Source organism: Aedes albopictus, chromosome 2, assembly GCF_035046485.1.
Source record: "Aedes albopictus strain Foshan chromosome 2, AalbF5, whole genome shotgun sequence".
In the NCBI taxonomy this organism is placed as follows: Eukaryota; Metazoa; Arthropoda; class Insecta; order Diptera; family Culicidae; genus Aedes; species Aedes albopictus.
Genome location: NC_085137.1, coordinates 215,821,115 through 215,893,203, shown reverse-complemented (window position 1 = coordinate 215,893,203; position 72,089 = coordinate 215,821,115). Strand labels below are relative to the sequence as shown.

The following is a 72,089-nucleotide window of genomic DNA, read 5'->3' as shown; positions in this document are numbered from 1 at the left end:
TGGTGGAAATGTTTCACGAAACACTGCGTTGTGCAATATCGTCATCAGAAGGCGCTAGTGTGAAACGTCAAACGCACGATGGGCGCTCCTCTGGTTATGAAAGCCACAACCAAGATTCAAAATGATCTAATGAGGCGTGGTCAATAAAAATTTCGTCAGTGTTACGTTTGTTTGTCTGTATACATACCATGACAATGCTCACGAAAAAGCAAATACTACCGCTATGGATATTAAAAATTTTATAGTAATTTTTTTCTTCGGCCAAGCAAACAACACCAAACTAGTCAGTTAAAACTAATAAGTGATTTTGTTTAACGAACAACATGAACAGTCGCTTTCTCAAAGGTCTTCAACTCAACGCTCTCTTGGAGACCGTTTGATGAAAAAAAATGTTCAAAAGAGTTACGAAATCTCACCGAAAGCACCATAGATAAACTGAGAGAGACTGGTTATGCCCAAATGTCCACATTGAATACAAATTTACGCATTTGCACGTCCTGCCGTCTAGACTTTGACAAACGAGCCATCTGTATATCATCGGTAAAGCAGGGCGCAGGAAGTTCTAAAACGACAACAACTGAGAAATTGCCAGAAGTGCTAAGTGCAGAGAGTCATGCCACCGTACCATCAGCGACATCTGTTTAAACAATTTAATCACGCCCCTTTTCAAAAATGTTTTGAAATATTCTTCAACATCTATACCCATTTCAATATTTTTAGCGTTGCAAAACACGCTCTCAACATTCATCTTGAAGAAGAGGGAAAACACTTGTCCTCAAATATAACAGAAAATTAATGAATAAACGACTAATACGCGGAGGGCGTGATAAAATCGGAACATTACTGTACCGTCAAGGCGCCATTCACCGTGTGCCTTCGAATATTTTATCATTATTTCCATATTATGATTGAATGATATGACAATTTTCCTTCAATTTCACCAATACAATGTTGTTGTAGTGGAGCCCCCACGGTGAATGGCGCCTTGACGGTACATATAATATACATAATACATAATAAAAACAGCTTGTTTTACTCACGCATGGCCATTAACAATAAAATCAGCATCAAACTGCGATTTCCGGCCGAAATAATTTACACTAAAAAAAATTATTACTAAATGTGAAAATTGTGAAATGTTTGAATTGTCATAACTTTTTTGTTTATTAGTTTATCATCACCAAATTTTTATAGTAGATTGCTAATACAATGGACCGTTTTCCCTAAAAAATACGTTGGTAAAACGATAGGGTTTTGAGATATTTGAGTTTTTGTGACAAAAATGATATTTTTTAATGTTTAAAAAGATTTTTTTTCCCCGTGTATATTTTCGTAGGAATCACCATTTAGTTATCTAACTTTGCTGAACAATAAAATCAGCATCAAACTGCGATTTCTGACCGAAATTATTTACACAGAAAAAAATGTTTACCAAATGTGAAATGTTTAAAATGTTATAACTTTTTTGTTTATCAGTTTACCATCACCAAATTTTTATGGTAGATTGCTAATACAATAGACCGTCTTCCCTAAAAAAAATACGTTGGTAAAAAGATAGGGTTTTGAGTTATTTGAGTTTTTGTGGCAAAAAATATATTTTTTCATGTTAAAAAAGATTTTTTTTCACAGTGTATATTTTCTTAGGAATCACCATTTAGTTATCTAACTTTGCTGAAAAATTCATAGCAATCGAACGAACCATTTTGGCTGTGTAGATTTTTGAATATTTTTGAACCATTTTCACCTACACCCTTTTGAAAAGTTAGTCGTGATTCAAAATAAAAAATTGATATTGAAAAATGGCGATTTAGATGGAACTGAAAAACTGTGCAAAGTTTCAGTTCAATAGAAAATCATGAATTAAAAAAAATCCTTAATTTTGATGCGGTTGCTTGGAATCGCTCACAATCGAAACGTCGGGCGTAGAAAACATGCTTTAGTTCTGACCGCTCTAAAGACTGAAAGCCGAAAAAGTCTCCATGTCTAACCACCGTAATACGAAATATGATTCTTCTTGTTTGCGTATTCGATTGCATTCTTCTTCATCAAAATTGAAATATATGGCCCTGGCCGATTCCCACCCTCCTCTTTGTCAGGCCATTTCCAGATAATTTATGCTCCTATTTGCGTCTAGTCTTAGTCATACCCATCATCTTCCTCACCGCGCCACCGTACTCCGGAAGATCGGTCCAGTAACCTGCAATGGGGCAATTTTCACACTCAATTGAGTTAATTGTTACAGCCAAAAGAACGACGGACGGAACGCTCGCTCGCGAACTCCGAAGGGAGTTGACCAACCATCCCTCCACCACCCCGAAACCAAACTCGCGGCGTCGTTGTCGTCGTCATCGCCGTAGTCACCGCGTCGCGTCCTTTCGCTCGCGATGTCCTTCAATCGCCCTTCTCTTCTGCGGGACACCATCCATCGCATCGCATCGCAATGACTACTGACTACTGTACTACTTTGTACGCCATCCCCGTTAAGCCATCGAACGCATCAAAAGTCCCGAACAAAGGACAATTTAGTCACCAGCAGCAGCACCACCGCCGTTTTCAACCCCCTTGAATTCATATTGGACTTGGAGTTGGTTAGTGTGTTGCGAGGCGGGCGGGTGGCGCCGATAAACGACGGCGACAACGGATGAAATGGAATGAAAAGTGCAACGACAACATTTTCAACCCCCATAAGTTGCGAGGGTTCGGGTTCACCCCGAAAGTGAACGCGACAGTTTTGGACTCAGGAGCACAGTGGATGAAATGAGGACAAAAATGGATGCCTTTCGGAATTTTGATTTCTAAAAGAAAATATTCCAATGAACTTATTGAATGTTGAACAAAGTGTCTTTAGCTTTAAAACGGAGTGAAAAATATATGACATTCTTTGTCAAACCTCTGAATTTCTGTGAGCCAATTATGAAGAATGGGCTGCAAAGCGGTGAGTCGATAAGGAGAGCGTCCAACATAGCTCTGGTCCATAGGAACTTGTTTCATGCTTTAACGGGTCAAGCGATGACAGCTAAGATTTGTGTGTGTAACTAGTAGTGCAGCCTGGGCACTGTTGTCCTTCTGACTTCAGCTAGATTGAGAAGGTACGTCACGAGCGTCTGTTCACTAAGGAGGTGCGGCTCAAACAGCGTCTGTTCTGGTATCCAGCGGCTGAGTATGAAATTCTCCACCACCGGAAGCTAAACCTAAGGTGGCAGCCCCACCACGGGTGGATAAGGGACCTTAGGCCAACAACCTAGTGCTCCCGAAACCCAACAATCGTTACAGAAACCGAAAATAAAAGCTAACGAAGAATGAATTATGAAAATTTTAAATAACAACAACGAAACTAGCTATCATTCTGTTGGATCTATTGATGCCATGTCATATTCAAAATGAGAAAGGCGGATCAGAAAATAACATGGCGACCGTGACATGCATTCTTTTGCTTCAGTTATTGGTAAGCAGCTTTTTTTCTCGTTAGACAATGTTTACATTCCCATACATAAAAAGGAAATCTTCACCACGCAATGGCTCTGAACCATACTGGTAATCTAGTGTAGATAAAAGTTCAGATAACCTTTCACCCGGGAAAAACCAGCTACCACACTTTTGTCCACCTCTTCAACCCGAAACACCCCACTGTGCACAATCGAAGGAGATTGGTGGCATATTGCTCGCACGGATGCATGTATAAATTGTAGTAAAATTTCACCCTCCTTCGGGAATGGTACGTGCGACTTGGTATTTGACTGCACGATAGGTTTGTTTGCTTTCTCCAACTCCAATGGAAATTGAAGAAAGTAACTATATGTATGCACATTGCGCTGCTAGGTTGGGAGGACAAAACTAGTTTCTTTGTTCTCGGATGGTCGGGATATTTTACGCGCTTTCCCATTTTGCGGGTCGTGAGTCCGTCTGGGTTCGGTCTAGTCGTGGCGGGGAATGGTAGTTCAAGGAACTGGTTATGATAGTGGCTATAAATCAACGCTGGTTAACCGAGAGGAAATTTGTTCGGGTTGTAGTTTTGGTGGTTGATTAGCTGCTCAAGTGGGACTTGATACAGATACAGGAAATAAAGCCACGATACGTAAGTTTAGCTCATCTGCTTCTTTATGGATCTACGTTCCCACCGGAATTTGGCCTGTTCAACTTAGTGTTCTTTGAGAAGTTCCACAATTATTAATTGAAGGGCTCCACCGATGACTCCATTTTTAATATTTCAAATGATTCCAAGCAACAATTTTTCAATAGTTTAAACATATTTTTTCTATAATGTTTTTTGCCTTTCTCGTACACCAAGGTGTACCGAAAGGCTATATGTTCACTCCAAAAACGAAAATTTGATAGAGCCCCCGGAGGGGTCAAGTGTTATATACCAATCGACTCAGCTCGACGAGTTGGGATGATGTCTGTGTGTATGTATGTGTGTGTGTATGTATGTGTGTGCGTGTGTATGTGTGTGTGTGTACAAAAAGGTCACCTCATTTTTAGATAGTAAATATGAACCGATTTCAACGATCGATGGTTCATTCGACGCGGTATATTGCCCCATTGTTTCCTATTGAAAATGGTTCAGATCGGTCCAGCCGTTCCGGAGTTATGGCCATTTAGGTGTTCCGGACCGGTACCCCAGGAAGGGGCCAGATAAAAAATAACACAAACCCATGCATGCGACCCATCAAACCACTGCATTTTCGATTATCTGATGAACGGGAAGCAGGAAAATAGTCTCAGACTATATCTGAACCGGTAGTGTTTCGGAACCGGTTCCAGGTGTCCCGCCGGAAGTGGCCAAATATAAAAGTGAACATAACCCATGCATGCGACACGTCAAATTGCGGCATTTTCGATAACCAGTTGAATGGTGAGCAGAAAAGTAGTTTCAGACTATATTTGAACCGGTAGTGTTCCAGAACCGGTTCCAGGTGTCCCGCCGGATGTGGCCAACTAAAAAAGTGAACCAAACCCATGCATGCGACACATCAAACAGCGGCTTTTTCGATAACCTGATTAACGGTAAGCAGGAGAATAGTTTCAGACCATATCTGAACCGGTTGTGTTCCGGAACCGGTTCCAGGTGTCCCGCTGGAAGTAGCCAATTAAAAAAAACCAAACCCATGCATGCGACACATCGAATTGCGGCTTTTGCGATAACCTGATGAACGGTAAGCAGGAAAATAGTTTCAGACTATATTTGAACCGGTTGTGTTTCAGAACTGGTTCCAGGTGTCCCGCCGGAAGTGGCCAACTAAAAAAGTGAACCAAACCCAGGCATGCGATACACTAAATAGCGGCTGTATCGATAACCAGATGAACTGTAAGCAGTAATATAGTTTCAGTCCATATTTGAACCGGTTGTGTTCCGGAATCGGTTCCAAATGTCCCGCTGAAAGTAGCCAATTAATAAAAAACAAACCCAGGCATGCGACACATCGAATTGCGGCTTTTGCGATAACCTGATGAACGGTTAGCAGGAAACTAGTTCCAGACTATATTTGAACCGGTAGTGTTTCCGAACCGGTTCCAGGTGTCCCGCCGGAAGTGGCCAACTATAAAAGTGTACCAAACCCATGCATGCCACGCAGGGATTGGCGGCATGCACCGTGCGGTGCGAAAAAAGCGTGTGCTTCACACAATCGCAAGTGCTCGTCTCCCGTTTTGCCAAGAGACAAGAGACGTATGAGTGAGAGCTTTCATAATTGTGCGAGAGACAATCGCAGCACTAGCTCTACGGCGTAGGGAGTAATGCACGGTGCTTGGGACTGCGCTTGTCTCCAAACAGAAAAAATCAATTAATAAATTAATTGAAGAGTTTGTGTTTTCGGCAAAGTTGTTAAGCTTGTCAAGGGTTGACAAGTGATGGGTCGTTTGATTTGAAATTTTTCCAATCGAGAGTAGTATCAAGCCAAGCGCCAAGCATGGAGACAAGCACCGAGAGAGTGCATACGACAGAGCGTGAGAGACAGGAGAGCTCCAGCGCGCGGCAATGTAAGCGAGCAACACACAACCGATTGCGCGTACTCGTCTCCTTCTAGTTTGTTGTGCTGTCTCGTAGCAGAGTGTGCAGCACGCAAAGAGTTTTGAGTCGCACCCTATCCCTGGCCACGCATCAAAGAGCGACGTTTTTGATAACCAGATGAACGGTAAGCAGTAAAAAGTTTCAGGCTATATCTGAACCGGTTTTGTTCCGGAACCGGTTCCAGATGTCCCGCTGGAAGTGGCCAATTAAAAAAGTGAACCGAACCCAGACATGCGACACACCAAATAGCGGCTTTATCGATAATCAGATGAACGGTAAGCAGGAAAATATTTTCAGACCATATCTGAATCGCTGATATAGTAAACTGACAAAGTTAAAGGGATGAATCCTGCTGAATGCGTCTGATGATGACCGAAGAATACTGCCCCCACTCGCATAACAGTCCCATTTGCAAAAAGTAGGAATTGAGAAAACGGCATTTGAAGTTTGAAAACTTGTTTTCATATAAAACTTTGAAAAATCGCCAAAATTTGAAAAATGTTTCGATTATCTCGAAACATTCACAGATTGCTTTGCACATGAATTTATAACTGTAACAAATATTACAATCACTACAAAGTTGTTCAGTTTTGTGTTACGTAACACAAAAATCCATGATGGGACTGTTATGCGGGTACTTTTGATATGGGACGCTCATAACTTGGTATTTTTTTCACACATTGACATAAAAATTCGTAATTTTTATTGTTGTTTTTGGAAGCACATAAAAAATGATGACTATTCATAACGTTAACTCAAAAGTGATGAAAAGTCAAATGGGACTGTTATGCAAGTGGGGGCAGAATAGTAGGTCGAAACGCTTAACAAGTGGTTAATCACCGATAATCACCAATCAATACTCTAAATAATATATCTGAACCGGTTGTTTTCCGGAACCGTTTACAGATGTCTCGCCGGAAGTGGCCAGTTTAAAAAGTGAACCAAACCCCTGCATGCGAAATATCAAATCATCAAAAATGTTCGATAACCAGATAAACGGGCAGCAGGAAAATAGTCTTTGACCCAAGCTCTGACCACTCCTAAGATTACCAGCAGTGTTACAGAATCAGGATTAGATGCTTCGCTGAAATTACAACAAAACAAAATTGATGCAAGCGATACATATGCGTGAACGAACAAAATCTTGATAAAAATTTAAGCGATCTTGTCATATCCCACCATTTTCCTGAGGCGTAATTATACAGTAGGATGGATCAATGTTGTATGGGAAAATTTTAATTTTATAGCATCAATCCCCTTTTGCGACTTAAATTACTGCGCACAATTTTGATGCAACTGGTTGAGCTATCGCGCTCTGTAACACGGTTGAAATTTGAATGGGTTTTAATATGGGAAATTTTACTTGCTTGCACTTTTTTTTGTCAAATTTTACATGAATCTTATACTGCCGTTCCACGCCCAATTGTCCCATGTTATATGGGAATCCCATATAACATGGGATAATCATGCGTAGAACGGCAGTATAACCAATGATAATAAAGTAAAGGCTAAACTGTGCAGAAAAAAAAAATTGCTGAAATGTCTTGATAATGTTCGGCATCCAGTGCTAGTGAAGGTGGTCAAGCAGTCAACTGAGAGGTTTAATATTTTTCATCTCTGCTTATACGTTTAACATAATACATAACATAGGAATATGAGCCATCAATAAGTTTCCAAATTTGATTATGGCTTTGATAAGGTTCTTGCTTTTCTGAACAAGGCTGACACAAATTTCGATTTTCTCTTAAGTCAAGAGGGGTCCCCCCTTGGAAATTTTGGGTCGGAATTCAACATTTTGAGGAAGGGCACAAATGAATAAACCAATAAATTTTTAAATTTTAAGGTGAAGAGTCCTCCAGAAAATTTCTTACCAAACCCGATGAATTGGGCGATTTTGCTTAATTGTTTGAGTATTTTTTTCATCAAATACATTTATTATTTATCAACTCCACCCCCTCATTGACGAACGAGCACTGTGACAAAAGAAGAAAATGATATTTGTTCCGTTCTAGAGTATTTTCATGATTTAGGAACACTTCTGCTTATGGCGACGGAAATATCGACGAACATATTCGACGAGAAAGGCGCTATCACCACTAGGTGGATTAATCTGGGTTTTTAAATTTATCACTAGTTTTTTTTCCTTATTTTTGTTCTTCATTTATTTTTTTTGCCCCCTTCACATATTCACATCAGCCTAAAATTAAAAAAAACCCTAATTAATCCACCTAGCGGTGATGGTGCCTTTCTCGTGCTTTTAAATATCCTTTCAACAAAACTCAAGCGACATGTTGATGACATTGACATAAATACAAAATGAAAGCCGCAAAATGTCATGAATGTCATGAAGCCGCAAAATTTTGAAACGTCATTTTAGATTTTCCGGTCATCATTTTTTGACTCCGGATATCTACCCCAACTAAACTAACCACCATCTTGAACAATGAGACACCATCTTGGATGTTCTGGTATTCATTTTTGGACTCTGTACCTAAAATTACATAAAATAATCGCCATATTGAGTTTTGCCATGTCGTTTATGATTTTCTGGTTACCAGTTTTGGACAAAGACCGGCATTCTTCCCCATTCAAATTATAGTCATATTACAGACCTTGTGAAACAGCGCACAGCTTTGGTTTTCTGATTACAAATTTTGAATTCTGAGCACGTTTCCATACAACATACATATGCCCATAATGCAAGAATTCAAAATTCTAAAAAAAAGGCGCTAACTTGAGTACTGGGCCATTATCTTGGATTTTGGACCGCTATCTTGGATACTCTGGTGGACTCCGAACATATTTCCCATACCAAATACACTTATCTATATATATAAAAATGTAGTGGCATACGTGGGACCGCGCATAACTTGCGAACGGAAGGTCCGATTTTGATCGTCTTAGTTTTGTTCTGTAAGTTTTCACCCAAGGAAGGTTTATGAGGCAAAAACATGGAAATATTGAGAGTTTTCGAAAATCGATCTTCCATACATTTTGTGACCGGGGACTTGGTCTTGGATAGAAACTTGAAACGTCAAAAAACGCAGTAGGCAAGACAAAGTTTGCCGGGTACAGCTAGTTTTACATAGTTTTGGAGCTCAAAATTCCCTTAAACAGCCGCCATCTTCTGTTCAGGGTTGACACGATCAAATTCTTATTTTTCCATTCAACGTTGACCCATCCTGCTATAAATTTACACCTTAGGAATCTGAAATGGTGCGATTTGGTCAGATCGCTTTAGTTTTGTCTATATTTCATTCGTTTTCATATATGAGAACTTAGACCTATTCGTCACTGTTGTTCATGCCTATCGTTTATCAGGCCATTAAACAAAGCCACGATTTGATTTTTCACATGAACGTTGGTTCTGCTACACAACAGCTAGTCTTATGTGATCTAAGGCTATTTTCTTGTTAACCGTTCATTGGATTATCAAAAAATCTGCGATCTGATGTGTCGTATGTATGGTTTTCGTTAATTTTTATATTTGGCAATTTCCGGTGGGATACCCGGATCTGATTACATGACACTACCGGTTGTCCCAATTATGGTCTGAAATTATTTGATTGCTCATTTTTCACCTTTACTCAATCACCGCGATTTGATATATCGCACGTATGGGTTAGATTCACTTTTACTTTTAACTATTTTCGCAGCCACAGATGAACCCGCTACACTACCGGGAATCTAATGTGGTCTGACCCTATTTTTCCATCAGGTTGTCGATAAGTCGTGGTTTGATGTACCGCATCCATGGGCCCATATAGCCGAGGCGGTAAACGCACGGGTATTCAGCATGACCATGCTGAGGGTGACGGGTTCGATTCCCGGTCGGTCCAGGATCTTTTCGTAAAGGAAATTTCCTTGACTTCCTTGGGCATAGAGTATCTTCGTGCCTGCCACACGATATACACATGCAAAATGGTCATTGGCAGAGGAAGCTCTCAGTTAAAAACTGTGGAAGTGCTCATTGAACACTAAGCTGAGAAGCAGGCTTTGTCCCAGTGAGGACGTTACGCCAAGAAGAAGAAGAAGAAGATCCATGGGTTTTGTTAAATTTTACATTTTACTACCCGGATCTGATTCCGAGCAACTACCGGCTGAACCAAATATGATCTGACACTATTGTCTTGTTAACTGTTCATCGGTTAACCAAAAACGCTGCAAATTGAAGGTGTCACATGCAAGGTTTGACAATTTCGACGGGACTCTCGGAACCAATTCCGGAACACTACCAGTTGTCTCTAGTGTGATCTAAGGCTATTTTCTTGCTAACTGTTCATCGGGTTATCGCAAAAGCCACGATTTGATGTGTCACATGCCTGGATTTGATTTACTTTTGTGTTTTGACTCTTCCGGCCACTCAAAACGGTCCCGAAACACTTGCTGGCCCTTCATTAGGTAATCGGATAAGCCGCTATGTGATGTGACGCATGTACGGATATGTGTTTCTCTTTCAGATTTGACCACTTCTGTGGAAACCCCGGAACCGGTTCCGGAACACTACTGGTTCAGATATGGTCTGAGATGATTTTTCTGCTAATTGTCCATCAAGTCATCGAAAATGCCGTGGTTTGATGTGTCGCATGCATGGTTTTGGTTCACTTGTATATTTGGCCACTTCCGGCGGGACACCTGGAACCGGTTCCGGAACATTAGCGGTTCAGATATGGTCTGAGAATATTTTCATGCTTACAGCTCATCAGGTCATCGAAAATGCTGGGGTTTGATGTGTCGCATGCATGGGTTTGGTTCACTAGTATATTTGGCCACTTCCGGCGAGACAGCCAGAACCGGTTCCGGAACATTTCCAGTTCACATATGGTCTGAGACTATTTTCTTGCTTACCGCTCATCAGGTTATCGAAAATGCCATGGTTTGATGAGCCGCATGCATGGGTTTGATGCATTTTCATATCTGGTCCCTTCTTGGGGTACCATTCCGGAACACCTAAATGGCCATATCTCTGGAACCGCTGGAACCGATCCGAACCATTTTCAATAGGAAACAATGGGACCAGATTCCGCGTCGAATGAACCGTCGGTCATTGAAATCGGTTGAGGTTTACTGCCAAAAAGTAATGTGAGTTTTTTTGTACACACTCACACATACACACACACGCACACACATACACACACACACACACACACACACACACACACACACATACACACATACAGACATCACCTCAATTCGTCGAGCTGAGTTGATTGGTATATATGATTCGACCTTCCGGGGCTTCTATCAAAAAGTCATTTTTGGAGTGAACATATAGCCTTTCCAGTACACTTAGTGTACGAGAAAGGCAAAAAGATGGCGACCAAACTTCTGGTCGATGACATCATTAGTAAATTTTCTTATTAACCTTTTCCCTAGTTTTTTTTTACTAAATTCAACACAAAACAGGCGAAAGGTAATAGAAAATAAGTTATATTACAGCTCTCACCTGAAAATTTGATCGACCCATTTTTTAGCGGCACTGCCGTAAGTAAAAATTTATTTTTTAGATTTTTTTTGAAAAAGTTTCTCCTAAATCATGTTTAAATTTTCTGTGACTAATTATATTTTATGTAAGTTCTTGAAATCGAACGTAAATTGACGGAGATATGGGCCCAAAAAAGAAACGTTTTTAAGGGGGTAACCCCAAACTTTTGATCGGAAGTGTATTTGTTTTGCAATATTCTTCACCTAACTTTTAAAAAGGGTGTATTAAAAAAAAATCTCAATGTTCTCTTCAAAAAATTATAACTCGAAAACGGTTTATTGGATTGACGTTATGTCTTTGAAGGACTGTTTGAAAAAAAAAATACAGTGAGAGTAATAGGATTCTGCACGAAATTCTCACCCTCTCTTTCGCTCTCATTGAGATTTAGTAAACAACAAGGCCAGGAAAAGTCAAAATCCCATACAAAATCCAAACAGTGCAGTGCCCTATATGCATCATGGATCTACAGGGGTAGACGAAATGATCGAGACAGGCAAAGTTTTCACTTTTCGAAAAATAGTCAACTAGCTGTAAGTTTTTGAAAAGTGCATGAAATATTATAAAAAATTTACTAAGTTGGTCAATTAGTTGTCTATCAATGATCTGAATTTGGAAAAGATCGGGCAATTGTATGTGTAGTAAGAACTATTCTAGAAAAAGGCATAACTATCCGATAGCTGCGATTGGGTTGCAAAACGGTGAGTCGATAAGGAGAGCGTCCAATATAGCTCTGGCCTCACAAGTTCCTACCTCATGCTTCCACGGGTCAAGCGATGACAAAGACCGCCAGCTAAGAGTTGTGTGCTTAGCTGGTAGTGCAGCCTTGGGCACTGTTGTCCTTCTGACTTCAGCTAGATTGAGGAGGTACGATCGGAGTGTCTGTTCACCAAGGAGGTGCGGCTCAAACAGCGTCTCACACTGGGGCAGGATTGAAAATACACGGAAAAAACCTCTAGCTCGTCGAGATGTCGAGATACGCACTTGGTGTCTTCAGAGAAAATATTTCTATGAACAAGGTCGATATTCTGAACGGTAGCATATTTTTCTTACGTTATTCGCATAAAAGTCCTATAAGTCATTTTGGCCATCTTTCATTTTAGCGGTATGGTGTCTTCGGCAAAGTTGTTCGGCTATTTATGCTTAAAAAGTTTGCCGAAGACGTCAAATTTCCAAAGCCTACTGTTCTTGAGATATTAGTCGTTTTATAAAAGACCTACCTTAAATCGAGTTTTTTCATTAAATTACGTTTGTAAACAAATTTAATGTCCGTTTTCGAGTTATAATAATGAAAAATACTAAAATAAAACATGTAAAATAAATTAGTGGGAAAAAACAAAATATGCATTGATTTTTCATAGAAAGTTCCTGAAAATCACGCAAAATGTATATAAGACGTTCTTGCAGTCGGGCAAGTTCGGGCAAGTTTTTTCATCGGCGATCACCTAAAAAATACATAAGCTTTCATGTGAATTTTTTTCACCGACATGATATTTGATGATTTTTTTTAAATAGCGTTCAAAGTTTACTGTTTTGTGTGAATTAGTACAACATTTTTGCACATATTTTACCGTGTTGTATGTTGCCAAGTGAACCATGAGAAGTATAAATGCAATCTAGTTACAGGTTTAGTCATATTTAAGCTCCAAACAAATTGTAAAACACAAAAATGTCTGAAACGCCAATAAAAGTGAGTTTTTAGATCATTGACCACACAAAAAATATTTCTATTAAATAAAATTATATAAGATAATGATAAAACCAAGGCTAAATGGCGTGTTTAGGACATTTTTGTGTTTTACCATTTGTTTGGAGCTTAAAAATGACTAAACCTGTAACTAGATTGCATTTATACTTCTCATGGTTCACTTGGTAACATACAACACGGTAAAATATGTACAAAAATGTTGTACTAATTCACACAAAACAGTAAACTTTGAACGCTATTTAAAAAAAATCATCAAATATCATGTCGGTGAAAAAAATTTACATGAAAGCTTATGTATTTTTTAGGTGATCGCCGATGAAAAAACTTGCCTGAACTTGCCCGACTGCAAGAACGTCTTATATACATTTTGCGTGATTTTCAGGAACTTTCTATGAAAAATCAATGCATATTTTGTTTTTTCCCACTAATTTATTTTACATGTTTTATTTTAGTATTTTTCATTATTATAACTCGAAAACGGACATTAAATTTGTTTACAAACGTAATTTAATGAAAAAACTCGATTTAAGGTAGGTCTTTTATAAAACGACTAATATCTCAAGAACAGTAGGCTTTGGAAATTTGACGTCTTCGGCAAACTTTTTTAGCATCAATAGCCGAACAACTTTGCCGAAGACACCATACCGCTAAAATGAAAGATGGCCAAAATGACTTATAGGACTTTTATGCGAATAACGTAAGAAAAATATGCTACCGTTCAGAATATCGACCTTGTTCATAGAAATATTTTCTCTGAAGACACCAAGTGCGTATCTCGACATCTCGACGAGCTAGAGGTTTTTTCCGTGTATTTTCAATCCTGCCCCAGTGTGCGTCTGTTCTGGCATCAGCGGCTGAGAAAGAAACACTGTACCACGCCCAGCTAGATCCAAGGTGGTAGCCCCATCAGCGTGGTCGTCCCAGTGTTGGTTGGGACGTTAAACAGAACTGGCACGATGGCCCTCCGGCGAGACAGGAGTGTTGGCGTAGGTCCAATAAGCCACCCGTAAAAATCCCCATTGCGAATAACATAGGAGAAAATACGACTCGATACAATCGGCAAAGACCCACGCGACGAAATAAGGACTACGATTGGAAACTTGGAACATGGAATTGCAAGTCACTAGGTTTCGCAGGATGTGACAGGATAATCTACGACGAACTACATCCCCGCAACTTCGACATCGTGGCGTTGCAGGAACTTTGTTGGACTGGACAGAAAGTGTGGAAAAGCGGGCATCGAGCGGCTACCTTCTACCAAAGCTGTGGCACCACCAATGAACTGGGAACAGGATTTATAGTGTTGGGCAAGATGCGACAACGTGTGATCGGGTGGCAGCCGATCAACGCAAGGATGTGCGTGTTGAGAGTTAAGGGCCGTTTCTTCAACTACAGCATCATCAACGTCCACTGCCCACACGAAGAGAGACCTGATGACAAGAAAGAAGCGTTCTACGCGCAGTTAGAGCAAACATACGATGGTTGCTCGCCGCGTGACGTGAAAATCGTTGTCGGCGACTTGAACGCGCAGGTGGGAAGGGAGGAAATGTACAGACCGGTAATCGGGCGAAACAGCCTGCACGCCGTATCGAATGATAACGGCCAGCGATGCGTAAACTTTGAAGCCTCCCGTGGTATGGTAGTCCGAAGCACCTTCTTCCCCCGCAAAGATATCCACAAAGCCACCTGGAGATCACCCAACCAAGAAACAGAAAATCAAATCGACCACGTTCTAATCGACGGTAAATTCTTCTCAGATATAACTAACGTCCGCACATACCGCAGTGCGAATATAGATTCGGATCACTACTTAGTCGCTGTATGCATGCGCTCAAAACTTTCGACAGTTATCACCACACGTCGAAGTCGAACGCCGCGGCTCAACATCGAGCAACTTCGTAACGTAGAAGTGGCTCAAGACTACGCGCAGCAGTTACCAGTGGCCCTACCAACGGAAGAGCAGCTTGGCGCAGCTACAGTTGAAGATGGCTGGAGGGACATCCGATCCGCCATAGGTAGTACCTCGGCTACAGCACTAGGCTTCGCGACTCCGAATCACAGAAACAAATGGTACGACGGCGAATGTGAACAGTTGAAAAACGAGAAGAATGCAGCATGGGCGAGAATGCTGCAACACCGTACGAGAGCGAATTAGGCACGTTACAAACAGGCGCGGAACAGGCAGAACTCAGTCTTCCGGATGAAGAAGTGCCAGCAGGAAGAACGAGATCGCGAAGCGATGGAAGAGCTGTACTGCGCTTAGGACACACGAAAGTTCTACGAGAAGCTGAACCGCTCGCCCAGAGGCTTTGTGCCACAAGCCGACATGTGCCGAGATAATCACGGGAATATTCTCACGAGCGAGCGTGAGGTAGTCGAGAGGTGGCGGCAGCATTACGATGAGCACCTCAATGGCGACGTTGCAAATTTTATGCCGCCGTCTATCACCGATTGCAAGAGAGTTCGTGGTCAATATCAGGCTGGATTTATGGGTGAACGCGCTACAACGGACCAGATGTTCGCCATCCGCCAGTTGTTTCAGAAATGCCGCGAATACAACGTGCCCACACATCACTTGTTCATCGATTTGAAATCGGCGTATGATACAATCGATCGAGAACAGCTATGGCAGATTATGCACGAATACGAATTCCCGAATAAACTGATACGATTGATCAAGACAACGATGGATCGAGTGATGCGCGCAGTTCGAGTATCAGGGACACTCTCGAGTCCCTTCGAATCTCAGAGGGTTACGGCAAGGTGATGGTCTTTCGTGCTTGCTGTTCAACATTGCTTTAGAGGGTGTAATGAGGAGAGCGGGGATAAACACGAGTGAAACGATTTTTACTAAGTCCGTTCAGTTGCTTGGTTTCGCTGCTGATATTGATATTATTGCTCGTAAATTTGAGACGATGGCGGAAACGTACATCCGACTAAAGAGTGAAGCCAGGCGAATCGGATTAGTCATTAATGTGTCGAAGACAAAGTACATGATTGCAAAGGGCTTCAGGGAGGAATCACCGCGTCCGCCACCCAGAATTCATATCGACGGTGATGAAATCGAGGCGGTTGAAGAATTCGTGTACTTGGGCTCACTGGTGACCGACGACAACGACACCAGCAGAGAAATTCAGAGGCGCATTGTGGCAGGAAATCGTGCCTACTTTTGACTCCGCAGAACTCTACGATCGAATAAAGTTCGCCGTAACACGAAGTTAACCATCTACAAAACGTTGATTAGACCGGTCGTCCTCTATGGGCACGAAACATGGACCCTACGTGCAGAGGACCAACGCGCCCTTGGAGTTTTCGAACGGAAGGTGTTACGTACCATCTACGGCGGAGTGCAGATGGAAGACGGGACTTGGAGAAGGCGAATGAACCACGAGCTGCATCAGCTGCTAAGAGAACCAACCATCGTCCATACCGCGAAAATCGGGAGGCTACGGTGGGCGAGTCACGTCTTCAGGATGTCAGATAGCAACCCGAGTAAAATGGTTCTCGAGAGTCATCCGACCGGTACAAGAAGACGTGGAGCGCAGCGAGCTAGGTGGGTCGACCAAGTGGAGGACGATCTGCGGACCCTACGCAGAGTGCGGAACTGGAGACAAACAGCCATGGACCGAGTGGAATGGAGGCGGCTACTATGTACAGCAGAGGCCACCCCGGCCTTAGCCTGACCGGTAAGTAAAGTATCCGATATCCAACTGTTATATCTCCGGATCCAATAAACCCAATGCAAGGCAATTTTGAGCTGTTATGACTTATATAACGACCATCGACCAACACCAAATTATCCAAAACTTCAACATCGCTTCAAAGTTTAAAATGGTAATTTTAGTTCATTTAAATTCCCTCTAATTGGCTTGAATATGAATATATTTTAATGAAGTAACAAAATATTCGGCAATAAATTTAAAAAAAAAGTTATGGGATGCTTGTTAAAAATATACCAAATAACTGAAAAATTATATAATAAATCCAATCGCATTAATTTTTTTTCTCATAAATAATTTAAAGTTAAGCAAAATGTTCCAAAGTTTATTATATAAGCCAAAAACGCTCAAAATTTCATTGTATTCGGTTCATTGAATCCGGAGGTATAACAGTTCAAAGTTGGTAAGTCAAGTTGACCCATATCTTATATTTTCCATTTGCCCGTTTTTAAAAACGATGAAAAATAAAAATTCGAGAAAAAAAAACATTCGACCATTCTGGACAACTTGACACAGTCGTCTTTCTACAGAGAGATAATAATAAAATCGAAGGGTAAGGTTCTTGGAAAATTGAAATTATATAACATACTAGCTGTCCCCGGCAAACTTTGTCTTGCCTACTGCGTTTTTTGACGTTTCAAGTCCCTAGTCCAAGTTCCCGTTCAAAATGTATGAAAACCCGTTTTTCAAAAACTCAATTTTCCCATGTTTTTTGCCTCATAAACCTTCCTTGAGTGAAAACTAACAGAACAAAACTAAAACGATCCAAATCGGACCATCCGTTCGCAAGTTATGCGCGGTCCCACGTATGCCACTGCATTTTTATATATATAGAAGATAGCATAGATCTGTAATGAATATTATTCTAAGTGCATTTTTTACTAAAAGTCCTTTATTTATCCTTGAACATCTTCGAAGACATTTCAATCCCATTCATAGGTTCAAACCGTTTCTAGTGAACATTTTTTCAGAAGAATTTTTAGTATTTTGGGCTGGAAATGCTCAATTTGGAGAGTTAAAAACACGGACACGTTCAATGCTCCCAGTGAGTTATTTGTTCTTTGAAGGAAGCATGAAATTTGAAATATGTGCCTCTTATGTTTGTATGCAAAATTGAAATAGAATTTCTAGATGTTTCACCTCAGGGGTCAACAAATGACGTAGCAGTTTAGAAGGGGGAGTTCCTGAAATTTTTATAAGCTATGTATTAGGTATGGAAAAATAGGCTACGAGGGAGAGGGGTATTTAGAATAGCTCAAAAAATTCTACGTCATCTATGGACGTCCCCTTGAATGGCCCCTTAAGCAAAACATTAAACAAAATCAATGCTGTCAGTGAGCTATTTGCTCTTTGAACGAAGCACCACGGTAGATAACGGACTAGTGTGCAACGCCCAGTGGCATTTAGTCTTCTGTATTATTATTTAGAACAAACTTTTCATTTTAAGACCGAAGCCATGCGTGAAAACAGTGAAAATTTAGCCGAAAATCTCATTTTTCTTGTGAAAAGGTATTTTTTTATGGTTTTTGATATTTATCCATTATAATTTCCATAATCCATAATAGTTTTTTAAAGGTGCAATTTGTTCACACCATTTTTTGGCAATAAAAAAAAAGCACGTCAAAAGGTATGGAATTGTTCAAGCAGTAGAAAATATATATTATGGCAAAATTTTGATAAAAAAATAAAAATAAAAAAGGAAATCTTTTTAAAAAAAATCGTATTTTGCATTAATTTGGAAAAATGTAATGTTCTAAAAGTTTATTTAACACTTAAGAGATACATGCCGATAACGGTAAAGTCTCTCTAAACAAAAAAAAAACTTTAGGTACACCGGGGCAAGTTGAAACGGGTTTGTCATGATGAAACGCAAGCTATTGAAATAGATTTCAATACACTTTGGAAATTTATCCTTCACAAAAATATTATTTGAATCAAAAACTATGTGTCATGACAATCAAATTGTTTATCATCATTAGAAAACATCATGTTAACCCGCTGCTTCAACTTACCCACCCGTTTAACTTTCTCTGGAGTATCTTATTGAAAAAAAAAATGTAAAAAGATAGAAAATCTGTTGAAAACTGAGAAAGTTATGGCACTTAAAGTGAAAACATCTTCATATTTCTCGATAATTCTGACTTGAGGCGCTTGCGCCACCTCTTGCAAAAAATAAATTTTAGTTCATGTCTTCATGTTAGATTCCCGAAAGAAACTAACTCCACTATGTGCTCAGCTATCTTTTACACTAAGTTATGGTAAAAAATAGGTTTGTTAGCTGGATTATACCAGATTATACTAGTTTACAATATGTTGCTTATCCTTTGGCAGATACGCGTATTTCGACCACCACTTGTAATCTTCCTCAGTGTCAGTTATCCACTGTGGATAACTGACACTGAGGAAGATTTTACAAGTGGTAGTCAAAATACGCGTATCTGCCAAAGGATAAGCAAATGGGGCGGAATTAATAGCTACGAAACTGATTACACTCATTCGAACAATCCTTACGTCAACTTGATACAATTCGAGATATTTATGAGTACCTATTGCAACATACCGCGACACTTTAACGAAAATTTCGTTTCGTTTCTCGAAAAATACCGAGGGGATTCTGAATTCGTATCTATCTCACGAAACATTTTTGAACTTCGTTTTGTTTAGAATCGCGTCGCATCAAAAATTCCACATATCGTTTTGTTTCGTATCGCTTTGGGTATGCATACCGCATACCATTAGAAGTAATCAACCTTCCGATCAATGTTCGGTTATCTCTTTCCTATTCTGCCAAGTTACAAAAGAACGTTATTTACTGCTCATGGGTCGTAAACCACTTACTTGGCCACCTTAGTAACACTCTGATACTGACTCGAAGTTCAAATACATAAAATCGAAAGTGAAACTCAGCACTGAACACCATGCACATCAGTCGTCAATCAAAGATGCTTGCAAGCATTATCTCCAAAGTTGCTTCTACATACATATATGCGAACGACGGCAACAAATACCTGCTCTCTCCATCTGACCCGCTACAGATCAGTTATCGTCGCCTGCTGGCTGTTATCGCCAAACAAAACCAACCAAAGAGTGGCGCGGAGTCACCCCGGGTATCGTATCAAAATGACACATCGTATCCTTTGGTTGTTTGCTATCACGGGAAAGCTGATGAACTCTGAAACGTCCAGTCAGTGTGCTTCGCCTGTAGAATAATGGGGTTGTTTGGTTTGAATCTGTCTCCCATTCACATTGAATTCGTAATCACAGTAAAAAATGTACGTGTTGTGTTTGTGATATTGCTTCAGAAATGCATCACCTAAGTCACATTCCGTACGAAATGTGGTAAAACATAGAGAGAAATTTCGGAGTCATATTTCAATCAAGGCCGGGGCCCGTGACGCAAGTGGTCACACGTTTGAGTTATAAGCCGATGGTCACAGCTTCGATCCTAGCCCCGGCACTTTCGTCAGTTGCTCTTTCCCCCTGAGAGCAGCTGACAATGACCCTCTTCTGAGCTCATAGCTCAAATGGACCCGGATACTTGGACATCGGCGAACGGCAACTCATAATGGACCCCCAATCGGACTGGAAAAAAGAATCATTAGCATCCACACATCAACATCCTTGTTCTCATCATTCTACCAGGATAGGGTAGACAGTGAAAGCAGCGCGAAAAGCAACCAGTTAGATAAAGAAGATAATAGAATACATTTAGGCGCTGTACAAAAGTTGAAGTGCAGCTGCCAATTGGAGTCGCTCGCGTAGCGCTCTAGTGTACAAAAGAGCAGAAAATTAGGTTAAGTAGACAAGAATAAAACAAAAAATCAATCAAGAAGAAAAAAAAGTTGCCGACGAGATTCAAACACTGACTTTCATCATGTGTAGCCGTGGCTGACCGGTCTGGGTCAACTGAATAAGTGAAATAATGTTTGCCTAAAACAAAGTTCCAGAGGAAAAGTCACTCTCCTCTGGGATATTCCTCGACCTAGTAATGATTGATTTTAGCGCTATACCGGTCTTCGGGTTTTTTTTAAACAACCGATTGGGATAAAGGCCGACGTTTCAAATGTTGATTTATTCTTCCTCAGGGCAAAACAAAATAAATGTTCAGGAGAAACCCGAAGACCAATATAGCACCAAAATGTCCCCTAATTGTATAATTTTTGCTGTGATGTCACAGCTGATGCCCCGTCAGTCAGTGACCATTATTGTTGTCGGCCACGTCGTTCGTTACTGAACGGAGCAGAGCGCAGTACCATCCTGATCTTGGCAACAACATTGTTTCCATCACGAAAAGGGATGGACGATTCTCACATTCGTGCATTCTTTACGCTCTCGTTGACGGTGCGCATCAGAGCAGGGGAAGGGGGGTGGGTTGGGGTGGAGAAAAAAGCAAAGCTATAAATGACGGACACTTGATGTTGCCAAAGCAACACGTCACTCAACTGTTGTTGCCGATGGTCGGTCATCTACATCTTATTTCAGCCCCAAAGTCCCGCAAAAAAAATATCGAACCGTGCTATGTCGCGCTGGAAAAAGCATCAAGATCAAATCAATGTCATAAGGCGTGACAAAGACGACCAGGACGGATGTCGGTAGCTCAATGCAGCAATAATGATGGATGGCTAGGCGCACTGAAGGAAAACAGCAGCGCCATTGTTCCAGGCTGTTCCTATTTGCAAAAGGTAATACACGGAACTACAAATGAACCCAAATTTAAGTTGTTTTGACGCAATCCCGGTCTTCCGTGGAATTACTCAAATTTGCGTCAAACAGCGATAGTGGCGAGTGAGTAGTTCTCGTTTGAGAGCGGCAAAAAAATTAACCCAGTTGTAAGTTATTTTCACCCAACGGAGGCCTCAATTGACGCAAATTTGGGTTAACTCAAGAAAACCCAAATTTGGCTTCTTCCACGGAAGAGCAGCGGATGCGTCGGTGCTTCTCTCTTTGTTTTCGACAACATTGCGGTGGGGCGAGGGAGAAAACAACCCAACTTTGAGTTAAAACTTTAAGCACTTTAGTCAAATTTGAGTTTTTAAAACTTATTCTTTGGGTTATAATATTTTTCCGTGTAGATTTCCGCGAATATCCAATTATAATATGTGCAGATGGATGATTCCGATGCATAAACGTCATTAAAGCAATATGTATTGCGCAATTCGCTTTTCGTCAGAATTTCTAATAATAAAGGAGAGGTGTAGACAAGAATATGCAGTAGACTCAAAATCTACCTTAAACCGCTCATATCTAATTGTGTGCAAACTCTTATTGTCGTAGGAACAAGGCCGGCAGATAGCCATCATAACCTAAATCCTCCACAAATGGAGATCGCGTGAGTGCATGCGGATGATGGTTGTAGGGGAAAGATTTCAGAGGCACAGGTTCCCTTTAGTTCGTGGTTTGCCAATTGTTAGGACCAATATGGATAATAAGATATGCATTCATCATTTAGATATTAACGGTATAAGTAAAGAGAAGGGTATAGCAAAGTGTTACACTTCAAAAAAAAAAAAATAATTCCAGATTCTCGTAATTGTAGTTACGTTGTAGGCAAAAGTGTCAAAATTATCAAATGTTGGGCTACATAATATTTAAACGAACCCTGTTTGTTGAAGATAGTGAAAGAAAATTGAAAAGAACTAATACAAATTAAGAGAAGAATGGGTGATTATCCCTTTGAAGCCGGAATTTTGCCAAGCGTCACAATAGAATTTTTTCTATGTATTCCTGTGGTTTTGATGCTCAACAGCTTAAAAAGGGTAGAATATGGCGCAAAATTGTTTTTTTTTTTTCTGGACATCCTAGACCATCCAAACTGTTCTTGAGTTTAGATCCTTCTGAAAGATCAATAGATAGTATCAGATCTGTTGGGATATTCTAGGACATCCAACCCGTAATTTATTATATTAAGTAAATCTTCTGAATGTTCAATGGACATCATCAGATCAACTGGGGTCATCCAAACTATTATGATGTTTAAAATCTAGCATCTGTTTCTGTCTTGTCTATATTGAGTTATTTTGTATAATCTATTGTACTTACTGGAGCTCACAGAATACAATCAGAGACTATGACATAGCTTCGGGATGTGCAGAATCGTAAACACTGCCCTGCAATATATTACATCAACGGTTCCCAACCTTGGCTCTCGCGACCCCCAGTCTGTCGTCACTGCGCTTTTCGTAAAACATCCTAAGCGTGCCTGCAAGCGGTTGGGTGGTCGCGAAACGAAGGTTGGGAAGCTATGTATGGAGTCTACAGCTGTAATAATACCTCTTTTTGCTGTTTTGGGTTACCCAGCTTTACCAATAGATACATTTATTTGGCGTTGATTACAATTATAATAAAACTGAATCAACAATTCTTCACCACAACACTCGGTTCGTAGCTGCAGTCCTTTATCCTCGCTACCGAGGATTCCACATTTGCCTTCAGCTTTGTGCCCGAGATGTTGCTTCGTCTTTCTTCACCTTAGTTGGAAGTTCTTAGCTGTAGTGAAGTTTAGCAATCCTGAAATATCTCAAAGGTATTTTGGAATTGCTTTGAGTTTCACAGAAGTTCACGGATCTGGGTGGGTTAGACTAAGTGACGTAACTTTTTATAGTATCAATAATAACTACAACGAATGCAGATTATAAAAAAATGAGTTTCATAAATGTTTGAGTACGCAAAGGAACAGAACAATGCAGAAAAGCATTGCAAATGTAGATATAAAGTTGTGTAGTCCATGAAAGATTGGACGACCTAAATTATCAAAAAACTATACTGCCGTTATATGTATAGTTGTCCCATGTTATATGGGATTGCCATATAACATGGAAAAATTGGGCGTAGAACGGCAGTATAATGAAGTGACCCTTAAGGGCGGACGGGACGGTCGGGGAAATATCCGCCATTGCTCTGTTGCTACTAAGATGGTAATCTCAGATTCTACTTCATATTTTGCAACAAAAACCTATCACTGTGTATGCTCACTTGCAGTGCATATGCTGATTGTTTTTCAGCATCTTCAGTGCGATAGAACTCGAGATTACCATCTTCAAAAACGCGAGGCAAATTGTTAGAAAGAGAGGCAAGATAGGAAAAATAACACGGCGTCCCGTTTCACCTTAAGAGTTAAGATGTTGATGGATCCTATTTGGTTGTGTAACGTTAGTATCTAAAATAAAATCACCTCGTTACATATGTATCAACTAACAGTAAGGTAGACCAAAAATATCCCAAAAATATATAACATCGCTTATTGTTCCTCAAACTACTTTGGTAAATAAAGTGGATTATGTAACACTACATAACGTAGTGGCAAAAACTATTATCACAAGTGTAGATCTGAAGCTATGGTCACCAAAGTGGTTTGGTTGATCTGGAATATACCAAAACCACAGACAAACAGACGTCTCACTCTACTCACTTCCCATCGTTTCTCTTTTTAACAGATTATTCAAATATTCCATAGTTCGGAAATCGCACGCTCATGGCGCTCGCATCGTTTTTACTCCTGTTTGACGTTTGCTCACTACCGCCATCTACTCAGTGGGTTTGCGTACCACAGCGTGATAAGCATTGGGCGATTATGTTTGCGTGACGATGATTTTTATCGCATTTTGTTCCAAGTGATACGTCTGTTTGTCTGTGCCAAAACTATCTTGAACTGACTCATGAAAAGCCAGGGGGATTACAGTTGGATGTGTAATGTTACAGATCACTACTGTGAGAATAACTACTTTTACTGTCAAGAGAGTTTGGACGACCCTTATAATGTCCCAAAGGTCCATAATAATATATAGTTGACTTCAGGTTGATCCAGTATCCGCGATTGATTGTGCAACGTTACACAGTATATTAGATGTGGGTGCAGTTACGAGTGTAGACCTGGAGTTCTGAACTCCAAGGTGGTTTGGCTAAACTGGAATATCCCTATAGTGTCTATAAATCACGGGTTACGTACAAAAGGCTGAAACACGAAAGGCTGAAATAACAAAAGGCTGAATTACGAAAGGCTGAATCACAAAAGGCTGAAAATGTCAAAAGGCTGAAATAACATAAGGCTGAAATAATGATTCGACTAGCTTTCAAACGGCGAGCCTAAAGGCAGTCATGCGAGCCTAAAGGCAACATTAACATCACAGACAAACAGACATAACACTCTAATTATTCATATCGTACACTGGTATAATGATCTTTATGAAAATTTGCTAGTTGGCCGACCACTCAGCCCTGACACTTGCATTGGTTTTGCTTGAGTTTGGCGCACACTACCGCTCATTGGTTGATGGTTCATTGTATGCAGTATGCAATATTGATCGCCTACATAACTATGACAGTATTTCTCCAAAGAATAGCATATATTTAAAAGAAGGAAAAATCTCTGATCACATTGTTGACAGCTGTAATGGCAACCAATCTCCATAACAGCATGACTCGAAAGAATAGCTCATGCTCAAAGAAGGAAAAATCTCCGATTGAAATACCATCAGTCATTTTTTGTGTTAGTTGGTATGCATCATTAGCCTCTTCACTAAGCACATTCTATGACAAGGACTCATATATGTAGCCGATCTGGTTAGCGAACGGGTAGTCATGCTGAGGGTGACGGGTTCGATTCTCCCTTTGGCTAGAAACTTTTTGTAATGAAAAATTCCTTGACAACCACGGGTATAAAGTATCTTTCTGCCTGTCACACGACATACAAATGCAAAGTGGTCATTGGCAGAGAAGGCTCTCAATTAATAACTGTTGAAATGCGTATAGAAGCTGAAAGCAGGCTTTGTTTTAGTTCGGACGTTACATCAGAAAAAAAGAAGAAGAAGTACTATAACTCATTTCCTGCATTTTTGCAATTTCAGCCTTTTGTGCATTCAGCCTTTTGAAATTCAGCCTTATGTTACTTTCAGCCTTTCGTGTTCAGCCTTTTGTGCATTCAGCCTTTTGAAATTCAGCCTTATGTTAGCATCCCATAAATCACATTGTAGATTTCAAAAGCTTCGCGGATCCCAGCAGATTATGCAATGCTATTATGCATGGCGAAAACACATAAAGTTATTTTTGTAGATTTGAAGGACATCATTATAGGACAGTTTGGAGGACCCGGAATTTCCCATAGGTTTTTAATAATAATAATATTAAGTAGACTTCAGATTGGTCCAATTGCCGCGGTTGATTATGCAACGTTACTCAGTATAACGGATATGGCTACGGTTACGAGTGTAAGTTCTGAACTCCAGGGTAGTTCGGCTGATCTTGAATATCTCTATAGTGTAAATAAATCACATTGTTAATTTCAAGAGCCTAATGGATCCCAGTAGATTATGCAATACTATTATTTATGGCGAAATCACACAAAAAAAAAGTTTGTAGATTAGAAGCACTTTACTACAGGACAGTTTGGAACACCTAGCACTTTCCAAAATATAAAACACCTTTTTGATATTGTACGAAATGAAACTAGATTGGCTCGGTATCGGATTTGGAAGGTTTGATTTATTTAGCGAGAAGATACAAATGATCTTGGTTGGTCGGCGGTCTGGTTTGAACTGATTGGCGTGGCTATTCTAAATGAGACCTATAGGTACTAGACCGGGTCAACATGGTCATTTTTTCGGAACAAAGCTTTTTCGATGCCTTTTGGGGTCCCGAACAACTGTGCAAAATTTGGGCACAGTTGGTTGTGTCCCCGCATTCCGCATTGCGTTTGAAATTTGTATGGAGTTATATATGGGAAAACACACTTTTCTACATTTTTCTCGTAAGAGGCTCGAATTTGTCTGGAACTATGTAACTCTCGATGTTAAAGTTAAGCCCAGGAGATGCTGATTAACTTTGCCAAAAAGAGTAAGATGCTAGAATGACTCTGAAAAAAGTTATTAATGTTCAAAGTTTGATATCTCCGCACAACTGCTGAAAATCATTTTTTCTGCCAACACTGCTGGTGCTTCAAAGGATCAACTTATCCTTGCTTTATAATCAGTCATTTCATGGAACTCCAAGTCCCATTTCATCAACAAACAACAATCAAGCTAGTGGTTTTTATTTGATTCTCCACTCATTCTTTTTTATTAATTGATTACAAAATTCTATTCATTTTAGCACTTGCATTTGAGGAATAGTTCCGGAACTATTAAAGAGAAGTACCATATAATATATCTCTCGCATATATCTCTCTGCAACCGATGGCCGCTTTGTGAACAACTCATCCTAACCTGGCTTGCGACATATCTAATGGACATGGGTCCGGATTTAAAGAAGAATAATTCTAAAGCTCGGCACGTGGCGCATCTAATTTTTTGGTTTTGCACATCGAAAACAATAAAAACGTTTTGAAACTTTTGACGGACATTCCAAAATCTGGTTTAATCTGTCCCCATGATAATAGTACATAGCAAGAGTTTCCTAGTGAAAAATTATGAGAGAGGCTTATGCGCTTGTTTTTAGCCATCTCAGACCCTCCTGCTCCTACGAGGGAAGAGTAGACTTGTATTCATACACAATTTTTAAATTTGTTTTGGACCGTAGACTTGAGCCAGAGAACCTATCCCGCCAACATTATCTATGTTTGATCTACGTAGTTCTAGTAGAAGTATTTGCTTTTGATACCATGATCAAGGAATAACGACAAAATGATCGGCCTAAAACACATTCCTATCCCATATAACGCTGTTTGTATGGTCGGTCAGCTACACTTATGTATAAACTGTAACACTATATGACACCAACTCATCCCACTTTATGCAATTTATGATAGGGTCCCTACGGAATGATACCTTGGCTTCCCCTGTAAGCTGGTGTTCAATAATATTCGCAAATGGTCTCTTCTTTGTATTGGCTGATGGCAAATGATCGCGCATTATTTTAAAATAACTAACACAATTTTCTGTTGGTGTTTAATTTACGTGCTGTGTAATGTGTATTGTTTTCTCCTGTGTAAACCTTATTGGTTGGAATCAAGACAGATATTCAATAAAAACTTGTCATTTTCTTGGTCCAAAAGTGACGCAACTTTTTCGCGACTAGTGCGCTGTACATATTATTAATGACAAGGAGATAGATGCGCACTACTTCCGAAATGATTCAGAAAACGAAGCGAGTTCAGGTCGTGCCACGACTCAGTTTCAATATTTTCTTTTAATCCACGAGTTGTTGTTGGAACCATTTCTTCATAGAAGTATTAAAGATGGAATACAAGGCAGTGGCAGGCTTATCCGTATCTATGTTCGGAGAGATACATTGAAATTGCCGGTTCTAGTGGGTTTCACAATAACATGATGGGCTCCTGTCTCTTACTTATTTAAGGGTACCAGAAATGCAAGAATGGGTTATAATATGTCGCCTCCTCCTTTCGAAAATTTTCGAAAGGCAGATCTGGGCAAATTAGCTATCCCGAAAAAAGTGGCCGCAAAAAATGACAGAATGTACGATTTTATTAGTTGCAATTACTTGCATATCTTATATTTTAGGCACGTTTAATCGTACAAAAAATAGTAATATAATCTAATTATAAATTACTTGTTGCAGAAATATGTATTTGCAAACTATTTTCATCAATGCGTAAATCCAGAGCACCCTGAATTTATCCATCTCGTCAAAATGTCGCAGAATATATTGCATTTTATTTGCTCAAAATTCCAGGTCATGATCAGATTGATTTAGTGGCCATCGGTGTGCCCTTTGAAATAGTTCCAGAAAAATTCCCCAAATGCAAATCCTGAAATGAACAGAATTTTGTAATCAATTAATAAAAAAGAATGAGTGGAGAATCAAATTAAAACCACTAGCTTGATTGTTGTTTGTGGATGAAATGGGGCTTGGAGTTCCATGAAATGACAGATTATAAAGCAAGGATAAGTTGATCCTTTGAAGCACCAGCAGTGTTGGCAGAAAAAATGATTTTCAGTAGTTGTGCGGAGATATCGAACTTTGAACATTAATAACTTTTTTCAGAGGCATTCTAGCATCTTACTCTTTTTGGCAAAGTTAATCTGCATCTCCTGGGCTTAACTTTAACATCGAGAGTTACATAGTTCCAGACAAATTCGAGCCTCTTACGAGAAAAATGTAGAAAAGTGTGTTTTCCCATATATAACTCCATACAAACTTCAAACGCAATGCGGAATGCGGGGACACAACCAACTGTGCCCAAATTTTGCACAGTTGTTCGGGACCACAAAAGGCATCGAAAAAGCTTTGTTCCGGGTTGATGTGATCAAATCTGAATTTTCCCATACAACGTTGACCCACTCTAATAGGTACAAATTGAGTACACAGAAGAGCTTTCGCTCACCTATCGGTTGGATGATCAGAGAGGCTGATCATGTTATGCAGAGAAATTGGAGATGACTGGCTTAAAACTAGGGTGATCCAAAATTGACAAATCCTATTCTTAACATAGCCGGCCTCCGTTGAAAAGTGTGATTTTCAAAACCTTATCTTCTATTTTACAATATTTACCTTAGCCTAAGTCACTTCACTTGCTTATTGATTTCTAAGAAATGATGATCTACGAGTTCTCGACCTCAGTTCTAGATGTCGTCGGCTGGGAGCATGGCGGCCTCCGTCACGTTGGTGTTCCCACGGTTGGCTAGGGGACGTGGAGCCAGCTTATCGACACCCTCGCTTGGCGGTTCGCAGGTACGCCGAGGGGGGTCGGTTGACCACCATAGCAGCGCGAAGAATCTCGACGGAATGGTATGGACGGAGCAACATGGAACGATAAAATGCATTTGGTTTACAATCAGCAAAATGAAGAGACAAACGAAAAATGGCGACATAGCATTTCAAGGCAGGAGACTTGCGGCCATGATGACGGTAGAATAACGGTCCGCAAAGGTCGGTTTACAGCGATAGCATACAGTCTTGAACCACTTTCCGCTCCAGGTTGCGTACTCTCAGCGGCCAAAACTGTTCCCGCAAGTTGACGATCAACAATTGCGGGCCGGCGTGAAGAAGCTTTGGGTGATAGTAGGTGACTACCATTTTGATGAAGGGGTGGCTCGGAGACAGGATCATCGGTTGTTTGCGTGTTTCCGTCACCGGAGCGTTGCGAAGACGGCCACCAACCTTCAGGATTCCATCCTTCAAGATTGGTGTTAGGGATTTTAGCTTGGAGTTGGGCTTGACTTCTCTTGTGGCAGCGACGGCTTTGACGTCTTCGGTCAGCGACTCTTGTTGGGTTAAACGAACCAAACGCATGAGCGCGTCCTTGTACTCAGTGGTCTTCAGAAAACCGGTTCGTCGATTTGAGGGATTGCTTTGCTTGCCATTGTGGCAAAATATCAGGAGATATGCCACCACCGAGACTAGGCCAGTATACGAAGACCTAAGACTGAAGATAGGGTTTGGCTCGTGGACTTGGATCGGTAGGACAATCACTCTTTCCTCGAGTTGTTCTGCTTCGAAGCTCTCGAATGCTGGACGGACAAGAGAAGGCCAGTGTCTATTGGTTTGACTGAGCCACGGTGGATCCTTCCACCATGCTGGGCAATCCCTAAGTTCTGCCGGCAGCATTTCACGGGAGATGATGTCTGCTGGAATCGCGATTCCAAGCACATGATTCCACAGTCCGCCTTCCGTCAGGTATTGTATTTCGGACACTCGGTTTGCCACAAACGTTTTCCAGCGGGATGGGGCAGCCGAAATCCACTGGAGGACGATCATCGAATCAGTCCAGAAAAAACACTTCATTGAGAGATTCAGTGTTTCCTGGACCTTCTGGGCTAAGTGGCTCAGTAATAGCGCCGAATAAAGTTCGAGCCGAGGTGCCAGTTTCGACTTCGAGGTTAAAAGACGAACGGATGTGTCGCCGCTGAAGGACACGGCGCGGAGGTAGATGCATGCCCCATCAGCCTTCTCGGAGGCATCACAAAAACCTTGTAATTCGATGGAAGTCGGATCGACGATTGGGACGACCCAACGAGGAACGATAATTATCTCGATTGCCGCAAGTTCGGACCGAAGTTGCAGCCAGCTTTGTTGGAGTTCGTCTTCTAGCGACTCGTCCCAGGAACGCTTGCTTCGCCAGAGGTCCTGCACGAACAACTTGGCAACTACGATGACTGGGCGTTTGAAGCCGAGCGGGTCGAAAAGGCTCGAAGAATCGGAAACCACTTGCCGCTTGGAAACGCAAATGTCTTGCTTCCATTTTGGAACATGGAAGCAGAAGCAATCGGAAGCAAGCTCCCACCTAAGCCCGAGAGTTTTGATGGAATCTCCTGGATCGAGGCCCAATACGGTTCGTTCATGACGTAGTGCCTCAGGAATATGCAAGAGAATCTCCGGAGAATTGGACGACCATTTGCGCAGTGGAAATCCTGCGGAATGCAGAAGCTGAAGAAGCTGCGTGCACAAGACCTTTCCAGATCGAATGGTATTGCTTCCGGTAAAGAGATCGTCCATATAAAAGTCTTCGCCTACGACTTCAGCAGCGAGAGGATGAGACTGACGGCCTATCACGGAGAGTTCTTTCAGACAGCGGGTGGCTAGATACGGCGCTGAAGAAGTGCCATACGTTACCGTGGAGAGCTCGAAAATGCGAATCGGCTCCGACGGATCATCTCTCCGAAGAATCCGCTGCAGACACTGGTCTGGAGAATGCACCTGGATCTGGCGGTACATTTTTTCGATATCCACAATAATCACGTATCGATGGGTTCGCCACCGCAGGATCAACGAGAAGAGGTCATCTTGGACGGTGGGTCCCATCATCAGCGCGTTGTTCAGAGAAACGTTGGTGTCCGTGGCGCAAGACGCGTCGAAAACTACGCGAAGCTTCGTGGTTACGCTGTCGGGACGTTCGATGCAGTGGTGTGGAAGATAATACGGGCGATACGGTGTGGGCTGGCTAACATCTTCTACTTCCTTCATGTGTCCAAGGATTCGGTATTCCTCGATGAAAGCGGAGTAAGCTGTCTTCAGTTGGGGTTTGGCTTGTAATCGGCGTTCCACGGATAGGAACCGACGTTTGGCGATTTCATACGAGTCCCCCATCTGTGATAGAATGATGGGTTTCTTCGGAAGTTGGACAACGAATCTACCGGACTCAGCTCTCGTGGTAGTGGCGACGAAGTGAGCCTCACAAGTCGATTCTTCTACGGACAAGGTGCTGGAGGACTGACAGGATTCAAGTTCCCAAAATCTGGACAACTGTTGTTCGAGACCGTCCGTGCTGCAAACGTGGACGATACTAACAATTCCGGGATCTGGTCGGCTATTACCAGCCCGACCGGAGACGACCCAACCCAGCATGGTATTCTGCAACACAGGTCGGCCGGGGCCTAGGCGAATCAGTCCATCGAGAAGCAAATCATAATACGCATCCACTCCGATAATCATATCCACTGCTGCTGGTTTGTTGAATTGGGGATCTGCCAGAATTACTCCGGTAGGCCAATTCCATTCGGCTACGTCAATGCTATTCGAAGGAAGTTCACGTGTCACAGCAGACAGCACGTGGAACTTAAGCTGGGTACGAAAACGGCAGCAATGCGACTGGATGTGGACTACGACGGAGTGTGTGGACGTGGTAGAGGATTGTCCGATTCCCCCGACGATGTGGTGTTCCTTGACACGTTGCACTTGCAATCGTTGGGCCAAGCTTTCGGAAATTATGTTCAGCTGCGAGGCGGGATCGAGCAACGCTCTAGCCCACAGAGTGTTTTTCGAAGAATCGATGACCTTCACGAGCGCAGTCTGCAGCAACACGGTTGATGGGATTCGGCGGACGTTGGCAACCGAGGAGGTAGAGCAATGACTGAGGGCACTCGTGGATGGTGTCTGTTCGTCAGGGACGATAGATGGCGAGGAAGACTTATTTGCGTTGGACGACGTAGTTGGAGCGATTTGAGGTTGAGATTGAGTCTGATTTGTGGAGGGCTGGCTTGAGTTTGATTTGGGACCCTGTGGTTGGGGAGGATTGCGAATGGGAGCTTGTTGGTGGAGCATCGTGTGATGCTTTTGACTGCAGACGCGACAGGCACCGGATGAGCAGTTCCTAACCTGGTGATCAGCGGACAGGCAGTTGATGCAGAGGCTCCTTTTCTTCACCAAATCGTACCGTTCGGAAACGGCCAGCTTGCGGAACACATCACATTTGAACGGCGAGTGGGAAGACTGGTTACAGAAACAGCATGGCTTTTGAGATGAATTGACGACGGAATGCACGCTGCTAACCTTGACCTTCGGCACACGCGCTGGATCAGATCGGGGAGGATCAGAGGCCCGCGCTTTCCCAGGCGCGATTGACTGGAGAACGATGCAATGGGAACGTAGGAAATCGATGAGCACCTCATACCGGGGAACATCTGTCGATTTGTGATGGTTTTCCCACTGCTTAAGCGTTGCAGTGTCGAGACGAGAGCACACGATGTGAGCCAGCAACACACTCCAACCCTGGGTGTCGATGTTCATTTTCTCAATCATCTGCAGATTTCGTTCGAAGTCGTCAATTAGTCGAGAAAGGGATTCGTAACTTTCCCGCTTCCGGGGTTCGACGGAAAGAAGCGCATCTATATAGGTTTTAACCACAAGCTTTTTGTTATCGAAGCGCTTTGTCAGAGACTGCCAAGCAATGACATAGTTGGCATCAGTAATGTCGATAGGCTCGACAACCCGCTTCGCTTCCCCTGTCAGTGATGCAACAAGATAGGAAAATTTGTCCACATCAGAAAGATTGGGATTGGAATCGATGAGACTTTTAAACGTGTCTCGAAAAGTCAGCCACTCAGTAACTGACCCGCTGAAGGAAGGAAGCTTGACTTCGGGAAGCTTTATCCGAGCCATTGGAGTGGCGCGATTGGCATTTGGACCACTGAAACCCCCACCTGCACTGGTGGAGGGCGCCGCATTAGCCATGCGTTCAGCATTTACGAGAAAACCTTTCACCTGCACGTAGATCTTTTCGAACCGATCACGTGAGGCACGACTAAGCTTTTCATCTTCGTCTGCAGTTGGCGAGTCATCATCCTGCAGCAAATCAATTTGCAAACGCATTTTCAAAAAGTTCTCAAAAAGTCCCTCCAAGCGATCCATCCAACCCGCGATCTGTCCGTTATCCCGCGCTTCATCGTAGTTATTAATAAACTCGACCACGTTGTTCAACGTGTCGAAGCAAAACCGCTCCTGCTTGGTCAATGCTCGCAAATCAGGCGACATTGTTCCACTCCAATACAGTCAGACCCACAAAAAGCTCGAAAAAGCGTTCGAATAACAGTAAAACCACTAACAGCTTTGTTCGCTCACGCCGCGAGAAATCAATCCACCACCTCACCTCGTGTTAGTTTAGCGCGCAGCGTGCGCTAATCATCAACCTCAGCTCTAAACTCTCAAAAAAGCGCTTAAATTCTCTCTGCGATGTACGCTTCGGTTGCTTCGACGGTACTCAATTTGCGCAAGGGGTTAGTCGTATGCTTCTACTCGCTTACCTCATCTATCTGCAACAGTGACGGGCAGCGCCGCGGTAAGGCGCGCGACGGTGTGGCGCGCGGCGGTGAGGCGCGCGGCGCTGAGACGCGCAGCGATGAGGCGCGCGGTGATCAGGCGATGAGGCGCGCGGCGGTGGGCCGACGGGGCTCGGCCTTTGTGCTGGCGGCTATTCTTTCCGATCCAGTTGTATGAACCGACGCCACGCTATCTGCTGACCACGCGGTCAGCTCGAGTCACGCTTTGGTGCTATGTACACTCTCTTTATCACACTTAATGCACTTTCACTGATTTTCTGATCAATGCGGTTACACTTTTGGATGTGATTTGTTCTTTTTTCGTTCAATTTCTAATTTTCACTATTAGCCACGTGCGTTTGGTTTCTTCTCGAGACTTAACCTCAACAACACTCACGCGCACGCGGTACGATAATCAACGTTAGCGTTCGCGGTATCTAAATTTCGACCGGCGCGAAACCGAGTTTACCACGACGCCGGAATTTGTGACGATCTGCTTTTTCCACGATAAGCACTTGCTCACTCGCGAACCGAAAACTACGAATATACCGAGGCCAATCAATCCGGCTCGAAGGACCAATTTTTTATGTACGAAATGAAACTAGATTGGCTCGGTATCGGATTTGGAAGGTTTGATTTATTTAGCGAGAAGATACAAATGATCTTGGTTGGTCGGCGGTCTGGTTTGAACTGATTGGCGTGGCTATTCTAAATGAGACCTATAGGTACAAATTGAGTACACAGAAGAGCTTTCGCTCACCTATCGGTTGGATGATCAGAGAGGCTGATCATGTTATGCAGAGAAATTGGAGATGACTGGCTTAAAACTAGGGTGATCCAAAATTGACAAATCCTATTCTTAACAGATATTATTAACGAAGGTTAAATAAATACGTATGAACATAACCCATATCGAAATTCAGCTTTTAGAACAACTGGTACCATCGTTCGGGGTGACATGTGTCCATTGATCCTACGCATTCAATATAAATCAGAGAATCCGACGGACGATGCAAAGTATCTTAGAATTATGTATTCTAGTAGTTTGGCTCACAATAAGCATTCTCGTAGTATTCTAAACGTGCGTAATAGTGGCTCAATGTCACCCCGCTTTGGCCCAATGACACCCCGCACAATGGAATGTCAATTATTTCGTTTCTCCAAACTTCATGGTGTTCAGGATGTTCTAGGTTGTCAGTAAAGTCTTGAATACTAATATTTCCATTTTCCCCTTAATACAGGACTCAATTTGCAACAGCTTTGCCGAAGACAGTATTCTGTTTTTCAAATGTGTGAATTTATACAGGCGTTTCAATGTTGAGGTCATGCATGACCCCTCCGTCTCCAAAGGGTACCGTAAAACAGGGTATCTTTGATAATGCGGGTGACTTTGATAGTGCGGCAGGCATTGTATAGTTTATCTTATAATCATGATTCCTTCAACCTGTTCAGGAAAAGGCAAACGTAAATCAATTCTATACATATGAAAGTTCATCTTAGACGTATTTCCATAAAAAACCTAGTTTATATACAACTTTTTGGACAAAAAAATGTTGATATTGTTGTCATTTGTCAACTCCTTCAAACAATATGCTATACGACTTCGTTACAACTGGTTTTCCAATGAATAGACTCTTATTTTCGATAGATTCATCATAGTAGATTCGAAATCTACTTTATCTGATATATTCCACAAGGCTTCACTCATCATGTTCATTCTCCTAAGCTTTCAATCTGTGATTATTTTTTAAGATTTGATGTATTTTTCAGGGCATTATCAAAGTTACCCCAAAATGAAAATCTGATGCTCGCTCATATGAAAAGTTATCCAAAATATTTAAAATTATCGAATCTCAATTGCAATTGATAACTGCTACCCCAGCACTTGTTTTAAAAATATAAAAGTCGGGGAAATACTGTTACATGGAAAATATTGGGAAAATTTGCTGAAAAACTATCAAAGTTACCCCATTTTACGGTACCAAAGACTTTCTTATTATAAAGCATAAGCGGTAGTCATTAAGTCACCAAGCACGTTAAATCAAATAAAGGCTTCGAAGTAGCTACTGTTCTAAAATCGAGCCAAAGCTTGTCCAATACAAAATTGGAGCAATATTCCTCCATGCCGTTTTTAATTACAATCTTTCTCTCTCTCCTATCCCTCAGGTAACAATTACTTCCACCCATCGTGCAACATCCGCTCGTCATACGCCAGCGTACCTACATAAATACAGAAAGTCAAGATTAAAAATCTCGTCCACAAGTGCTGTCGTCGTCGTCGTCGTAACTCCCCTAACACATCCGAGGCCCTAACCGCCCCTGCTGGTTGGCGCAAAATAGCATTTGAATTGAACAAAAGGACAAATATCTCCTCCGTCAGTTGTTATGTACATGTAGGTACGCTGTGCGCCGGATGACAATTGTCCTTGAAGCAGGATTTGTCCGTCCCGTTACCTCTTCCGCTTGGTCCTCATCGACCGCAATATGTTGCGCGTGTTAGGCTGAAAATCTTAACCCAGGCATGAGGGGTACACTGTCCCTCAGCCAAATTTGACATTTACATTCTTTTGTCACAGGATTTGCGTCCAACTGAAAGGACTCCGTACTTCATTCCACAAAACTCTCCAACCAAATCGACATTCGCCATTGCCACAGTTAGTGATCCCATAAATTACCCCATCATTACGTTAATACGCATGCTGCTGCAGCATTCATTCGCACCGTCGCGTTGTCAGTCGTCGTCAATAAAACCAAAACGCATCAAAGTTGGGAATTTTTAATGCGTAGATCGTCGTCGTCGTCGTCGTCGTCATATTTGCCGATGAAAATTTTGGACTTCTGGCCCTGGGGAAGAGGGTGAATCCCCGAAAAAAAAAGTAATAAAATATGATTCTTTCACCTCGATTGACGACTTTGCCCGGTTGTTTGTAGTTTCGAGTAATGGTAGATAACAGTATTGATGTCTGGTTGAAATTTTGAAAGAATGTTTTCGAAAACTGACAATATTGACAGTATTCCTTACAAAATTATTTAATACAAAGAATCAAATTCTCTTGATTGAAATATTTTAGGCAGATTATTAACGGTAATTTTATCACAAAACCTTGCTAGAACTATAAGTCGACATAACATGGTTAACATAACCAATAGAATTTAATTGTATTCAGACCTATTGTGAGACTGAAATGAGCTTTAAGCAGTATTAGGCTCTTTAGGGAACCCAAAAACTGTCTTGAGTATGGGGCCCTGAAACTTTTCTAAAACCTTTCGAAATGCATTGAAACCCTTCCTAACATAACTCATACCCCCGGCGACTTCTTTTAAAACCCTGGGACCTTTTGGGACCTTTTGGAACCTCCTGAATCCCATTGAAACCTATTGAAATGTCCAAAAATGCATTAAAACGCTTTGAAGTCCCTCTGAATCTCGCAGTGTTACCGAATGGTAACTTTGCGTTTATGGATGGAGAATGTAGAGTAATGTTTATATAGCTACTCCAACGGTCACTTTGAACAGTGGGCGGGAAACCTAAGGACGAGATTGACCCCCATCTCCTCCCGGTACTCACCTGGCTGCCTTCGGGGACCCTACTCGCATCATCGTCAGGACGCCCGCGACGCCTGGGACTCGGAAGAACAGCGCACCCCTGTCGCCTATCATGCGCGTAACAACAGCCAATTTGGCCCATCAGCTTCAATGACGTGCGCGCTTGTTATGCAATACAGCCAGTGTGCTGGATTTCGGGGCTGGGGGGCAATTGCTGCAGTTACGCACATGTCACTTATACTGTACCATTTTTCGGTAATCCTGCCGGCGACACGATGGACTAGATTCGTGTTTCGGAGCTCTACCAACAACTGCACGAGGACCCCTCCAGGAAGCAATAAATTTGTACGTTAATTTAAATCACTTTTTTTTCTAGGACAAACCCCACTGAAAACTTCCCCATCTGAAACACCGGGGATCTGGGACCCGGGAGTCAAAAGAGGCCTTGTGAGCCCACCCCGGAAGCTGCTAGGCTTGCAGTTTGGGGCTTAGGCACGTCTCCTTTTAAGCCGGCACGATCGACTCCCGGGGTCAAAAATTGCATCAGCTGGAAATCCAGGGAACTTTCCTTAAACTCCCAGACACCCTCTTTGAGATTCCCTTAAAGCCCTGAAATCCCATGAGACCTACATACAAATATTGATACGCCTTGAAACCTCACTGAAGCCCTTCTAAAACCCCCTAAGAAACCCGTACACTTCTTTTAAACTCTCCGGAAGTCCCCTGAGACTTTCTGAAACTTACTGAAATACCTTGAAAAGTCTTAAAGCCCCTCTGGAACATACGCTGAGGCCTGCTAAAACTCCCGTAAAATTCTCTTCAGAAGGCTGCTGAAACTCCTTGAAACCACATGAAACCCCTGAAACGCATTTAATCGGCTTGAAACCCCTCTAATCCCTCTCATCTCCCTCGCCCTTGATACTTCTATCAGGAAACTTCTATTAAACCCAACTGAAGCCCCCATAATCTCCTTAAAGCTCAAAATCCTTCTGAAACCCTTACCTCTTGTGAAATTATGAGATTTTTTTTGACAAACCTAAAATAGATTTAGAACCAGATTTATAACGGGTGGTCACTAAATAACGGGAATGCTTTGAATGTGCTCTTAAAAATATATGATCTTTAAAAATGGCAATCTGAATTTAACTATCATAAAGGTTTAACAATGTACGTCCATGGAAAATATAAAATTTAAGAAAGTTGAACGTAGTAATTTGTACAGTATTTTTTTGCAGTGATGTTGGAGCAACTGCTTTGTACGACTTTTCAGAGTTTACTTTCACGCATTTCCTGCGTCTGTGAAATCGTTGGTCAAAATAAATGGTTTCTCAGCTACCTTTAGCATCTACACACTCAAACAGTAATAAGAAAAAATGGGGATACTGACTTGTTTTTTTTTTTTTTTTGCTTTGGTTGTAGCCTTTTCCCGTAAATGACATTTATAGAAATTTCCAAAAAATGTTATTTTCCTGTATCACCAAAACGTGTCGATGTAATTTGTGCACTGCGGTTCATTGTTGAACTTTTTTTGTGCTATTTTTTTTATAACGAACCATTTAAATGTTGTTCAATGTGTAAATGTGATTTGATGTAAATATTTGTTATTCAACAAGGCATTCTATTGATTTATCCAGCCCATGTCACAAAAGAAGATTTTATTATGTGAAATGATATCATGTTTATTGGTTTTGCTAGTTTTCCTCTAAATATTTCCTTCAGGATCTGTTTCTTGGGATGCCGAAATGTGGAATTCATTCAAAACCGGGCGGGTTCTAGTTTTATAATGGTTTACTATTAACTTTTTTTTACAGTTGTTTTGGGCAATCAGTAGAGCCGTCCAAGGCGTTTTGGTAGTGCTTCCTGTTTCAATGTCGTTTTCTGCAGAACAGAATAAGTTGACACAAAATAAAAAATACGCTGACTTTGTGGATAGATAGACGATGGTTTTGTCTAAAAAATGTTTACTCTATGGACGCTTCTATTGTTTTTAATCAGCTGCTAAAAGCATTCCGGTTATTTAGTGGCCACCAGTCTTGTGCATTATCACCATCATAACACAAAAAAGCCGCAACATCAACATTGCCCTTCTTCCTCCATCAACGCTACAGCCGACCGTCTCTATGTTGCTATCGAACACATTCGAGACGAACGCATTGATACGGAGGCTGCCGCCGCCACGCTCTTTCTCTGCAAATCTCTTGAGTAGCCGAACGCTTCTTAACCGTCGTTCCGACGCAGAGCTATGTCACTCACTGCTGGGTGACTCTCGTCTGAAAATGCCAGGATGAAGGTCAATTTGTTAAGTAGTATTGCATGGCGTAGCAAACACAAACATAGCACGCCCTATGAATAGAATGCAAGGCGTAGAACAAAAATTCGCTTCGGTGTTTCATCGTGTGGTTCGAAAACAAGAGACGATCGCTGCTGCTGGATGTGCTTGACTCTGCATTGAACGAGGGTTGGCTTGAGTGGCTTTTGCGTGAATCGATTATGTTTTGATGGACTGCGTTTGTCGTATGAAGTGATAGTTAGAGCAGGTGTCATTCGACATTGACCATCCTGAAACTGCACAACCCTGGTGGCCACCCGTTAATCTAAACTTCCCATAAGAATTTTAAACAACATTCTGAAATCAACTTCAGGCGAAACTTTATGAAGCAAATTGTAAAGTGCTATTTTTAACGGGAATTCTAATACTCTAGAAGTCTAGAACCTCTTGTTATGCCATTATTGGCTGGGGGTGCATACATAAAAACGCTATAGAAAAGGAAATTTTGTGCATAAATTAGGTCAGAGCTTTAATGAGGGAATCTAGTTCGCGAGGATAGGTCTTGCTTCTGGACATTTGAAATGGGGCCAAGTGGGTTTCCAGGAAGGTACCAGAGCCCAAAAAAAAGGGGCGCAAAGGGGTTTCAGGGCGTTTGAGGGGAATGTTTCAGAGGTTTTCAGGAGCCTTTTGAGGGTTTTCCGGCAAATTTCGTTGGCGTTTTAATGGGATTATGTGCATTTCAGGTCAATAGTATAAAGGAGGTTTCAAGGACTTTTCAAAGGGCTTAAAGAGGGGTCTCATAACCCTTTGAAGCGTTACAAGGGGTTTCAGGAGCGTTTTAAGGCAATTCACAGGCATTTTAGAGAGTATCAGGGAGTTTTAAAACCGTTTTAAGGGCGTTCCTAGAGGGTTTAGCAGTATTTGGTAGCACTATAACGAATAGTACATTGGAGCCTTACAAATGTTCATTTATTTTTCCGTATCGGGTCCCACGTCTGGGAACTTAGATAAGCAAAATAAAATGGAACATTACAAATGCACAAAACACAAACATGCAACACATAACATAAATTGTGCCCAGTTATCCAAATAGATAACGTAGTCCAATCCCAGGATGACGAGGTTTCATTTTTGTTCTTGGTCCATCAGTCAATCCTGTAATCGTATTTTTTCTGGCAGTTCGCCTTTTAGTTCGCAGCATCTGTTGCGGCATTCATAGCTTGATTTGGTCTAGGATTTTCTTATCCTAAGGGGGCATCACGTTGGGCGCCAATGTAACGAATAGTACATTGGAACCTCATAAATGCACATTTTATTTTCCGTATCAGGCCCCACGTCTGGGAACTTAGATACGAAAAACAAAATGGAACATTACAAATGCACAAAACACAAACATGCAACACATAACATAAATTGTGCCCAGTTATCCAAATAGATAACTAAGTCCGAACCCAGGATGACGAGGTTTCATTTTTGTTCTTGGTCCATCAGTCATCCTGTAATCGTATTTTTTCTGGCAGTTCGCCTTTTAGTTCGCAGCATCTGTTGCTGCATTCATAGCTTGTTTTGGTCTAGGAATTTCTAATCCTAAGGGGGCATCCTGATTTGGGCAACAACACAAGACCGTCTACAATTTGATGTCCGTGTTAGGGCACGGCTTGTGCGTTTTGTACTGGATCACTCCTGAAATTTTTGGAGCGCTACAAATGCACATTAAATTTCAGGGACAAATGTACAAACCTTAGTAAAACATACAAAATAAACAGACAAAATGTTCACAACAATTTACAAACGTAACACACTCCATGCAACAATCGAAGAATTTTCCATGATTTGGAGAATGCAATCCATGGAAAATTCTTAAAACTACTTTACAACGTATTAACTATATTACAAACGTAACACAACACCAGCAACAGCGGAAGAATTTTTCAAGAATCGAAATCGCGATTCTTGAAAAATTCTAAAACACTCCTATTTACCATCCTTTCAAGTGGTCGGTTGATGGCAGCGATGATCATTTTGTTTGGTGTCACCAGACTAACTAAATTACGTAAGCCAAACGCTTACCAGATAACTCCGAGAGTTAAATTGCCACCAGGCTAACCTTAAACTAATTGCCACCAGGCTAACTTAAAACTAATAACGCCAGCGAATCCTGGCAAAGGGTATGATCTAACGCCATTAACCAACGGCCAAAGAACTGCCATCAATCAAGCACTTAGCCTTCATCTATCTTTACTGTTGCGGACACTCATATATGATCTACTCTAAGTTTACCTAAACTAAACCAGATGGATCAACAAAGAAACAATAAACTATAACATGAACGTGGGTTTTTTAGTTGGGCGCCAATGTAACGGAAACATTGGAACCTTATAAATGCGCAAGGCCCCACGTTCACGCAAAAACGGATAAACCCCAAAACGCATCTGTAGTACCGTAATCCGGGGTCGAATTGATCACTTTAAAACAACTTTCGCGGATAACATCAGTGCCTGTTCAAATATTACCAAAAGAATTTCTGTAAAACCAGTACCCAGTGGATCTCCATGGAACCATGTGACAGAATTTTGTTCAACAAATTTAAACTTTTAACTTAAAGTTTAAATTTGTTGAACTTCAAATATCAAAATATTGGAAATGCCACTTTGGGGCGAAATTGATCAGTATACAATTTAGCATCGGTTGGAAAGGAAAATTTCCTTCACCACTTATTTTTGCTCTTCTAAAACCGAATAACACGTTTAAAATCTTACAACTAGTGAATTTATTACTTTAAATGCAAAATTAAATTTTGAAATTTCCTCCTAAACGCCTAAAGGTAGGCAATTTCATTTAAAATAAGTGATTTCTATCACAAAAAATGACTATTTCTTCATAAAATGAACTTTTTATAACTATTTCATTTTCTGATTAGCTGCATTACATCCCTACCAAGGCTCCACAAAAATGTTAAAACAGAGAATTCACGGGAAGTCCTATTAGCAATTGATTGTTTAGTAGGAATGATTTCGGCTAAATGATAAATACATTGCAAATTACTTGAAAAAATAAGGCAAAACTAACATTTTCTAAAAAATTGAAAGTCTACACTCATCTCTAGACATCTACGAATCAGATGACGTAAAAAGTTTAAGATCATTACAACGCTTAAGAGTTCCTTGTATGGAATTACAATGTAGTACCCGAGTGATCAATTTCGCCCCGCTGAACAATTTGACCCCGGTTTACGGTACTAGTTACTATACTCGAACGTTTCTAGGCGCTATCGCATAGATTTTACATCAGCACTAAACCGCAACACATCGGCATTTTCAACAATGCAAACCTACGAACTCCACAGTTCAAACTTGGACTTCCTCGAAGTCCACCAACAGTTGGTCCTTGACCAACACCATCTCGCTCGCTTTGACTTGCTTCATCGTGAGCTGTTTTCTCCTCCTGATTATCTTTCTCAATCATTTTGCCAGGCCTTTTGCTTGGATTTCAAATCGGACCCAAACCCGAAATTTGTCGCCATTGCAAAGTCAGCACTTTCCGCTATTCCCGGTCTATGCTACGTTGCTTCGTTGAACACCGATCTCGTCCAAACTATCGACGTGGTTAAGAAACTTGGCTTTTTCCCACACACCGATGACACCAAAAATTTTTTGATGCATGGAAGACTCACTGACTACGGTACTCACCTCCATATGGAGCGTAATCACGCTCCGGTTTCTGGTGTTGGCTATGTAGGCTGGAGGTTCTCCTTGTTCTCTTTCATCCGCGGTACTATCATCGGTACGATTTGCTATGTTACCGGAACGATCGTCGGATCTCAGCCCGAATTCCGCGCTGCAGTTGACGCCCAGATAAACAACGCTATTGACGTCCAAATCAACAACGCTATGGCTACCGATGAGGCAGTATCAACCGTCCTCGAGTCTTGTGCTCTGGATGAACTCGCGGTGCTAGCCTCTGTCGAAGCTGTTCCGTCGACCATCGTTCCGTCTGCCGTGGCTGAAGTCGTCGAGTCTCTTCCAGTCGATTCTTTGTCGGATCTTACACCAGTTTCGGCTCCACTATCCGCAGTTATAACCACCGCCGTTTCCACCACTGCTTCGGACATTGCATCACCGGAGACGCTCACTCCGACGACCACCCGCAACATTCTGGCGTACACCACGTCGGTATTCGGTCGTCTGAGCCGCCCGGTCGTCAGTTTTGTCAACGGTGTCTCACGAGACCAATTACCTGCTGCTAATTCCACCGTTTACTCATCAGTCCGATCTGGAATATCATCATTTTCAGATACACTTCGTGGTTCCTGCCGTGGGTTGTATCGACGTTCTGTAAGCTCAGCGGTCGATGCTTATCATAGTGTCGACGATTACTTACGCACGTCGCCGTTCTTCACCGTTAAATACCTCTTTTATTTGTTCAAGTCTGCAGTATTTGCTTTCGTCCGAGTGACGTTTAATAATCCTGTATCCACCCTGCTTGTAGCGTACGTATCCACCCCGATCATTCGTGGGTACGCAAAAAGGCATGGCTGGCCACACTTTCCGGTTATTAACGTCATGACAATTTTAACCATTCCCGCCACTGTCGGTCTTGTTTGCAAGATTTTTGACAGCTTCTACTCGACATTACGTTTTACGACCATGACTTTCTGCGAAGCAGCCGGAATCCCACCTCCGTCCGCATTGGCCGTTACCACTACCGGACTAACAGCTACCGTTGGGACGTACGTGCTGCGTTGCACACCCACTGGTTTGGCTGTCGGAGGCCGAATTCGACGTTGGTTTATGCGACGACCTACGTACTCCTGCGTATTGCTTCCACCGTCTCATGGTCTAACAACAATTTCTTCGCAACATCCCGGTCTATTTCTCGATTTGTCAACCATCGTCACCGGAAAGGAACTCGATGCGCTGTCGGAAGATTCTCGCACCACATTTGTCCAAAACAAGCTATACGCTTACCTCGGGCAATCGTCAAAAATGGTTGTCTTGAATCCTTTCTTCGACGCCTTCGGAATGCGCGTGTTAGGCACATATTGTTTGGAACCCGCAGTCGTTGCTACCAACGAACCGGACAATCTCGCCGCCGTCCGCGCTCTTACCGAACGCTGCGCAAAAATAGCCGTTACCTTTCCCGATTACGCTAGTTTACATGCACGATTAATGACACACACTTGACTCCGTATCGGACGTCGGCAGGACTATCATCAAAAAGGCGATTATACACTTCCCACTGCGAAAACGTTCAACGCTTACATTCACTCTCCAGTCGAATCGATCAACCGACCTCCCGCAAAACCACCGAAATTACCAGTATATAGTACTAACGAAATTTTTTGTGCGGTGTACCATGTGGATGAGGCCATTGTTGATCCAGTACCTATTCCGGAGATTGAACCAGAGCCACCGCCTCTTCCATTTACTCCAGCCGCCGTCCATGGATCCGTAGGTAACCTCCAAATATATTACGACATGCTTTTTCCATCTACGCCGCTCACTTTGTACGAACATGAGGCTTACCTAGTTCAGCTTTCCACATTTGACATATCTTTACCCAGGTCAACGTTAGTCCCCGGTAAAAATGCTTTCAATTTTCCACAGTACGATTGTCTCCGTCCTACTTTGAAAACTCAAATGCCTCCTAAGAAACCGAACACTCAATTAGAAACACTCCTCGGCTTTCAGAAGCGTAATGGAAACGTCGCTCGACTGCACTCCGGATCGAACCCCGAGATCTTAGCTAAACAAACATACGATCACTTTATCCGATCAGCAGTGGAACCTCGTAACATGCACGTTTTTGAACAATTTCACCGGTCACCGATAGATATATCAAACCAAGACTTTGATGAGTGGTTACGTACTCAAGATAACCCAGACGTCGTACGAAAGTTGTCGCAGTCTGATACACCCATCAATGAACGGTTAACCAACCTTTTCAACTTCATGATAAAAACCGCTGTCAAGCCCGCTATGCAGGACAGTGACTACAACAAAGTCGCCTCAGTACAAACCATTGCTGCTGCGTTGAAGTCAGTTAATGCCTTGTATTGCCCCATATTCATCAAGTTGAAAAAGCGTTGGTTATCCGTTATGCGGTCAAAATATATCTATCTAACCGATCTCTCCCTCGACGAATTTGAAGAACTGCTGAACCGCCGATTCTCATCTATCGAGTATTTGAATTCCACTCGAATCGAGAACGACATTTCGAAGTATGACAAGTCGATGCGAGCTTGAACCTTGTTGTTCGAGACGCGCATCTACAAGGCTTTAGGGTTACCTGATCATTTGGCGCTTATATGGTACCAAAGCCACGTCTTGTCCCGATACCTCGATTCAGTCAGCGGGTTTTCTACTACCGTCGCTTACCAACGCCGATCCGGAGACGCTTCAACCTTTTTCGGAAACACACTAGTCAATCATGCCGTCGCCATGGCTATCTACGCCGACTATGAACTTCTCGGTGGTGTGTTCGCCGGTGATGATAATCACCTGTGGGGTTTAAGCTCTCTCCGTGATAACGTAGCTCCGATCTACTCCGACATCTTCAATTTTGAGGCAAAAACTTTGACACATTTCCAAACATCATATTTTTGTGGTAAATTTATCCTCGCGTCAATTGATGGTTTCACAGTCGTCCCCGATCCGATCAAGCTGCTCATGAAGCCCGGCTAGCTCAGTCGGTAGAGCATGAGACTCTTAATCTCAGGGTCGTGGGTTCGGGCCCCACGTTGGGCGCCAATATAACGAATAGTACATTGGAACCTCATAAATGCACATTTTATTTTCCGTATCAGGCCCCACGTCTGGGAACTTAGATACGAAAAACAAAATGGAACATTACAAATGCACAAAACACAAACATGCAACACCTTACATAAATTGTGCCCAGTTATCCAAATAGATAACTAAGTCCGAATCCAGGATGACGAGGTTTCATTTTTGTTCTTGGTCCATCAGTCAATCCTGTAATCGTATTTTTCTGGCAGTTCGCCTTTTAGTTCGCAGCATCTGTTGCGGCATTCATAGCTTGTTTTGGTCTAGGAATTTCTAATCTTAAAGGGGCGTCCAGATTCGGGCAACAACACAATACCGTCTACAATTTGATGTCCGTGTTAGGGGATGGCTTGTGCGTTTTGTGCTGGTTCGCTCCTGAAATGTTTGGAGCGCTACAAATGCATATTAAAATTTAGGGGCAAATGAACAAATCACAGTACAAAACAGAAAATTAACTGACAATATGTTCACAACTATTTACAAACGTAACAGCACTTCAGAGACGTTTTTGTGGAGGGAGGGGTCTCTGAAAATCCTCTAAAACTTCCTGAATGACTCCGAAATTCCTCTAAAACCCGCACGGAGCCCATTTGAAGCACCTGAGACCCGGGACACTCCCGGTAGTTTTAAATGTGGTTTGGGCTTATGTTCATGCCAACTGTTCATCAGGTTACTTAAAAAGCAACGATTTGATGTATCGCATATACGGGTTTGGTTCACTTTTACATTTGACCACTTCTGGCGGGACACCCGGAACTAGTAACACTACCGGTAGTAACTTATGTGGGCTGTGCTGATTTTCGTATTATCCGCACGGCGTGTGTATGGGAAAGATTTATAACAAAAAAAATGGGCATCGCCAAATGTTTCGCTATTCAAAAATAGAGGCTTCCAGCTTTCATTTGCACGGTTCCTCAAAAAAATTCACCGAGGGATCTCGAACAACTTTTTCAGAATACTGTTTTTCCCCATACAAAATGAACGGCTCCAAATTAATCCCTATTTCTACTTAACAAACATACCCAATTTTTGTATGAAGAAGTTCCCCCGATGGAATATTTCGATGTTGGGCTTGAATGAAAGCTAGTAGCGTCAACTTTCACGTTACGTAAAAATTAGCGATGCTTATTTTTTTGTAATAAATTTCTTCTGCTAGACACACCGTGCCCGCACATCAGGTTACGACAAAAAAGCGGGTTGGTTCACTTGTATATTTGGCTATTTCTGGTGGAACACCCGGAACCGGCTTCGGAGCACTTACATAGCTCATTTTTACATTTTACCAATTCCGGCGAGACATTCGGAACCAACTGTGGAACACTAATGGCGGTCTTAACCTTTTGTAGCCGGACTGTTTCGCCACTGCTGCCGCAACCTCGTTGGCTTCGAACACGTTTGTTAGGGTCGGTTTCATCACCGGGGTCATATATGACCCCTCCGGCTCCAAAGGCTTAAACGTAATCTGGGAATATTTTCTTAAAAACCGTTCATCAGGTTATCGAAAAAGCCGCGATTTAATGTATCGCATGCATGGGTTTGGTTCCCATCTACATTTGACCACTTCTGGAGGGACACTCGGAACCGGGTCCGGACATTACTGGTTTAGATAAAGTCTAAGCCTATTTTCCTGCACACCGTTCATCAGATTATCGAAAAAACGGCGATTTGATGTGTTGCATGCATGGGTTTGGTTCACTTTTATAGTTGGCCGCTTCCGGCGGGACACCCGGAACCGGCTCCGGAATGTTACCGGTTCTGATGTGGTCTGAGACTATTTACCTGCTTACCTTATACCAGGTTATCGAAAAAGCGGTGGTTTAATGTGTCGCATTCATTGGTTTGTTGCATTGCCATATCTGTCCCCTTCCTGGGGTACTGGTCCGGAACACCTAAATGGCCATTACTCCGGAACGGCTGGACCGATCCGAACCATTTTCAATAGAAAACAATGGCATCAGATTCCGCGTCGAATGAACCGTCGGTCATTAAAATCGGTTGAGGTTTACTGTCGAAAAGTGATTGTGAGTTTTTTTTTTTGTACACATACACACATACACACACACATATAGACACACAGACATCACCTCAATTCGTCGAGCTGAGTTGATTGGTATATTAGACTTGACCCCTCCAGGGGCTCTATCATTCGTTTTTGGAGTGAACATATAGCCTTTCGGTACACCCAGAAACCAAAAAAACTAAACTCTGATGAAAACACCGACAGTTCATCTATTTCCTCTATGAAAAAAAACTTCATAATATATTCGAAAATTTCCGGTTAAAAACAAGAATATTCTTGCTATTCTTCTAAGAACTCAGTGAAAGATTCTTAAACCAAATTCTACCCAAATAAACACAACTATTAAGCAGGAACATTTTGACCTTCTATTCTCTAGGGGTTTGGATGTCCTCAAGAATTCAGGCCAAAATGTTATGAAAAACTGTTAACAAGTTTTGGAGGGAGTTTAAAATTTTATGGATAGCTAGCAAGATAATTACAATCTTTTCAATAAAAACCATAATGTGTGTGATATACATCTTGCCAGTATACCTACAGTAGTTTGATGCTTTCATCATTAAACTCAAATCAACAGATGTTCTTGAATTATTTTTTGCTGGCTACATATTTTGATCCGTGCAATGAGATTTTCTGGGGTCTCCTGAAATGTGGAGGCTAGAGGGGCCATGACATGTTGCTGAATGACTTTGAATACTCGCAATTTGAGTAAGCGAAATTTTAAAACTTTTAGGATGATGATAGTTATAATCTGAAAGAATAGTTCTGAAAGATTGTATAAAGTTGCAAAGTTCGCTTATCAAAACAAAATGTTATCGGAATCCGTGGCACAATGGTCACATGTTCGCTTAGTAGGCGCATGGTCGTGGTCGTGGGTTCGGTTCCCAGCACTGGCACTCGCAATTTTCCGCCAGTTGCTCTTTCTCCCGAAAGCGGCTGATACTGACCCTTTTCTGAACCCATCGATAGTGTATGAACTACTCTTCAATGCGCTCCGCTAACCAAGTAGCTAGAGGGTAATTGAAACAGTATATAATTGGGTAACAAGATTAGTTATCAGTTTGTTATATTTCCTTTTCCGAGAATCTCGTTTTCCGACGAAGATGTCTGGTTCTGTTCTGAACCCGGAGCCACCGCTACGCCGATAGGCAAACGTAACCTTTTTACGATCGAACACCAGAGCATAAAGATATTAGTTGCCTGACAGCGAAATTTTAACGCGTGTCTATTTGTATTACAAAGGAAGAATTCATAAATCCGACGCTGCTGGCTGCTTCGTTGAATATGTTTATGGAAATAAAAGAAACAAGAAGCGAAGCACACCCATTATCGGAACGGCGATGGGAGCTCACGCACCAGATTCTCCAGAAAAAGATAGAAACTAATAAAATGTCACACACATTTTCATTCACACACTGAACGAACTGAAGCGACTCGTCATCTCCGTCGTCGTCTTCCTCGCGGAATGAACGGGGTTACACCGCGGAGGGTTCCATTTCTTACACGAATGGCAATTAAATTCCATAATGGGTTTGCATAAATCAGACCTCCGGGAAGCGATTATGAATTTTTATTTCACAAAACGTCTTGCCAGACGTCCGCCACTTGGAAACGTTCAAAAATTACGTTCAACATTTGGGGGAGGGGGGGTGGTGGGTCTACAAAAGTGTGACACTACGTGTATTAGGTATAGGGAAAATGCGTGACAGAGGGGGGAGGGGGGGTCTAGAAATCCCAAAAATTGATGGACGTAATATTTGAATCTTCCCCTTCTGTGTTGTTGATGCTGAATGCTGCTGATGCTCTGGTGTCTGGTCTGCTGGCGTCTTTCCATCTGGAATTGATCGTTCGTCGTTGTTGGCTTCAATGGCAATGCAGTCAAGTCAGTCACTGTGCGCTCACATTAGCCAATTAGGACCGTCAAAGTGGAATCGTGATTGCATATTTAACAATTCCATCAATCACGGGACACCCGACCCGGTTCAAATGACACAAAGTAACACTGGCAACTGCAACTGCATACCCCATCGCCGACGGCGGTCGAGCTAGACTGAACGTCTCGCACTGTGACTGACTACCTAGGCTGGAGTAGCTAGATAGTCATTGAGCAAGCAAGTGCCTGATGGCTGCAGCAGTGGTGCACCTCACACGACGAACGATGGCATCGCGCGGGCTACTGACTGCCGCCTATGTGTGAGCAAATATCAGGCCAAACATATCTAAAGGTCCTATCTGCAGAAGAGAGGTTCTCTTTGGTTTCCCTCTATTTCGTTATTATCTTAGCTGTTTATTTCAAATATGATTGTCTCCTTGCATAGAACGATGGTCAAAACAATCGTCTTCTGATTCGTACTGCAAAAGTAGTTTAAAAGTGTACCATTACATTGCAATAATTGAAAGAGAAAGTGAACGAAGAGAGCCTCTCAAATACAGATAGAACCTATTGAAATGTTTGGCCTGATATATGAAATCAATTAATACAATTTCCATTAGCAGATGGTTGTGCGAAGTAAACGAACGAGCCTCTAAGCTGAATCTCGTGTCTTGCAGCTTCAATTCACAGGCAGTTCGATTCGAAACAGGCGAGATGCAGACATTCCTGCAGCTATACAATGTTGTAAAATGTCTCGTCAATGGAGACCGAAGCTCTCGATGGTGATGAACTTGTGATGAACCGATGCACTGCAGATGGATCAGAAAAATGAGTCATGAGTTTTGCTCGTTATAATTGGATTAGATAGGATCCTCATCTTCAAGTTTGTGTATCGTAGCTCAGGCAGGTAGAACCTTAGGAAAAAGTGGCTTTAATTATCAGTGAGTATTACTGCAATCCCCGGAGAAAAATTGGTTCAGTCCTTGAAGATGGATTGATCTAATCTCTAGAGATTGAATGTTCAAATCTCTAGGGAGAGATTGATCCAATTCCTGCAAAGAGATTGTTCCAATCCCTGGAGAGGGATTGTTCCCTGGAGAGGGATTGTTCCAATCCCTGGAGAGAGATTTCTCCAATCCTTGGAGAGGGATTGTTCCAATCCCTGGAGAGGGATTGTTCCAATCCCTGAAGAGAGATTGTTCCAATCCCTGGAGAGGGATTGTTCCAATCCCTGGAGAGGGATTGTTCCAATCCCTGGAGAGGGATTGTTCCAATCCCTGGAGAGGCATTGTTCAAATTCCTGGAGAGGGATTGTTCCAATCCCTGGAGAGGGATTGTTCCAATCCCTGGAGAGGGATTGTTCCAATCCCTGGAGAGGGATTGTTCCAATCCCTGGAGAGGGATTGTTCCAATCCCTGGAGAGGGATTGTTCCAATCCCTGGAGAGGGATTGTTCCAATCCCTGGAGAGGGATTGTTCCAATCCCTGGAGAGGGATTGTTCCAATCCCTGGAGAGGGATTGTTCCAATCCCTGGAGAGGGATTGTTCCAATCCCTGGAGAGGGATTGTTCCAATCCCTGGAGAGGGATTGTTCAAATCCCTGGAGAGGGATTGTTCCAATCCCTGGAGAGGGATTGTTCCAATCCCTGGAGAGGGATTGTTCCAATCCCTGGAGAGGGATTGTTCCAATCCCTGGATAGGGATTGTTCCAATCCCTGGATAGGGATTGTTCCAATCCCTGGAGAGGGATTGTTCCAATCCCTGGAGAGGGATTGTTCCAATCCCTGGAGAGGGATTGTTCCAATCCCTGGAGAGGGATTGTTCCAATCCCTGGAGAGGGATTGTTCCAATCCCTGGAGAGGGATTGTTCCAATCCCTGGAGAGGGATTGTTCCAATCCCTGGAGAGGGATTGTTCCAATCCCTGGAGAGGGATTGTTCCAATCCCTGGAGAGGGATTGTTCCAATCCCTGGAGAGGGATTGTTCCAATCCCTGGAGAGGGATTGTTCCAATCCCTGGAGAGGGATTGTTCCAATCCCTGGAGAGGGATTGTTCCAATCCCTGGAGAGTGATTGTTCCAATCCCTGGAGAGGGATTGTTCCAATCCCTGGAGAGGGATTGTTCCAATCCCTGGAGAGGGATTGTTCCAATCCCTGGAGAGGGATTGTTCCAATCCCTGGAGAGGGATTGTTCCAATCCCTGGAGAGGGATTGTTCCAATCCCTGGAGAGGGATTGTTCCAATCCCTGGAGAGGGATTGTTCCAATCTCTGGAGAGGGATTGTTCCAATCCCTGGAGAGGGATTGTTCCAATCCCTGGAGAGGGATTGTTCCAATCCCTGGAGAGGGATTGTTCCAATCCCTGGAGAGGGATTGTTCCAATCCCTGGAGAGGGATTGTTCCAATCCCTGGAGAGGGATTGTTCCAATCCCTGGAGAGGGATTGTTCCAATCCCTGGAGAGGGATTCCTTCATTTCCTAGAGAGGGATTTCTCTTAACCTTGGAGAGGGATTGCTGATACCCAACGAACTAATTAAGACAGTTTTACAAATCCTTTATTAGAATCCTTATTCACCTCGAATCCAACAAGCAGCAGGGATGCGAAAGCGCAAATCTGCCAAATACCTTCAATCAAAGGATAAATTTACATAGAACTGCAACACCCCAACTGTGTACGTACACGTCAATGTTAAGCATTCACCGGGATTTTCTCTTCTGGACACCAGCTTGTCTGGCGCTTTGTCTGTCACGACGGGCTCAGACCAGTATAGTAATCCCTCACGTAACACAAGGTTACTAAGAACGGCGGTCGGAGTATAACGGACGAACTATCTTCTCGATTAGGCGAGTATGTACGGTTGCTAAGCCAGGCGAAAGTCGCCACACTGTACAAATGGAGCACTCCCTTCTCGGGCGGTTGTTCTGCTGGCATGGCAGCAGAAGATGCTAATTGATTTACGATGCTAAAAATAGTCCTGAATCGAGACCAACAGTAGCCAAGCGAAGGTGAGTTGGTGCATCCTTCGAGATAATACCCTAGCCTGTAGGGAGCAGAGCTACGGTTCTTTCGGAACTCGAGTCCCTTCGATGGAAACAAGAGTATTCATCTGACTACATGGTGGAAGGTTCTAACTATCGTACCTACTGGCAGCCGCTCGCTATTAGTTCAGCATTGGGGATTCATAATACCTGAAAAAAGAAAAGGAAGAAAACATCAATAAGTATCTAGGTCAAAACGGAATGAATTAAATGACTTAATTCAACAAAAAGGCGTGATTTGAAAACACCAATCCTTTTTTCATATTTAGTAAAAATCTCCAAACGGTCTGTCAAAGAATTCAAACACATAGGTGGAATTAAAAGGAAAAGTATTTCACTAGTTTATCTTACTTATTTCTTCGTATTTTTTTAGATTTTCCCCAGATTGCATTCCTCATATCTTCGTAAGATTGTTAAGAAAATTCCATTGACATTTGTTAGACATTCTATTGGGATCGGCTCCAAAAAGTATGTTTTGCGGCAAGTGCATTGTGTGTTTCCTTAGGAAATTTCTTTTGATTTTTTTTTTGCCAATTCATTTGGAACTTTCTCGGCAATTTATGTGTGAGCTAATTCGGTGATACCTTTGGAAATATATTGAAGTACCCAAGTAACCAAAAGTTCCGCTTCCCATGACAAAATGCACTTTCAAGTTCCGCGAAGTTCAGATAAAGTTCCAAATGGAACTTTCTGGCTGCTTAAGAGGCTAACGATGAGCCTTGCTGGAACTTCGGTCACAAGTTCCGGCAAGGCTCATTGTTAGCCTCTTAAGCAGCCAGAAAGTTCCATTCGGAACTTTATCTGAACTTCGCGGAACTTTAAAGCTGCTTAAGATGCTACTCGGAACTTTGTCGGAACTTTCAAGTTCATAGAAGTTCAGTTCAATAGCATTGTGTTTCAATGAAGATTAAATTTATTTCTTTTACAGAAAACAACTGTTAAAGCATATATGAATAAAAGACAAATGAGGGGCCCAGAATCAAAGGGGTGTAAGTGACCATTTTGTCGATTTTGAGCTGAGCATATCATAAAATTCTTCAGATTTCAAGTTTTCAGGAACTTTTTTAAGATTGTTTCTACGATGATTGGAAAAATTACAATAAATCAGAGAAAATTAGGTTGATTTTGAAGCTCCATATATTTTGTATGGGATGAAAAATTGGTCAAAAACTTTAAACCTCATTTACTCGAAAGTGGGTTTTTGTCACTTACACCCCTTTGCTTCTAACCCCCTCAAATATGAGTTTATCAAATTAACACTTATGTGGCCGGCAGGGTACCCGGGTACCTTTTTCAATTTCAAATCTCGATATTTTAATGGTTGTTGAAACTAGGATGTTGGAACTCTGTTAGATCTTAGAACTCGTGAATATACATCTATTAATGGGGTTGACCGAATTTTAAAGTAAGCAGGGGCAGGGGGAGGGGCTCCTGCATTTTTTTTATTACGTGGAAGGCCGGCAGGGTACCCGGGTACCCACGAAATTGAAATGATCATATCTCCGTCAATTTTGCATAGATTTTGGAAATTTTTAGCTCATTCAACTCAGAAACTCATCATCTATCGGGAAAATATTTGGTTAGACCGATCTAATCACCGTGGTTTTCGGAAAATCCATATTTTTGGGAGCATGTCCTTATACCATATTGAAACCCACATTGTTAAGACTAGGATGTTTATGGTCAACCATGGCCCCACGAGAAGCGTGTTCCGAAATCACAGTTTCAAAGTCAACACGTTTTATGATTCCAGGCCAGTCAGATACAATATGCCAAAGCAATTTTACGATGCTTGGTACCGAAATTGCTACTAACCTACCGAAAATCCCGTATATTGTATTGTATAAAAACATGGATCCGTAAATCCGGATTTTCCGGTACCCATGGTGATCGGACCGGTCCAACCAAATACGATCTCGATAGATAATGAGTTTCTGAGTTGAATGAGGCAAAAACTTTTAAAATCGGTGGAAAAATCGCTGAGATATAATCATTTCCATTTCGTGGGTACCCGGGTACCCTGCCGGCCTTCTACGGGTGTTTTTTTTGCTGGCCACACTACGGTTAATGAATATTAGGCTTGAGCAAAAAAAAAAAAAGAATTGCCGCCCATCGGATTCGAACCGATAGTCGCCGCGTGAGAACCCTGCGCTCTACCACAGTACTACAGTTGCGATTAAGTGAGCAGCAGGTAAAGTCTGACTTGAATCGATTTTCTGTCGGCAGCTAGTTTTGCACATTTGTACAGTAGTGAAGTTAGCTTGCCTTTGTCAAGTGTCTTCAGCAACGCAGCGGTAAGTCGACAGGCTATCACGCAGGAGGATCCAGTTCAAATCTACATAGCCAGCGGCATGAGTGAAAATATAATTATCAGAAGCAATTTCCAGACATGAATCACAAACCCACCAACAGAGTTGTGATTCTTGAAAACACATTTTTGTTTCTACATGAATTTTGTCAAAGTTCTGCCAGAAGCTGCTTAGAAGGCTATCCAGCATGCTTATGTGAACTTTCAAGTTCCAAAATTACTTAAAAATGAAGCTGCTTAGAAGGCTAATGAGCAACCTCGAACAAGCTGCTTAGCTAATAAAGTACCCTTTTATCTGAACTTTTGGTTACTTGGGTATTCTTTCTGATATTACTCTGAAAATTGTTCCGGCAATTATTTTGTGAATTCTTTCTGTAATTCATATGAGTAATTTCTGTGTAAATTTTTCGCACAAGAAGCATGAATAATTGAGAATAACTTCTATTTTGTTTTCAAATTGTCATCGGCAATTTCTTTGAAAGCTTCTTCGGAAACACCTTTAGGGATCGATTGAACTTTGGAAGAGATTGAAACTTTGATTGAAAATTCTCTAAATTTCTTTATGACTTTGTTGGCAAATTATTTTTGAGAATCGTTCAAGCAATATTTTTTTTTTTTGCAAAAGCATTCAGCAATTCCTCTAGTAACAATGATAGCTGAATAACAGCTTATTCAGCTAATATTTTCAAAATCAAGCTTAAGAGCGGTTTATTCATCCTTTGTACAGCAACAATGTTTCGGCAGTTCATTTCGGAAATTCCTCCACGAAATCCATTAATTAATTTTTACAAAACTTTTTCTTTCAACAAACGACCTCGGAAAATCCTTTGAGAAGCCATCGGAAATTTCGTTGACAATTCTTAAGGGAAATCCTTTAGCAAATCCTTTTGGAACTTTTCTTAAATATCTTGTCAAATTAAGTTAGCAGTTCTTTTGGGATATCCCTAATTTTCCTGAGATTTTGCTAATTCTCAATGGAATTACTGAAGGAATATTCAAATACCCAATGGAAGTTGCTGAACAAGTTTTAAAGGAATTACCACTGAAAGCTAAAGAAAGAATGCTTAACCCATAGGTTCCCAAACTTTCAGGTCGCGCGACCCCCTTTTGCCAGCAGACGTAGTTTTCGCGACCCCCCATAGAAATTCCCTCATTTGTTTTCTGTTACAGTAAAGTATTTTATTGTCCCTCCCTGGATGAAGGCCGGCGACCCCCCTGGGGGATCGCGACCCACAGTTTGGGAAACCATGGCTTAACCCATATAGATGCCCCGAACGCTCAGTGTCCTATTTAAGGAGAAACATCAGAGAGTACAAATTTGATTGCCACAATGGCCGACTTGGTCCCTTACTCACGTTTTCAAGAGCATCAATCTTGAGAGTTCGTAAACTAATGCTCCCGATTTGGAAAAGCTGCCTCTTTTGCCAAGTGAGCAAAGCCAGATTAAACAAGTGCGGCTTGGTTTGATGGTTCGTTCGTCAGATTTGTGCCTCTAAAGTTTGTATGCAAAATTTCAATGGGATTCCTTGATGTTTCACCTTAAAGGACAGTCCTTTTGACGTGAATATCTCCAGAATAAGGCACAATTTTAGAATGCATTCATCTGAAAAGTTGTTCATCACATTCATACCTTGTTCTTAGTGTACTTTATTATTTGTGACTGGTTCGCTAGGTGACGTAGACGATGCTGCTAAGATTAAATTTTGTAACGATCTATGAGCTTCATTTCCGTTTGCGAAATAAATTTATTTTCCGGCATAACTCTGGAATGCCTCAACCAATTTCAATCAAATTTGGTATACGCATTCCTTAAGTTGTGGAAAACCTAAGGACCCCTATATTGGAATTCAAGATGGCGGCAAAAGCTCCAGAATGTATGATATTTAACAGCAAAGCCACTTCGGATACTATGCAATATGGGTACCGTAATCTGGGGTGTAGATGATCAGTGGGGTGAACCTAATCATTCAATTACCCGCGGATATTGACTTTCAAGAAAGCAACAATTCTATTTTAACCATTCGCAATCCAATGACGTAACATTAAAATGGAATGGTAACTTCCTTGAAAGTCGATATTCGTGGGTAATTGAGTGATCAGATTCACCCCACTGATCAACTACACCCCAGTTTACGGTATCTATCGATCGGGCTTGATGAATAGAAGTCAAAAATCAAAATTCGGCGGCATTTTGAAATCCAATATGGCAGACCATAATCTAAGATGCCGGCCATGATGAAGAATAGGGTAGAAGGTAGGCTGGAGACTTCAGGGTAATGGTAGTGGTTAGGATGGAGGTTAAGGGTAGAGGATAAGGTAGGGGTTTCCGGTAGAAGGTAGGATAGAGGGTTACGGTAGAGCGTAAAATAGAGGGTTGTGATAAAGAGCAGGGAACACGGTAATTTAGAGGGTAGAGGGTTAGGATAGAGAGAAGGGTGAACAAATGAGACAAGTTTAGATGAGATGAGGTTTCTCGAGATACCTTCAGAAATTCTTTCCGAGATTTTTTCAGGCATTCCTCTCGAGAATCTTCCCAGGATTCCTCCAATTACTCGTTACGGAATACCTGCAGGGATTGCTCTGCAGGGATTGCTTTAAAAAAATCCTGAAAGGATTTTTTCTGGAATTCCTTTAAAGAATCCATCTGCGATCACTGCTGTAATTCCTTAAGAGATTCTTCCCGAAAAGGAATATGAAAAAATATAGATTTCTGCCGAAATTTCTTTAGGAAATACTGGATTTTTGTAGCAATATATGTCGGAGTTTCAAAAACTCATCCCAAGATTATTCAGGGATTTCTTCAATAATTCCTTCCGGAATTTTTCCCATTATTCTCTCAGGGACTTCTACTCAACTTCAGGCCGAAATTCCTACCTTGATTCCGCTAAGGATTCCATCAGGTATTCTCAAACGGGAATCTTTCAGGAATAACTTCAGGGATTTCTGCAGGGATTGCATTATAAAATCCTGAAAGAAGGATTCTTTTTGGAATTAAATCCGGCATTCCTTCAAGGATTCCTGCTGGGGTTGCTTCACGGATTTCTCCTGGTGTTCTTTCAAAGATTACTTTCGACAGGGGAAAAAGAGTATTGAAATAGAGCGCGAGTTAGAGCTGATTAGAGTGAGTGGGAGAGTACGAAAAAATGAAGAGATAGTTACTTTTTGATACACCTCAAACAACATAAACATAGAGAAATCTGCTTTTTGATACACCTAGATATGTTTATTAAATCTCTATGTCATCTGACAGTCATTTTCTTATTCTTCATGAGTAGTTATTTTATCCTTCTCTCAACGGGTTAGAATACAACCAGAGTACAAAAGAAGTGCTGAAACAAAGCTTGAAAAAAAAAATCAGATGTTGAGGATCCACAAGGACGATTTTTTTAACTACACCGTAGACTTCCATATTTTTTCGAGAAATCATGTTTATTTTATTGAAACTTGACTGTTGATAGATTTTTTATGAGGATTTAAATTGTAAGACACCTTGGGCGATTACGGGGGCATTTCAAATTAATTGCAGATAAAACATCCAATGAATTTTCCACAGTGATTGTCGGGTTAATTAACAAAGATATTTTCGAAAAAATAAACCAGCGAAACTTCCGAAAAATAACCATAAAGGAATTCCGAAAAAAATGTAAGGTAGTAAAAATATCATTAAAAAAACCTAAAGTATTTCCAAAAAAATACTATAAAAACTATTAAAATATTTCAAAAGTGACTTGCCGAAAGAATTCTGAAATCAAAATGCCTAAGAAAGAGATAATAAAGAATTTGCAGAAAAATAATTTAAAAATAGAATTCCAAAAGAATTCTCAAACCAATGTCAAAAGAATTGCTGAAGTAAGTATCAAAACAAGCTACGGATTGGAAGGTGCAATGTGAAGTCCAATTAGTTTTGAGTAGGCTCAACTCTGATTTTCAGGCGATTCAAAGACACCTTCTAAATTCTTCCAATACATATTCCTTGTCTGATGGCACACGTTTAGTGTCTGATCATTATACTTCTTAAGGACCAGTGAACTAAGGATCCGTAAAAAAACGACAAAATTGACTCGATACAAATTATTTCGAATCACAAGTAGCTGCTCTTGTTTAAATAATTCATTGAAATCGGTCATCTCCAAAATTTATTTCATGCATGATTAAAGTAACCTTATCGCAAAATCCGTAACATATTCAAAAACCGCAAATTATCATAAAACTGCACGCGCAGTTTCCCGTGCTGCACCCGGTAGAAATGGTTTGCACTTTCGCTGTTGCGTCGATCTGTTTCCCAAATCTGCTGGTCTTCGAGGAGAACCAGTTTGGCCCGCTGCTGCTGCCGCCGATATCAACATCAATTTACGAAAATAACACATCCACGCTAAATTGATTCAATAAAACAAACTGAAATGTTCATCATTTCTACGAAAGCTATGTGGTGGAGTCGCAAAAAGCGATACCGCCTTGGGTAGGGTAAATGTCTGCTCGTTGGGGTTTGCTACTTCAATTGGTCTTACCAACGTTTCGTCAAAATTCAATAGAATTTTCTGGCAGATCAGTGTAACCATATTGTTAATCTTTTTCTTTTCTCAACCGACCCGGCACATAATCCATTACCCTATCAATGAAGCAACAAGAGCCGAAAATCGCTCCAAACTGACAAATGCCACGGCAACTAACCAAAACCAACGGAGTTGCCTTTACCAGTATCTCACACACGAGCAGAATTAGCATAAATTTATGCACACGAGAATAGGTCGACCACCGCCATCCGTCGTTGTCACCCTACCCCCCGAAACCCCCCCCAAGAAATGTCCGAAATTTGCTTTGATTTGCTTCTCCTTCCGAATAAGGTGAAGGAAGACCTTGGGGTGACTTTCTAATAGATGGTTTATTAGAGTGTTGTGTTGTGTTGTGTTCAGTGTGAACGAAGATGTGAAACCCCGCACAGAAAGAAGATTCAAAAGACGAACTGGAAATTGGCTGGCAGAGGGCTGCTGCCGCCGCCACCGGCACCGGTTTGCAACATTGTATCGAGGATACAGTGTGTGGAAATAAAAAAAGAGAGGAGAATACAAAATTTAAATTTTGAAATTTTTATCAGCTATCGTTTCACAAGAAACCTTCAAATGATTTTTTTTCTTTGTAGTTTTTACTTGTAGAACTTAACAAATGTTTTTATAAAATAAAGCCTTACAAATGTGTAGACTAACTTCGATTACTTTGGAAGGGCATCTAATTTTGACTTAATATTCCGCAGAAATTCAATCTGAAATCACATGATCAGTGAGAAAAACTTCTCTTGTTCTTGTGTGTTCAAATTCCCATCAAAAAGTGTAGCCACAACGGAAAGACTGATGGAAGATCGCTTTAGCCACTAAGCTACAAACATATACCAAATTTTGAATAAAAGTAGGGTCAAAGCACATAACATAAGTGGAACTCTGACTCAAAAAGTTAATGCCTTTCCGAGTTAGTACACTGGTATACAGGGCATCGGATAGCACATAAATTGTGATAAAACTTTTGTAAATTCAAGTCAAAAATACGTTTTCGCGCTTTAAATATAAAAGGAGATCGATATGTGAAACGTGGAATTGTTATTTCGAACATTTCAATGAATTTATGACAAAATAAATTAGTGAATATCCAGCAGCTAGTTTTGCGCATATCTCAGATGCTAATCTTCGTTCCTGTATTCTTTGCCAAAACTGGAATACTGGCTGCATCAGATATTTTTTTGTTTACCTAAATAAATGACAGTTAGATGCCTTTTATAAAAGATATAACAGTTTCGTGTGCTGGAAAAAGGATACAACTTTTTCCTTCGCTCTGACTATTGAATTCCACTTATGTTATGTGGTAAAAGTATGCCGAACACCATTCCAGCATCCTTATCACTGAAGCAGCTGCAAATAATATTTGACAAATTACATGCGAAGATGTTATTCAATTATTTACCGCAGTATACTGTACGCGATGTTCTGAGAATGAGTTCACCGAATTCGGCTGGTACAAAGATCAACAGAGTTTAATTGGGATCGGTACGTGACATCAAAGGGGTTTAATAGAATTGTGGTGAGCTGTATTCAATCAATGTTGGCTGATAATTTCGGAATGTATTCATAGGACTCACATGACATTTTAAATTGTAGAAAATTAACTATGTAGACAATGAAAAATTCGACATTTTCAACAACATTTAGAATGAAGTTACTAAACTTGCTTCTATCGAGGATTGATAGAGACAGGAGAAATATCGTTTGAGGTAAAAAATGTCTTTCATTGACATCTTCCAGCGATTTTTTGAATGCGAATGAATGCAGGAATTTGTGCAAGAATTCTACCAAGAAATGCACCTGGAGTTGCTTTAGGAATTTCACTTAGAAACTTGAACTTGAGATTTATCTTGGCATTACTTCAGAAATGGTACGAAAAAAACTCCATGAATTCTAACAGCGATTTTTACAAAGATACTGCCAAGGTTTTTTTGGGGAATTATACCATGAATTCGGACTGATTTTTCAGTGGTTCTTCCACGGCTTACTATAGAAAACACTTAATAAATTTCGCATGGTATGCATCCTTGAATTCCATCAGCAAACTCCTATATCTTTAGGAAGTTTCCAATTTTTTTAAGGAAATATTTCAGTAATTTCCAAATATAAATAACATTTTAGATTCTTTCCCAAAATTCCCAAGTAACAATTATACTTTTGTGGCAATCCTGAAGTAATTTCTAAGATAGAATAATAAAACTTAGCAATAAAGCTCTTTGTTCTGCAAATCTGAGATAAAATAGGCATAAAACATCCATAAGACTAATCTGGCCCACTCTTCAGGAGATCTTCAAAGCTGCTTTTGAAGACTGCTTTGAAACTAGTTGTATTTATGTACTTGTACTGATGATTGATTATAAGAACTTCATTAAACTTTAACAAGAATTGCTTGAGGCATGTTGATCTTTTGGCTGTCTTTCTCAAAAGTGTCAACAGTGCATAATAAATGAAATCTTTTACCTAAGCATTATGCAGATGCAAACAAGTTTTGTTTCATGGATGAAATGTTAACCCTTATGTGGCCGGCAGGGTACCCGAGTACCCAGCACCCATTTAAAATACACGGTGTAGAAAAAAGCAAAAAGTTTGCCGGCCACATAACGGTTAATTGAAATGCAAATTAATTTTCATCAAATTGAAATGGCTAAAGCATTAAAATTGCCTGACAGATCATTGATGACAGGGAATCAAAATTTTCCGTGCCATACCCACTTTTTCGTTGATATGCCGCCCAAAACATACGAAAATAATGAAGCGCCCCAAAAATAATATCAATCATTAATATAAGAAGACATACATTTCCTATAAAAACAAAAGGCTACGCCACTTTTTCAATTCTATCTAAACATGGCTGCCGTTCCAAGCGAACAAAACTCATGCAGCCGACATCAATTGTTATTACCTTTAATCCAAACCCCCTCAAGATAATGATGGAACCAAGTCACCTTGCATGAAAACTACAGCCTTTATTGAAGATTGTTTTTATTAGTTATGATCTTAAGGCAGATTTGTTCATCTTAAATGAAACTTATTCGTTTTATTCAAGAGTAACAGCCTTTGTTTGTTTACGTTTTCGATGCTAGAAAGTTGTCTCTGTACTTTTCGCGGTGTTTCGCGTCAAGATGTGCCAATTCTATTTAGTTTCTCTGTAGTTTTGCAATTAATAATGAAGTGCAACTTTGGCATGAGCTTGAGCAGAGTCACAGTAAGTACCCATTTCATATTCAATTCGCATAGCTGTGGCCTGTGTGAGGAACTGGTTGAAGGCAAAACGACAGCAGCCAGCTACTCGCATTTTTGATTGGCCGTAAAATCATTATTTCGTTGACATGATTACTTTTTAGCACAAGAATGGCTAAATTATCAGTGAGCAAACATGTTTATGTGTTTATATTTGCATGAGAACGCGGTTTTTCAACCAATTTGTTACATTTATTATTTGGATAAAAAAATAGTTCGTTGTCTTATTATTATTTCGCATAGTTCTTGTTCCAGAGTAATGGTTCTAGCTCAAGAATAGAATGCTTCAAGAAGTTTTTAAAGGAGGATTAGCCAGATGAAATGCACTTGAATAAACGAAGCATAAACTTTTATTAAAATATGTTGATGTTATGTGTTGAAAATAACTTCAAATATGCCTTAAATCTTATTATAAGATTTAATGCTCTTGTAAATTCAGTTGTTTTATGCGCGAATTTCAAAATTAACTTGAAGACAACTTGAAAACCGCAAACGAACGAAGATTGTTTTCTCTTGATAAAAACAACTACAAATGTTCCATGAATTGGTCATGCTGTGATAAAGCTTCCATAAAAATAATCAAATCTAAAAGGAATTGAAATTGTTACTTGGGTTGGTTCAAAAGTGCTTGCATGGGTTCTTCGAAATTACTACTGAAATGCTTTTGGGGGTTCCTCAGATATTGACCCAGGAAATTCTACAGCAATTTCGCCATGGATCCTTCTCGTAGAGCTTTGAGGTTCTTATCCAAAGTTCTTCTTCTACTTCTTCTTTTTCTTCTTCTTCTTCTTATTCTTCTTCTTCTTCTTCTTCTTCTTCTTTTATCGTTCTACATCCCCACTGGGACTTGGCCTGCCTCGCTTCAACTTAGTGTTCTTTAAGTGCTCACTTCCGTTATTAATTGAAAGACGTTATTTGCCTGCCATTATTGCATGAGTTTGTATAATGTGAGGCAAGTACAATGATACAATATGCCCAGGGAATCGAGAAAATTTCTCCAACTGGAACGGGAATCGAACCCGCCGTCTCCGGATCCATAGCCTTAACCACTAGGCACTAGGCTGGAGACCAAAGTATGTTCCTGGTTTTCCATCAATGTTTCACTCAGGAATTCATTTGAAATTTCTCCATGATTTTCCGTAGAAATTGTAAAAACTGCCCAGATGTTATGCAGCAATTTATTCAGAAAATGTTGCTATGCAGAATGTATCTATATAATTTTCCCCAGCATTCTTTCAGTATTTGCTACATGGATGTTTGCTTCAGACCCCAAGTAACATTTTTTTTGTCAAATAGACTAGACGAGGTTCTCAAAACCATCATCCCAAGCAACACATGTTATATAAGAGTTACGGCAGCGCAAGTTTCGGTTGTAAATAAGTTAATTTCTCGTATATACACTGTGGTGCATAATTGATCGGACAAACGCCGATTTTCATACAAAATGGCCAAGTTTGAGATGCTGTAACTATGGTTTGCATTGATGGATTGAGCTCAATTTTTGACACGGAACTACAAATATGCTGAATTTTGTGTATACAAAGTATAAAATGTTTTCGTTCACAGGTCTGGGCGTGGCAAGGCGTTGAAAATAATGCAAAAGTGATCGGACAGCGGTACCCCTTTGATTTACACGCGTGCCGCTGAAAATCGGCGTTTGTCCGATCAATTATGCACCACAGTGTATATAGCATTGTGTTAGAATTACGTAAAATTAACTTCCATATAACCAAAATTTGCGCTGCTGTAACTCCATTATGACATGTGTGTTGCTTGAGATAAAACCAAAAAAAAGATATAAGGTTTTATTACGGTTTTCAAAACCTCTACAAGACAAGTTAGTCATCAAAATATTACTTAGGACGTTTCATGAGTTCTTTCAGTGATTCCTCCAAGACTTTTTTTAGAAATTTTTACCAAGGTGGAGCTTTTTGAGGTATGTTTTAAGTAACTTTACTGTACTGCCGTGTGCAGCATAGTTGTCCCATGTTCTATGGGAATCCCTATTAACATGGGACAACTATTCTTCACACGGCAGTGTAGTGCTCACCCAAGTAACATTTTAAGTTTTGTTCGGCTCTATAAGAGATCTTTATGACCCATTTCATAAAACTTGCAATAAAACTGATTTATACATCAAAACCTCTTGATAACCTCTTTAAGAGCGTCCTCCGGCTAAGTGGACCACTCTTGGAGAGGTTTTGCAAACCACAATAAGAGTAGCAATAAAACTGTTCTAAAACCTAGTTGAAAAATTTTCCATTCTCGAAAAGAGTTTATGATGATTGTTGATTTTTTTTTCAACAAAAACTACGACAGCTCAAGGTGCAGAGAAGCTACTTCGATGGCACGTAAAGTTCAGGAGGATAACTCTTTCGCAAGTTGAAAGCGATCATTTTGAAGTAATATTTAGTAGTAATTGTGGTGGTAGACTTATGCGCATTCAATTTTACCGTGTATATTGGGATTGCAGAAACATAAAATTAATGCGCTTCGAAATGGTGAATATTATCATTTTGGAATGAAATAAATCAATTTGTTAATTTAGTAAAACTATCTCGAATCACAAGAAAACTCAGCTGAGGGAATTTGTTTATGTGAGCATGTTATGGAAATGGCGGCAAACTATCAATTCATTGCTTATTTGAGCAAAATTAACTATTTTCCATCCACGTCAACAAATTCTTTAATATGGCGACGACCAAAGTTAGCTAAAATAAAACGAAGCAAGTTTACTTTTATGAAGACCGCAATGAACCTAGCAGTGTCGTAGTTTCTGCTTTTCCACCAACAGATGTCGTTACTAATCGAACGGACCATCTGTTGAGAGTTTGAGCAGTTTTATTGTGGGAATAATGAATGCCAGAAGGTTTACATATCGGAGAGTTTTGTTTACTCTTAAAATCTGGCTTTATGAATATCTTCAAGTAAAACATTTCATTAATGGTTTTCATAAAAGTAGTCATAAAACTGTGAGTTTTAACTATTGCTGTAATAAAACCCTAATAAAAAATCAAACAAAACCAATCAGCAATTGATTTTTTTTTATCTGTATTAACGAGATTTTTGGCCCTCGGCTAGTTCATCTCGGGACCCACGGTTTACTTCCCTTCCGGAGGAAGAACTCACATTTAGTGAGTTTGTCGGGAGTGGGATTCGATCCCAGGTCCTCGGCGTGATAGTCAAGTTTTCTAACCATCACACCAGGTTCGCTCCACTTGCAATTGAATTGTTACTTGGGCAGTTCTTTCTTTTGAGCAGGATTAAAATGGGAGCACTATTCCTAAGAAGGAAAACCATATCCTATCTCTTTTAGGTATGAAAACAACTTTACACATAATGCATGCATATAGGGGAGGGCAGGATCCAATGGGTGTAAAGTTTTTTATTCCAACCAATCTCCATAATTCTTATAATTCCTCTTTCCTTCAAGAAATTCGTCAGGAATTCTGCAGACTACTGCTATAAGAAAGCCGAAAATTCAGTAAGATATCTTACGAATGTTTACATATAAATATATGTATTGGTATCATTACATAATTCATATAAATATTGGTATTGCTATCATCACATGAACGCTTCAAAGACTCCTGTAGGCAAGTGTTTTGATTATTTCCAAAAATCTGAATAATATAAGAAATTTTCAGGAAACATTCAATAAAAGGTATTCCACGTATTCCGGTATTTTTTATCTTTCTCGCATACCAAAGTTCAGTATACTGTACATTCACTCGAAAAACAAATTATCGATAAAAGGCTCGGAGTGTCAAGTCACATGAACCAATCATCTTAGTTCCACGAATTGAGATGTTTGTCTGTATGTGTGTATGTATGTATGTCTGTGCGCAGAAAAGTGACAAACGTCTTGAAATCCCAATTCAACAGTCCATCAGAAGTTCAGACGCACAAATCTCAAGAAGCAAGCTTCAAACAACAGTGCATTTCATTATTCTATTCTTGCACACTTGTAATAAGCTTAAAATGAGAGGTTCAGGTGTGCTGGTTTTGTGTACGAAGAGATTTGTGCCCTTGAAATCGTGAATAGGTGCCAAAGTCGGCCATTGTGGCGGCCATTTTGGGATTCTAACAAGTCTGCCCTTCAAGGCACTTTCCATTGGCCGATTTTACGAATTTTAGCACGAATCAAACCGGAATTTTATTGTATGGTTTGCTATTGAAAGTGGTTCGGATCGATCAAGGCGTTCCGGAATTATGGCCATTTTGGTGATCCGGACCAGCACCGGTGGAAATGGTCGTCTATAAAATTGAACCAAGCCCCATCATGCAACACATCGAACTGCGGCGATTATTGAAACCTTTAGCGTGGTTGACGCATTTTGTGCGGAAATCAACACTGGAGACCAGAAATTCCACGAAGTTGACCCAAAATTTAAGTTGGCAGTCTAATATTCAAGATGGCGGTTCCAAGTTCAAGATGGCGTCTGTTTATTGGAGTTTTAGACCCTAAAACCGTCCAATATGGCTATATTTTGTATGAGGAAGATGTTCAGAGTCCAAAAATGAGGCCAGAATATCAAAAGTCTAAAATCCAAGATGGCGGCTCCAAATTCAAAATGGCGACTGCTCAATGGTGTTTTAAGCTCTAAAACCATGCATGGAGTTTTAGGCTCTTGAACCATGTAATATGGGTATATTTGGTTAGTGGGAGATTTCCGGAGTCTAAAACTGGTGACCAGAATATCCAAGATGGTGGTTTAAATCCAAGATGGCTGCTCAAATCTCAAGATTGCGGCTGTTCAGTGGAGTTTTATGTTCTAAAACCATGTAATTTGGGTATATTTGGTTTGGAAAAGATGTCCAAAAAAAATGGTTACCAGAATATACAAGATGGCAATCTAAAACCAAGATGGCGGCTCAAAATTCAAGATAGCCAGTGTAAACCATGCATTGTCTTAAACCATTGAAACTGGCTACCGAAATATGAGAGAGAGTGGCTCCAAATTCAAGATTGCGAAGAAAAAGCAAGCTGTAGAAAAAAGCAAAAAGTTTGTCGGACACATAACGGTTAATGGATTTTTAGGTTCTAAAACCGTGCAATATGGGTATATCGGGTTTGTGGAAGAAGTCTGGAATCCAAAAATGACGACCAGAATATCCAAGATGGCGGACTGAAATCCAAAATGGCGACTCGAAATTGAAGATAGCGGCTTTTTCTTAAGAGTTTGAGGCTCAAACATCAAAAGCCAGATAAACGATATGATTTCTGGTGCAATGAAATGGCATTATGTTAAACGTATGAAAGTGCGATATTCATCAACATTAGACCTGTTCACTTTTTTTGACCTACCCGTGTCACATCAAATTATCAATCCACATGCAAAAACAAGTCTTCAGTTCAAAAATGAGCCAAATTGATAAAGGTTTAGAAGTGTATCAAATTGATTTTGTGTTTTTTTAGCATTTTCTCGAAAATGTACTCCAATATCCAGAAAATTGCACCGAAAAGGTACCGAAAACACCGTTAAAATATAGTTGGAACAATACTCTACAACTTTGCCGAAGACACTACGGTGTTTAAATTGCTTATTTCAAAGTTATTCAACAATTTTCGTTAAAAAATCGCGAAAAAAATACAATATTTTTACGGTTTTGCATGTAAAAGTCATGTAAATTTACATTGTTTTACGTGACTAAATTAATTAGCTATTGCTCCTATGTGTTACGAACATTTTGTCCATACATCATTTTAGTGTACGAATTCGTTTTCATTGACTAATTATCAAATGTATGTCACATTGATACTAAAAATCGCATAGAGTTGCCAGCACAAAATTAAACAAAGTTACCCATGATTAAAACGTCATTACATTTCTTTGTCGTATCTGCATCAGTTTCAATTTGGTGTAGATGGTTGAGCATGAGACTGCCGATTCAAAGATTCAAGGTTCGAGCCCTGGAATAGGATTTTTGCGTCTCGATCCAGCTATACGTTAATGAGACTACGCTCTGCATCTCATTGCAATTTGGCATCATAGGATCATAGCCTTGTTTTAAAACCGTAGAGTGCATAGTAAGAATGAAGTTTCCCTTTATCGTGTAGTTGTGTTGCTTGTGGCTAGATAGATGCAAGTAATCTCCACAGTTGTATGATAAATTTTGCATCCAGAAGCAGTTCCATCACCGTATTGAATTGTTTTAGATAAATTAATCGGTATCAAACAGATGTCCAATATTTCGTCCAGCTGATCTCGTCGACACGATTTCTTGTCAACAAGTAAACTAAATATCTAGCTAGTCCTGGAATGGGCTTAATTGGCAGGTCCCGATCATCATTATTTGGGAGATTGCGTGTAAGTCATGGCAGATTCGTCATCCTAACTGCTATAAAGAAAAAAAAAGTTTATTATGTATTTGAGCTTGAACCTGGGACCTTCTGATCCACAGGCTCGAACCTTATCATCTGCACCATTTCTGATACTTAAATCAAAAGACATTAGAATACGATGGCATGACGTCTTAATCATGGGTAACTTTGTTTTAATTCGTGCTGGCAACTCTACGCGATTTTTAGTATCAACGTGACATACTTTCGATAATTAGCCATTGAAAACATATTCCTACACAAAAACGGTGTATGGACGAAATGTTCGTTACACAAAGGAGAAATAGCTAATTAATTTAGTCACGTAAAATAATGTAAAATTACTTGGCTTTTATCTGTAAAATCGTAAAAATATCGTGTTTTTTCGTGATTTTTCAACTAAAATTATTTAATAACTTCGAAATAAGCAATTTAAACACCGTAGTATCTTCGGCAAAGTTGTAGAGTATTGTACTAACTATATCCTAACGGTATTTTCGGCACACTTTCGGAGCACTTTTCTAGATTTATGAGTAAATTTCTGTGAAAACGGTTAAAAAAACACATAACCGATTTGATACACCTTAAATCTTTATCAATTTGGCTCAATTTTGGACTGAAGACTTGTTTTTGCATGTGGATTGATAATTTCCTTGCCGAAAGCCGAAAAATTCTAAAACCATTCTTTGCTTCGTTTCTTGGCATATTTTATATTCCCTAGCAGAATTTTGTCAGGAGAAATATTGAGAAAAACTCCGGACTGAATAAATTGAACATCAAAACTTACAAATGTACGATAATGATCGATTGCCGCCGACTTAACCGAGCAAGTTCAACTGATAGGCACTCAGCGGAGACACATGACCCCGACTCCTGCCTAACAGGCAGCCCAGCTATCCCGTATGGGACAGTCAAAGACAAGGATGCTGCTGCTTCAACGGTTTCCGAAGTTATGTCACATACATGTAAATATGTGTGTGGCCGCCCCATAAAACGTGTGTAGTGCAAATTTTATTTATGGTGCTTTAAAATAGCTTCCCTTCGCCAACCAACGCCAACGGTGGCGACGATCATCTTCCTGTATGTGTGTCTGTATGTATGCGTGCGTGTGGTTGTTAAATATGGAACCGAGAAAAGAGATTCAGGATGAGAGGACCCACGACGACGGCGGCAAACTGTGGGGCTGCTGCTGGGAGTTCGGTTACGATGGTGACGGGCGGCGGAGGGGCGGTGGCGACGATGATGATGATAGTTTCTGCTGAGAGCCATATCACGCAGGGCGAATCGAGCGCGCGCGGGTTTTTGCTCTCGTTTTCATTTCCTCTGACTGACGACGGCGCGGCGGTATGGCCGTGATGGCGACGCGTCGCCGTCGCCACTGCTGCCGGCTAGGACTTAAGACGACATGGACCGTCGTCGTCGTCGTCGTCCCGTCAAGGTTTTCCTCGAATATGCTGCCGGGGGGTAACGGGAGCTGTTGTTTGTTGTGTTGTGTGCCCTAAACCCAATATGACACGTGGCGTTCGGTGGGCGCGCGAAACAAAACCAGCCAATGGTGGAAACTGAAATCTCTTTTCCAAACACAGAAATAGCTTCACGAGTTGTGATTGAGTTAATTGATTTATCAGTCTCCGTCATTAGGCGAGGTAGTCAAGCGTCTGACACCGTCTACGACGGCGGTGGTACCGTGCTTTCGACAGGGCCACGCCACGCCGAATGCGTGTTCATCGTTCCGTTGTCATTGCGTCGACAGCTTGTCGGTTGATCCGTAGTGTACCTACTACGGATAACAACACGGCCGGCGG

General features: G+C 41.1%; 1 protein-coding gene and 1 non-coding gene across 2 annotated transcripts; one reads left to right on the top strand and one right to left on the bottom strand.

Moving 5' to 3' along the window:
* Window positions 1-29,741: 29,741 nt before the first annotated feature.
* Window positions 29,742-34,055, bottom strand: LOC134286350 (uncharacterized). Its single transcript, XM_062847960.1, has one exon. The coding sequence runs from the start codon at window positions 34,053-34,055 to the stop codon at window positions 29,742-29,744; it is 4,314 nt and encodes a 1,437-aa protein (XP_062703944.1).
* Window positions 34,056-46,827: 12,772 nt separating this feature from the next.
* On the top strand, window positions 46,828-46,900 carry Trnak-cuu (transfer RNA lysine (anticodon CUU)). Its single transcript has one exon. It is a non-coding gene; the product is annotated as a tRNA-Lys (tRNA).
* The last annotated feature ends 25,189 nt before the right edge of the window (window positions 46,901-72,089 follow it).

Coding starts and splice junctions, on each gene's coding strand:
- LOC134286350 (XM_062847960.1), bottom strand. CDS start 34,055: ATGTCGCCTGATTTGCGAGCATTGACCAAGCAGGAGCGGTTTTGCTTC.